General features: G+C 41.0%; 1 protein-coding gene and 1 long non-coding RNA gene across 2 annotated transcripts; both read left to right on the top strand.

The window, feature by feature from the left end:
• Positions 1-24425: 24425 nt before the first annotated feature.
• On the top strand, positions 24426-34128 carry LOC308658321 (NOP protein chaperone 1-like). The gene is made up of 4 exons (XM_081310878.1): positions 24426-24578; positions 26300-26386; positions 31252-31388; positions 32933-34128. Exons 1-4 carry the CDS (start codon positions 24458-24460, stop codon positions 33167-33169), a joined length of 582 nt encoding a protein of 193 aa, XP_081167004.1. The 5' UTR covers positions 24426-24457; the 3' UTR covers positions 33170-34128.
• A 3654-nt stretch (positions 34129-37782) lies between these two features.
• On the top strand, positions 37783-50406 carry LOC308658725. The gene is made up of 5 exons (XR_014024229.1): positions 37783-37908; positions 38008-38135; positions 39688-39848; positions 45530-45656; positions 50284-50406. It is a non-coding gene; the product is annotated as an uncharacterized lncRNA (long non-coding RNA).
• The last annotated feature ends 21683 nt before the right edge of the window (positions 50407-72089 follow it).

Below are 72089 nucleotides of genomic sequence, written 5' to 3'. Positions count from 1 at the left end.
TGGACCCTGTGACACTGGAGCTGCTGGCTAGGAAGTACCTGACTGGTCACCAAGCAGCCAGGCCCTTGAAGTACTCAGCGACTTCATTGAGTGCTGCCATCAACACAAAGAATAAACCAAATAAGTGGTCACCTTCCACCATAGACAGAGACAAACAAGGGTATCCACAGCAGGTGGAGAGTTTTAGTCTGGGAAAAGTCAGGGAAATGTAAGAAAAGGGTTAAAGATCAAGATTTAAAGAGAAAAGAATACATAATCCTGCCAGTTCTCAATGGCTCAACTTTAATGTCACCTCCTTCATTGAAGCCTTCCTCAATCAGCCCATCATTAGATGTGATGCTTGTTTTAAACCCCAATACCTTCATTTTGTTGCTCAGCATTTCTTTTTTACCACCTACCACATTCCATCTTCTACTGTTGCCATTCGTGTACTTGCATTACCTCCCCATATTCCTGCATTTCCAATAAACCATGTGCTTCTTCAGGACACACCTTCATCTGGCTTATCAACATATGTTTTAGGGTTCCTGAACCTAAAAATCATGTGAAAGAATATGATTGACATTTGGAAAATAAATTATTGATTTTAAACTCAGTGTGAGAGTGAATGAAGGACAGAAACCTATTATGAACTCTGAGAGAATCTGAAAAATCCTTAAAAAATAGGATTAAAGCTATCTGTAAAAAAAATTAAGAAAAGAATAAAAGGGAAAACAAATAAAAGTAAAAAAAGAATAATAAAATTGGGCTTGGGTTGTGGCTCAGTGGTACTGCACTTGCCTGGCACATGTGAGACACTGGGTTCAATCCTCAGCACCACATAAAAATAAATAAAGAAAATAAAGGTATTGTGTCTGTCTACAACTAAAAAATATTTTTTAAAAAAAGCATAAAAGGAAGATAGAACAACAAAACCAAACAGCCAGGCAAAACACTTACATTATCTCACCATATTCCCAATAGACCATGTACTTCCTAAGACAAGATGACATCTGACTCATCTTCATATTTTTTTTTCTTTTTCTGTAGTACTGGGGATTGAACCCCAGGGCACTTTACCACTGAGCTACATCCCCATCCCAGTTTATATTTTATTTTGAGACAGGATCTCTCTAATTTGCTGAGGCTGATCTTAAACTTGTGATCTTATTGTCTCAACCTCCTGAGATTCAGATGTGTGCCACAGTGCCTGACCATCTTCAATGTTTTAGGATTCCTGGACCCAAAAGATAAACACAAGGAAAAAACAAACCAGAAACTGAAGGGAATAAAAATGTTCATTTTCATGTCCAAATATTACAGTAAATCTATAGACACCAATATCAAAGATATCCTTTCCACTTTAGTTTCAGAGGCTAGATAAGATTCAGAATGACCTTTGACAACAGGAAGGAGAACAACTTTTGTTAATTCAGTAAAGTGGTGCTATTTTAATAGAACCATAGAAGGAACATGCATTCATGGATAGAGAAAAGACTTCTCTCTTAAAATTCCTTTTCAGTTGCTACTCAACTCTGTTCAAATATAACTTGTTTTTGGAATTCTACCAGGCAGCAAAAACATATTATACTTGGCTTAGAATTAAATGACAGATAAGCATTGGTGTGAATGCTAAATGGTCTTGTGACCACTTGTGCTTAATAATCTTTAATCTTTTTTGCTCTACAAAGAAGATTAAAGAGTGGGCCCTTGATGGGATATTCTCTTTCCTTAATACAAGACATTAGCTGCCATGTGATGCATGGACAATAGCAAGTCAATCCCCTGTTCACTGAGACTATGAAATGAAAATGTGCTCCCAAATAGAAATTCTGATTTCTAACTCAGATACAATTTTTGGAAGCCTGTCAGCAAGGGAGGCAGAAGATGTACCAATTTCCAGCAAGAAAAATGCACAGGGGCTAGGGATGTGACTCAATGGTTAAGTGCTTGCCTAGCATGCACATAGCCCTATGTTCAGTCCCCAGTGTGGAGGGGTAGGTTAGGAGACTACAAATCACTGTAAAGAGAAGAGTGTTCTGGGTGTAAGTACATCTAGGACACTCCCGTTCCAGACACTCATAAAAGAGAACAGAGGACTTAGGAATTGGAGACACTGAAGTGTGCACCAACTGGTATGAATCCAGGTATACCTGAGACTTGCAGCCAATGAAAAGTGAGTCTCAAAGAATCCTCCCTTTCATCAGGTTTCCACAAAATTACAAACTTAAATGTTAGGTTCCATCTATGTCCTTTCTTCCTATGAAACAGATTTTCCTGTCAACAAAATTTCAGTTTCTGATCCTTTTGAGAAGAAGACAATGTCATGGAAAGAGCCATGAACATAACAATGGGAGTCTACTTATGCAGAAATTTTAGAAAAATATACCTTCCAGAGATGACAAATATGTTATTATTACCTTGAGGTAGCCCCAGGCTCCAGCCTCAATCAGGAAATTCTGCAGTCAATTGGAACCTAAAAAGTTAAGGCTTCAGATCTTTCATCATCCTAAATAAGGAGCAAGGGAGGGCTGATCAAAGGGTTCTGCTCAGGGCCACATGCACATACACTTTTACATTAATGCTTCCTGATGATAAAAGATTATATGGACTTGGAGGGTCCTACATCTAGAATAGAAGGGAAACAGACTCTGTCTTCTAGCCCTTGTGCCCCATCTTTGCCTCCAATCCTCTTGTCCCTATTCCTTCATCTCGGCTTTAGGTCTGCTCTGGGCAGTTGCTTCCATGCCTGAACTCCACGAGGGCTCCTTGGAAGGTAAGAGTGTGCTGACCCTTCTTTTCAGGAAAAAGACAGAACAAACTATTCTAAAAGACAGAAAAAGCATAAGAAATGGAAGGGCCCCTGTCAGGGTTGGAGTATACAATGTTTCTTTTTCACTTATTTATTTTTATTTTGCTGGGGATGGAGCTCAGGGACTCTCTCCCATGCTAGGCAAGCACTCTAGGAGGACCAGATGTGGATGTTATAATTCAGATGTGAAATGTTTCCCAAAGGCCCATGTGTAAAAGATTGGTCACAGCCTGTGGCATTTTGGGGAGGTGGGGCCTAGTGGAAGTAAGTTGGGTCACTGGGGCATCCCTTGAAGAGTTATTGAGACTCCAGCCCTAGCCAAGCTCTGCTTTCCCAGTCAACGTGCAGTGAGCAGTTCCCTCTGCCACATGTTCCCACCATGGTACACTGTACTGCCACAGGCCCAAAGCAATAGAACCAAATGACAAAGACTAAAACTATGAGCCAAAATAAACCTTTCCTCCTTATAAGTTCCCTTGTCTCTGATGTTTGTTACAGTAATGCAAAGCTGTCTAACATTTATTCTTAGTGCTCAATCTAGAATATTTCATATGTGAATTATTATCATACAGGAAGTCCCAGTGTTCTTTCTATTCGTTCCTTCATCCTGGGCCTGACACAACTTCCACATTCTCATGAGAGCTCCTTACCATGTTCACACTAATTATTTTCCTGCCTCACAATTCCCTGTACCATGTGTGACAGTGATTATAGGAGAACACCCAGAATGAACCTAACACATCTCTGTGCAAAGATGTGAACTAATTGCTGACTTTCTGTAAGCAGCTTGCACACTGGCATGAACAATCTGGGGATTAACATTTTCCTAGGGAACTATATCCAAGTCCTAACTATGTGCAAGAATATCCAGTTGACATCAATTCCCAAGTGACCTTTGTCCTAAAGCTTTTGGCCACATGAACCTAAGTTCAAATGGCAGCACAGATCCTCCTCTGTTTCACCTACTGGAATACAAATGTGACCACAAAACCTTCAGAAAATGTTCAGATTCGTAGGAATAAAAGGGAAGAGATGTCCAGTCAGGAGGTATGGACACAGAGCTGGACTCCTGAGAAAGGTGGTCTCCTGAGGTACCTCCAGGGAGGAGACAGGAGGGAGCACATATCATACATGATATAAGAAGTCCACATCCTGATGTGGCATACAGCTGTAATCCCAGCTGCTCAGGAGGCTGAGGTAGAATGAACATGTAACTTTGTGGGCATCCAGGGAAACACAGAGAGACCCTTGGCCAATAAACAAAAATCCAATTCCTGATCCAACATGAAAGAGAGTCAAGAAAATCTTCAGAAGTAGAAAAATGCAGCTATAATGCAACCCACACACAACCACGGATATCTGCCCTGTGGTCTATTATAACAGCAGAAATCTGTTCCCTTTTAGGGCATTTGCACAGGTGAAATTCAAATATACACATCATGTAACACTATTGGATGATCATAAATGTTGAGTACAAACCTCTGGGAAAAGTCAAGGTAGGGGGAAATCAGGTTTTAAAGGTATTAAACATCTCTGAGTCATAAACCATCCCATGGCAATGAATTAACTACTATTCTGCCCAATTTCCATACAGACACACTAATTTGATTCTTTGTCACCTCAATCCATTTTCATTGACTGAGGATTGGGATATTCAGTAACTTTTTCCAAGTTCAAAAAAGTAGACCAGGATCTGGATTTAGATCTCCCTGACTTTAAAGCCTGTGTTCTTTCCACAAAACTTTATTAATCTGTGACTCTGGTGTAAATTAACTTTGCAACCATTTTCTTGGGACAAACTCAGTTAAGGCAAAGATGATGCACAAAGCAGGAGGGTTCTACATTGAGGACAGAGGGTTATGCTGCAAAGGACCAGAGATGTAAATTTGAACTTTCCCTAACAATAGCACTTCCGGGGTCTTTCTGGATGTTGGCAATAACAGCAAGTGGAAGAACTGGGGTGGGGATTGAGAGAGTTGTGATACAAAGGGCCAAGTCATTGAAAATGGGATAATTGAGTGCATATGGCTTGTCTAGAAATCCTAAATAAAGCTGCTCTGTAATTCTAATGCCCCAAGGCCAACATAACATAGACCAACAGGCCTCCCGCCTTTCAATATTCAAGCTGACTAGGGAAAGAGCATCACCCTTAACAAGGGCAACTTTAAAACTGCAACAGGAAATAAAAACCTTCTCCCTGAAAGATAGAGCCTCCTCAGATACAATCAAACTCCTATGGTGCAGAATCACTAGGGGTAAAAAATTATCCCTGTTTTTTTTTTTAAAAAACTCCTATAGAGGCAGGGCAAAATTAGAAATAGATCCCCTTACCCCCACAGGACATGAGAAAGGAGGCTTGTTTCCATTCTAGAACATGCTTAAATAGTACATAATGTCTTCTGGTAATGTTTAGCTTTGATTTCTTCAGGTTGTGAAACTAAGGAAGTGGAAAGCTGGGTTTATGTTAGAGCACAGCTCTAAGAACTAGAAATACAAGCCCTTTATTGTAGTTATCCACTGCCTCTACATGGTTATCTTAAAAGTTATAAAGGTTCAATTATCCAGGTGGTTAATAGCCTTTCTGAATTCAGAGGCCACAGAATAATCCATGGCAGGGCTGGAGGTTAAAAACAAATGGGAAGAATATGAAAATAGCAAGAATTCAGAACCCAGCAACAACTCCTCACAGACATTAAAAAGATTTCTGCAACCTAATATATGAGTCTTCAGGGGGCTGGGGTTGTGGCTCTGCCATAGAACACTCACCTAGCACATGTGATGCACTGGGTTCGATCCTCAGCACCACATAACAATAAATAAATAAAATAAATGTATTGTGTCCAACTACAACTAAAAATATATATTAAAAAATAATAATAAGTCTTCAGGCAGATAACTTTACTTGCTCTATTATTGCGATTGTTTTATATGGAGCTTAGGTCATCCACATGATGACTACTATGCTATTTCAAAGTGGAACCGACCTGACATATTAGTGTGTTTAACTTGTAATAGCTTAAAAGTCAGGAGGTGAGGCCATGGGGATTATGGAGACTATGCTTCACCCAAGCAGGTGATCCAGACCCACAAACCAGACTTCGGAATCAAATCTAAATCTCAGCTGTGTGACCTTGAACATGGCTGCTGTCCTCTTCAGCTGTCTAATGTGTAAAATGAAGATAACATTACCTCCTTCTCATGATTATTAAAGAGATGATATCAGCACATGGTGTGCATTAATAAACTTCAACAACAAAAACTCTAATACATTTATCAAGAATAGAATCACAGGTAGAAGGATGGCCTTTAGTCCATCTGGAAAATGTGCCCCACTACAGCCTCACCCATGTACCCATTGTTATACATATTCCTCTACATTATAATTTCAAAATATCTGGAAAATCCTACTATCCCTGAATCAGTCCTGCCTGCATCTGAAATTCAACAATTAGAGTCATTCCTTTGCATTAAAGTTTTGATCTCTATGAAAAGTCAAGTGTCCCTGGAAGAGAAAATAATAACAATTCCAACCTCTTTCACTCATTTACAGTAACTATTTTTTAATCCTTTTCTGAAAACCCAGACAAAAATATATGTCAAGGAAAACAGAGGCAAAAGGAAGAAAGTAGAGGTTTTCCTCGAAGGGGAATGAAATACAGAATTGGGAGGCTGGAGAAACTGATGAGTATGCATGACATTTCCAAATACAAGGATATTGACACATTCCCTTGGGATAGAGATTGTTTCGAATAACATCTGCTGTTTAACCCCTCCATTAACGATATTCCAAAATATTAAGGATTTCAGCCAAAATATTCCTTCCTCAAAGTCCCTAGAGTAGCAGAAGATTTAAATATTTTGTCTAGGAGGTTATCAAGGCTCTAGACAAAATCAACCAGACTCAAGAGACCAGAAGGGAAATAAAAAATGGTTCATGAAATCCCATTCCTCTTTGTATGCAATGTGCAGCTGCAATAGCTCCCTATCCTTCACTGAGCATCTGTGAAAATCAGATTTAGGAGAGAAATGAGATGTGGGAATATCACTGTCTCCATCTTGGAAATTAAAAATAAATAAGCCAGTAAAGAAACATCCTGAAGAATCAAAAGAACAAGCATTCCTTTTGGGTGTTAGATCCATCTTGCATATTTTTTGAACCCCTTAATATGGTGACAGCACATATCAAGTGCAGTCATGCTAATTTATCACTGATAGACCACAAACAGCATGAGGGCAGAAGTTGGGTTGGTTTGGTTGACCATCAAACAAATATACCTAGTGCAAATGCTTGATTCAATGATGCCTTTCAATAAATACTTGTGGATGGTATGAATAAGTGATGAACCAAGTGGGAAGGTGGGTAGATGGATTTACAAACAGATGGATGGATGGATGGATGGATGGATGGATGGATGGATGGATGGATGGAGGGATAGGTGGATGTATGGATGTATGTATATATGGATGATGGACAGAAGGCCAGGTGGACAGAGAGATGGATGGACAGACACATGAATGAAGAAGCACATTGGTCAGATTATTTAAATCTAGAAACAATAGCCTTAATTATTCCCTATTAAGCAATCTACTACCATCCAACATGCATCTCTAAGCTCTACTACTCCCAAAGAAGGAAAGAAGGAAGGGAGGACAGAGGGAAGTACACATGTGCAGGCATGTGTTGATGGGAAGTATATAATATATACACTCTGCCCTCTTTTGTGTGAGACTCTACCACCCTATTATCAGGCAGAGTCTAAGGACATGTACTGCATCTGATAGGAACTGAAAGTGATGATAGATTAAGGGTGAAGAACTTCTGAGCCAGGATAAAAGGTACAAAGGAACCTGTCTTGCCTCAGCTTTGCACCTGCCTGGTGACCTGGATAAAGCAAACTTTCTGGGCCTTAGTTTCCTCTGGTCTAAAATGAATGAAGTGGACGCAGATGCCCCCAGGCCCTGTTTAATGTGACCCCTCCTTGAGACTCCAGTTTCAGGTCAGCTCACATACTCTCTCTCCTCACCCCTCCCTGACACATGGGTACCCTTCCAGCTGCAAATCAGGATTCCTTGACCTCTCAGTCTAAATTAGAACCCCTAGTTACACTCTCATAGCATCCTTTCTTCTTTACAGATCTTATTTAATTTATAACTTTGTATGTATTTTTTATTATTTGTTTAGTGTCTGTTTCCTTGTTATAAATAATGACTAACATATATTGAACACTTACCAAACATCAGGCTCTGCTCTAATCGCTTTACATACATTATTTATTTTAATCCCTATAATATCCTTTGAGATAGGTACTTTCATCATTCCCATTTCACTAGAAAAACACAGGCCCAGAGACATAAGTAACTTCTCGGAGGTCACAGAGCTTAGTGAGTGCCTGATCTGGGATTTGAACTCAGGCAGACTGGTTTCAGAGATTGCAATGACTCTGGTGTACTGACTTGAACCTCCCAAAGGCAAGTATTAGGTCTCTTTTGCTCATCACTGTCTTCCTGCAGCAGTATCTGAGTGTGGTAGTATACAGTAAGCTACAGTGTATCTGATTAAGAAAGAGGGAGGAAACAGATCTCACTCCTTAACAATTTTTTTTGTGGCTGGGATTGGGGGAAGTGCTGTGATAAAATGCAGAGCATTGTGCAGGCTAAGTACACACTCTATTACCGACCTACACTCCTAGCCTCATCCCTCAGCTTTTACTCCCTTACAGTTTAATTGAAGTCATGACTTAAGAGAGGGCTGGCTTGGGCTTGGAAAATGCTCACACGTGAAACTGAAGCAGACTGGGGAAGTTCAGGTATATACAGGAGCGCTAAGAATTTTCAGGTCGCCATAAAAAGCATACATTCATTTTTCTGAGTAATAGCACTGTGGCTGATTGTTAGCTATATTGTAAATGCCATTTACTCTACTTTGGGGATATTCAAATGTCAAAACATGCCTACATATCACTAAATTATATAAATAAACTTCCTCAGGGGTACTTCAACTTTGACTCTATGCACTTCTGTACCGTTTTCATTATTTTCATTGAGCATGTGCTACTCTTAGAATTTTTTTGTTTTTTGTTTTTGTTTTGTTTTGTTTTTGCAGTGCTGGGGATTGAACCCCAAGTACCTCACATGCTGGCAAGCCCTCTACCACTAGTTGCACCCCCACGCCTTATACGTATTTTCAATCAAGTACAAAAATAAATCCTTGAAAAAAAGAGAACTTTTCTCCCTTGCTGGTCCCTGCTTCTGAGTCTTTCTGATGGGCAATTAATTACACAGCCACTATCACTGGCCCTAAGAGACTTCTGAAGAGTGTGTGTATGTGCACACGTGTGAACACACTTGTCTTAATTATACTGAGATAAAATAAAAGACGGCTTTCACTGTCGGCTTCAAAATGCTCATCTCTGGAAAAGCAATAACCTGGGGATGTGCCATGTCCAGCCCCTCCTCACATCTTGCTAGCTGATGGAGACTATTCAAGGCTAAGTGTTGAAGAATAATAAAGAGGTTTAAACTATGCCACACACAATTTCATTAAAAATAATTCATGTTCTTCTACAGGCCCACAGTTTATAAGAGAATTACAGCAATACAAGCAAGAAGGCTATATGGGGCTTTCTCTTTATATCTGAGGCCTGTAACATCTTGAGTATTTAAGCTTACTGTTCATTCAACAAATATTTATTATGGGCCTACTGTGGGCAAGGAATTACTCAGGTGCTGCCAAATATTCCAATATGAATAAGATATAATCCTTGCCCTCTGAGAATCTCAAACCACTTGCCAGAATGGTGAAATGCAGAACAGAATCAAATAGAAATAGAATTTCTATCACCAAGCACTGAAGGAGTTCTATATGCCTTTTTTCCTTGAAGAGAAGGGAGGAATAAGATGGAATATAAACAACTCCAGAACATGGAGGCTCTGATGAAATAACAGAACTCTGGCTGGTCAATGGGAAGTGTGTTGAGTCATTTGGTGGGACTGGCAATCATATGCTTAAAACAGTGTCAGTGGGAAATACTCTAATGGATGTGTGGGATTTTGATGGGTACAATGAATCAAGGAGATTACCCAAAATAAAGGAAGAAGCACTGGGCCAGGGGTGTGGTTCACTGCAGAGGGCTTGTCCTCTACACAAGGCCCCAGGATCAGTCCCCACCCAGGATCAGTCCCCAGCACACATGCAATCTCTCTCTCTCTCTCTCTCTCTCTCTCTCTCACACACACACACACACACACACACACACACACACACACACAGTAGCAGCAGCATTTAAAATATTCAAGGGAGATTTCTGAGGCCTCTTCAAGCACAAGTAACTCATCTGGCTACAGCAGTGTTTCTCCAGAATCCCTGGGAACCTGTTAGAAATGAAAGTTTCCAGGTCCATCCCAGACCTACTCTGAGCATAAGCCTGGCAATCTGTGTTTCAACAAGTCTTCCAAGAGAATCCAAAGTAAGCTTAAGATTGGTCTGGAGCATAGTATGTAGGTAGGCAGTAAGAACGTAGGAAGGTGGGTAGGAGGTAGAGGGGGCATCGATTTACACTGAGGTCACCATTTTCAGCTGAAAGTAGTGAAGGTTTTTAAGCAGATTAGTGAGACTAAATGAACTATGCTTGAAAAAAAGTATTAGAGGGCTGGGGATGTGGCTCAAGTGGTAGCACGCTCACCTGGCATGTGTGTGGTCCGGGTTTGATCCTCAGCACCACATACAAACAAAGATTGTGTCTGCCGAAAACTAGAAAATAAATATTAAAAATTCTTTCTCTAAAAAAAAAAAAAGAAAAAAAGTATTAGATTGTTTTCAGGACCATTAGAAATGGAAAGGAAATGGACATATGGAGACTAGGAAGAAGGCTAAAAAACACACTGGCATCCTGATCACTGCAAAGCGGGAATGTGTAAGATTTAGTCACAGAGTAGTTGCAGAGGAGGAGACAAAAGGATCATTATATTGTAAATATCAATGACCAAAAAGAGGCTCTTCCTACAGAGGCAATATCTAACCATTGTTTTGAATCTATGCACAAAGCCTTAAAAACCAGACAAAGGAACACTAGAAACAAATAGTTCTGTAATCCTCCTTCCACAAAAAGATATCCCGAGGGACCTCATAAATGCACTCAGGTCCCAGGAAAGGGCCATAAGTAATGGGACGTCCCCCCATTCCCACAAAGTAGCATGGTAAGACAATGAACATTCCCCAGGACACCACAGAGCCCTGCCTCCTCTCCCAGCTCAGAAGAGGACCTCGAAGAAGATCCAGACTGATGTGGAAGGTGTCCTATTCTGAGAAAACTAAAGGCAAAGATCTAAAAGGTGTGACTGCAGATGCCCCGCCCCCTAGTCCTGAAAAGCCATAAGCTCACTTTGATGGGACCTTGTGCCCCAAGGAACTCAAGCAATATGCAATCTGCAACCCCACAGCACATCTCGAAATGCCAGATGGGAGCAAAGTTGCTGGCACAACACACTCCCCACTTAAGTGATGGTGAGACTAAGGCACAGCAAAGAAATGTTATTCCCACCTTGGAGGTAGTGCCAAACATTACCTACAAGCATAATCTGAAGACACCACCAGCCCATGTTTATAACAGGCAACAATGCTCCTGAACACACGACCATTTTAATAGGTAACAGTGAATGAGATTGCAGGTGGAGAAAGGAAACCTATGGGGGCGGGAAATATCCCAAATGCCACTGTACAGGAAAACTAGTGGCTTTTTAAAGGAAGACTGTAAAAGAATCCTCCCAAGGTCCTGTTGGCTCCCATATTGAAATCCTAGCAGAGCCCATAAAAAGTAACAATTATTAAGGCCTCCCAAGTAGTTACCTTTGCAAACTAGTCCCTTTTAAATTTTTCTCCATATGCTAAATGCCTCAGAGCCTTATATATTATATTTGGACTATACAGTAACCTTGGTCAAACAATTGTTACAAACTACAATGCTCTTCCAACAAATGCACACACCATACAGAGAAAATTACTGATATTTCTATTATAGCAATTATAGGTTCTTCAAGAAAACACCAATGCTTAATTACAAGCATCTTTACTTTTCTGTTTATTCAGGAGCTAGGGCCAATGTTTTAATTGGAGTCAATTAAACTGTGTTAATACTATAAAGCTGAATGTCAGATTCAAAAATGAAAAGCAAAGCATTCTTATGTTTCCATGCACTAAGTTTGCAGGGTCACTATTTTATCAAAGTCCATGCAACTTTAAACCCATGCAACCTGCTCAAAGATGGCTGCTATCTATAACTGCCTTCTGCATCAAGCCATCTACATAAAATGAAATCAAGTTCATTCCAAACAAGGGATGGATTTTAAAAATGCATTTGCTATAACAAAGAGGAACTGGCCTTCTCCAACACTAAATTGGAGCAGCAATGAGGCAAGAAGGGAAGATTGAGACTTGATTTGGAATAAAATGCCTCATCATCTTCCTATAAATTAATTTTCATTTGAAATTCAAATGTCCAGCATCCTACATGGATGGCTTTAACAATTACCTTTGTATTATTTGAATGAACATTCTTCTTGAAAGTCCATGGAAAATTCATGAACACTATTTGGAAAGCAAAAAAGAAACTTTGGAACGCAGATATAACTATCTAGCTCCACTTAGTCCAGTTCCTCACAAGGTAAATGGGCACCCCTGTATCTCTACTCCAAGGTCTTTCTTTGCCATTGATTTGCCAGATGCTTCATCAGATGGCAACCTGGGCCCATCTGTGCCTGAGGTGATTCATTCATAAACCACAGATAAATGGTCAATGAACTTGTCCCAGTGGTGGATAAACTCTGCACTCAGATTACCTGGGTTCAAACATGTGCTTCTCCACTCACTTGACGTCTCCATACCTCAGTTTCCTCATTTAAAAATTAAGGATAGTAATATCACCTTCCTCAGTGGATTGATGTAAATAGTAAATGATATAATACACAGAGTGCTTAGGGCAGGACCTGGCTCTTCATAAGCTCTTAATATATGCTATTACTGCATCCATGAAATGAGAAAAGAAATATGGCATTTAGAAATAAAAGGATTTAAGAGCTAAAACATAAGCTCTCTTATTTACAAAAATAATTGACTGTGAGCTTAGTAAACATGGTGATATTCAGAAGTCAACTATACTAAAGGTGTGGTTCACATGCTCTACTCCTGCTGGCGACTTATCTTTTGTCCCTTCTCCCTAAGAAGGAAGGAGGTACTGTGAGTTCTGCAGGTACCTTGCTGTTGTTTGGATGGTGAATGTCCTTCAAAGGCCTCTGTGTTAAAGATTTGATCCTCTGGGTGGTACTATTGGGAGATAGTAGAACCTATAGGAGGTGAGGCCTGGTCAGAGACTGTCCTTGGGAGCATGCCATCAGAAGTGGTTGTAGGACCCCTGCCTCTTCTTTCCCTTTGCTCCCTGGCTTATGATGTGGATAGTTTTGTTCTGCCACAAGTTCCTATCCCAATTATACTATCTTGATACCTATGTTGAAAATCAATTAACTGTATATGCGTGGATCTATTTCTTAAATTTCTGTAATGTTCCACTGACCTAATTCTTTATCCTTACACGGATATCACATTGATTTGCTATTGTATCTTTATAGTATATTCTGAAATCAGATAGTGTAAGTCCTGAACTTTTGATCTTCTCTTTTTTTTTAATTTTTTTTTTTGTATTTGGACAGAATGCCTTTATTTTATTTGTTTATTTTTATGTGGTGCGGAGGATTGAACCCAGTGCCTCATGCATGCTAGGCAGGCACTCTACCACTGAGCTACAGCCCCAATCCTGATCTTCTCTTTTAAAAATGTTTTGGCTTGGTTGGGTGTGGTGGTGCATGACTGTAACCCCAGCAACTCAGGAGGTTGAGGCAGGAGGATGGCAAGTTCAAGGCTAGCCTTAGCAATTTAGCGAGGCCTTATACAATTTATCGAGAACCTGTCTCAAAATTTAAAAAAAATAATAAATTAAAAAAAATGTTTTGGCTTTTCTCAGTTCTTTTCCTTTGCATATGAAAAAAATGTTTGGCAGTGCTAAGGATCAAATCTAGGGCCATTCACATGCTAGGCAAGCATTCTCCCACTAAGCTATAATCCCAACTCCATTTTCCTGGAAGTTTTAAAATTATTTTGTCCTTTTTTTACAAAATAACCCCTTATGATTTTGACTAGATTGCATTGAATCTATGCATCCATTTGACATTTTAACAATAAGGAGTAGTCCAATCTATTAACATACTTTAACACATTTTTAGGTGTTCTTTAATTTCTCTCAGCATATTTTATAATTTTCAATGTAAACACTTTTTTTCAAATTTTGTAAATTTTATCCCTCAATATTTTGCATTTTATAATATTGTGAATAGCATTATGTTAACTTTAATTTCCAATTGATCATAGTTAATATGTAGAAAAATGATTAATTTTTGTTTATTGACTTCATATCAAGCCAACTTCCCATACTCATTTATTAATTCTAGAATCTTCTATAGCTGGTTCCTTGGAGAAAAAAATGATAAACCTTAGAAATTTCTATGTAGATGATCTTCTCATCTTTGAATGAAGACATTATAATCTCTCCTTTCCAATCTTTATGCCTTTTTCTTTCTTTTTTTTAATAAGAGCTATAGCACCAAGAGTTTTAAACCTGCTTTTGTAATTTTTTTTAGTTATTGATGGATCTTTATTTTATTTATATGTGGTGCTAAGATTCGAACCCAGTGCCTCACACATGCTAGGCAAGTGCTCTACCACTGAGCCACAACCCCTGCCGGCCTTTTTATTTCTCGTTCTCTTTTCTTTTTCCTTTACTGTACCAGGCAAGACCTCCAGTATAATGCAAAATAGAAGTGGTAAGAGTGAACTTATTTTTCTTATCTTCAGAATTAGAGGCAACATCTTCATGATGTTAGCTATTAGGTCATCATAGATGTCCTTTATCAGGTTATTGAAATTCCCATTTATTCCTTGTTGAGAGGGTTGAGTTGTTGTTTTTATTCTTTTCTTTTTCTGTTTCTTATTTTTTTTTTTTTGCACTGGGAATCAAACCCAAGGCCTTGTGCATGCTAGGCAAGTGTTCTACCACTAAGTCCTTCTTATTATTCTTAAAAATTTGAGCAGGGTCTCACTAAGTTTCCCAGGCTGGCCTTGAACGTATGATCTAGCTGCTTCCAAGTAGCTGGGATTACAAGTATGCACCACCATGTTCAGCAGCTGAGAGTTTTTTTTTTTTTATGATGAACAGGTGTTGACTTTTGTGTCTCCTCCTCCTTCTCCTCCTCCTCCTCCTCCTCCTTCTTCTTCTTCTTCTTTTGTAGCAGGGCATTTTACCACCAAGTCACATCACCAGCCTTTTTTTTTAATATTTGAGACAGGGTCTTGCTAAGTTACTTAGGGCCTCCTTAAATTGCTGAGGTTGGCCTTGAATTTGCAGTCCTGCCTCAGCCTCCCAAATCGCTGGGATTACAGGCATGTACCACCACACCCAGCTTGTCAAAGGATTCCTTTTTTTTATTGGTTGTTCAAAACATTACAAAGCTCTTGACATATCATAGGATTCCTTGCATGTATTAAGATGATGCCTGTTTTTCCCTTTCACCCTGTTATTAGGATAAATCACATCAATTGATTGTTTAAAGTCAAAAGGTTTCTGTCACTATAGCCAAATATACCTGAGGCAACTAACTTATAAAGAGCAAAAGTTGATTTTGGTTCATGGATTTGGAGGTTCCACTCTATGATCAAGCATCCATTGTCTGAGCCACTAATGAGGCAGAACATCATGGTAGGAACGTGTGGCATAGTAAAACTGCTCACCTAATGAGCCAAGAAGCAAGAAGAGGAAAAGCCAGTGTTGTAGTACATGCCTGTAATCCCAATTACTCTGGAGGCTGAAGCAGGAGGATTAAAGTTCAAGGCCAACCTGGGCAATTTAGTGAGACCCTGTCTTAATATTAAAAAATCCTTCCTCAGCATCCAGAATAGCTAGGATTATAGGCACCACCACGCCCAGCTCCTAAATGTATCCTGTAACACACCAGCGGAGCCACTTGGGCCTGGTATTTTCTTTGTGAGAAGATTTTCAACTATAAATTCAACTATAAATTTCCTTTTTTAGCTTATTTTTATTTTTGCAGCACTGGGGGTTGAACCAGGGTCTTGCACAGGCTAAGCAAAGCACTCTACCACTGAATCACGTCCCTATTCCTTTAACAAATTCTTTGAGACAGGGTCTTGCTAAGTCTCCCTTGCTGGCCTCAAACTTGAAAACCTCTTGCGTCAGCTTCCTGAGCAGCTGGGGTTCTAGGCTTGTGCCACTGCACCTGGCCATTTGCTCCTTTCTTCAGTTAATGCAAAAACTTAGATAAATTTTTGAAATTTTGTTTCCTCTTAAGCACAAGCTTTTACTGGTATAAAATTTCCTGTTTGCACTGTTTTCGTTTTTATCACATAATTTTTCATATTTTCTGTTTTCATTTAACTATATTTGAACTCTTCTTATTTTCCCTTGTATTTTTTTTATTTGACCTCATGAGCTATTTAGAACTTAGTTGTTCAATTTCCAAATACTGGAGATTTTAAAGGTATGTTTCTGTTATTGATTTCTAGTCTACTTTTATTGATGTCAGAGAACTAATTTTGTATCATTTCAATCCTTTTGATTTTTTTTGATTTATGGCCTTGTAAATGATCTACATTATTGACTGCAATGAACAGTTAAAACAATGTGTATTCTGCTGTTTTCGGGGTCTGTGTGCCTATGTCAATTGGGCTAAGTGGGTTTTATATTAAGTCTTCTTTATGCTTACTGGTTTTGTTTATTTGTTCTATAAATTACTCGTAGAGGAGACTGTTGATATCTCTAAAGATAATATTCTCCTCTTGATTCTATTAGTTTTTGCTTCTGATATTTTAAAATTCTGTCATTAGATGCATATACAATTATTATTTTTATATCATCATGATGAATTTATACTTTTGCCATTATGGAAAGACCCTCTTTATCCTTGGGTAATAGTCTTTGTTTTGAACCCTATTTTGCTTGATCATAATACGGGATCCTCGAGCTTTATTTATTTTAGTATTTGAATTGTTGAATCTTTGCTTTACTTTTAAGTTTTTAATAATTAAAGTGAATTTCCTGCAGACAACATGCAGTTGGGTGGGTTTTTTTGTTTTTTGTTTTTTGTTTTTTGTTTTTTTTTGCTACTGGGGATTGAACCCAGGGGTGCCTAACCATTGAGCCACATTCCCAGCCTGTTTTTATATTTTATTTAGAGACGGGGTTTTACTGAATTGCTTAGGGCCTCGATAAGTTGCTGAGGCTGACTTTGAACTTGTGATCCTCCTGCCTCAGCCACTGGGATTACAGGTGTGCACCACCTGGCCTGGCTTATTTTATCTAGTCTGACATTCTCTGCCTTTTAAGACTTTAGCCAATTACTGTGGTCTGAGTATTTGTGCCTAGGCTAGAGGCCAGATTCTGGAGGTTCCAACAAATCAGTTTTGGCCACTTCTCCCCCCAGAAAATGGAAAAAATAAGAGTGAAAAGCCTGTTAATCTACATAATACATGGATGCTATATATTATATAGAAGCATATGAATCAATATAATATATCAATATATTAATCAAATAGCTACACTGGGAAGGCAAGTGAAATCAAGCATCTCAGTCCTGTATTCAGTGTACTGAGCTTTGGGTTGAAAAGAGGAAAAATTGGGGTAGAAGGTAAGAAGTGTACATAATTAAGCAGTTCTGACCAAAGTGGTCTGGTTGATCATTATCTCAATTCTGGTTCTGCAAGACCACTCTGGAAGTCTTTGCCATTTGAGAGGGGCAATCTCCATTGGCTGCTCAGGATCTTTATCTTTCAGATCTGCAATCCCGGAAAAGGGCAATTCTGTTCCCATTAGAAGATTGCTCCTGCTCAAGGAGGGCAGTCTTACCTTGGTGTGATCTGCCTGCAAGATGTCACCATTCCTGGAAGGGGTGAGGCAACAACTGGAGACTTCCAGGTGTCATTTCAGGGGTCTTGAACAGGACAGTTGATTATCCCTGCAAATCTTGAAAATACCTTAGTTACTCTTATTTTGGTATCCTTAGTTGTGAAGGGGACAAGATAAGTTAGGTAAATTTAGGGCTAATAAACCTTGTAATATGCCCTTTATGTGATTAAGATGCCTACCCGCAGAGCCAAAGTTTAAGGTAATAAAGAAGACAGGTACAAAATGAAGGCAGAGATGCCAAGCTTCATCCTGCTTTGAGTTACACACTGGGCATCTGCAGGCCCAAGTGAAGAGTCAGGTGGTGCACACCTGTGATCCCAGTGACTCAGAGGCTGAGGCAGGAGGATTGCAAGTTCAAAAGCAACTTCTAATTCTCTCTGAAGCCCTCATCAGAAACTGAATCTCCCAGCAGCCTGATCTGGAACTTCTAGCCTCCAGAACTATGAGAAATAAATTTCTGTCATTTAAAAGCTACCCAGTCGGTAGCATGTTAGTGTAGCAGCCCAAAGGGAGGAAGACACCAATTTACATCTCCTTAAGGCAAGATTGTAATAAATCACTCAGTCAATCTTAAAGCAGGAGAAAGAACCTTTATTCACCAGCTGGTTGGGATCCACCAGCTGGTGGGCCAAGGGGCAGGCTGCAAGTCTACACTCTTTGACCTCCTCCCAGGGTTTGAGTACACCTTTTATGTTCCCAAACCATATTAATCATAAGTGGCTGTTGCTCTGATTCAAAACCATAAACAAACGTCATGAGATCTAAAATCATACACAGAGAGTGGGCCAAAACGTCCCTAGTTGAGTACAAGTTAAAGAATGGTTACTAACATCTACACAATCAATCTCTGACAGGGTACATTGTCCAAGAAAAATGGGAACTGAAAAGAGAACATTTTTATATTGTATAAGAATTGCCATTTTGTGTTGTCCAACATGCTAAGCTAAGCAACTGTTGATGGGCACAGAGGCGGGGTGTTCCCATGGGAGGAGAATTTCTTGCATGAGTCTGAGGGCAAATGGAGTCTGTCTGTTTGGTCCTTGTCCATATAGCCTGGCCCATAACAATCTAATGCAATTACTGATATGGGGATAGTTTACATCTCCTATGGTGATTATTTATTATCTGTTTGTCCCATCTGTTCCTCATTACTCTTTATCTTTTATACTGATTTCTTTTAGATTCATTCAATATATTTTATGGCTCCATTTCATCTTTGCCATTAGCCGAGTAGATATTTACTTTTAAATTTTCTTATATTTGCTCTAGTATTTATAAAGTTTTAACTTATCACTGCCTACTTTTAAACACTAATAAAACACTTCACATCAATAACAAGATCCTTAAAATAGTATATTTTCATGGACCACCTACATCTTCTGTGCTATATTTTCATAAAGTTTGCTTCTATATTTGTTTTAAATCTCACATATTTTGTGCTTTAAGCATCCATTTACCTCTTAAAGAGATTAAAAAGTAAGAAAACTATGCTTTATATTTATCTTCATATTTTATAAAATGGCTTTTCTGGCTAATAATATCATTTTTTAGGAGGGAGACTAAATCTATCACCTTGTCTTCTATTCTTGGCAAGATCTGAATCTCTTAATTCCTAAGTTATTCTTACAAACCAGCAATGTCTCATGAGTTTTTTTTTAAATAATTTTTTGTAGTTGTAGATGGATACAATACCTTTATTTTATTTATTTATCTTTATGTGGGGCTGAGGATCAAACCCAGGGACTCACATGTGCTAGGCGAGCGCTTTACCACTGAGCTACAACCCCAGCCTCATCTCATGAGGTTTATAGTGTTGTAACTCCAGAGGGTGCTTCAGAGTTTAGTCAATAATTCACATAAGAGATCTGAGGACATTTTCAAAGACCTGAATCCAGGTTTTGTTTTGTTTTGCTTTTTAAAAGCACAGAGAGAGTTCATATGTTCATCTTCTTTCTCATTGTTCATTCATTCATCAAACTTGGATCAATCATTAACTGTCTATTCCAAGCTACAGTGATGAGAATACAAAGATACTATACTTTCTCAGAAGGATCTCTAACTAGGAAGTAGGTTTAAAAAAGTAGATCAAATTCTGGTTTAGGGAGGTGATCAGTCAATCAATGAAACACTTTTTTTTAAGAGAGAGAGAGAGAGAGAGAGAGAGAGAATGAGAATTTTTTTAATATTTATTTTTTAGTTTTTGGTGAACACAACATCTTTATTTTATTTTTATGTGGTGCTGAGGATCGAACCCAGCGCCCCGCACATGCCAGGCCAGCGCGCTACCACGTGAGCCGCATCCCAGCCCAATGAAACACTTCTAATAAAAGTATTCATGTGTGGGCTGGGGTTGTGGCTCAGTGTTAGAATGGTTGCCTAGCACATGTGAGGCACTGTGTTTGATCCCCAGCACCACATAAAAATAAATAAAATAAAGGTATTGTGTCCACCTACAACTAAAAATATTTCTAAAAATTATTCATGTGTTCATCTTCTTTCTCATTGTTCATTCATTTATCAAACTTATTCCAAGCTACAGTGATGAGAATACAAAGAAAAAAAATACTATACTTTCTCAGAAGGATCTTTAACTAGGAAGTAGGAAGACAATAAAATAAAAATTTAAAATGCATTATTTAGTGTTTCCTCTTCAGTGCCTACTATCATTTCTCCCATAATTCTTTGTTCCCTGTGTTTTATAACTTGGTTACTATATGTGTGCTAAATTATAATTACCATAATAACAATAATGCAGATAGTAGTGTTGTTACATATGTTTTACACCTCTACTTTTTGAATCCTTAGGAAAATTATATGAAGTATTATTATCCTGCTTTTGCAGAGGAGGAAATGAAGTCTCAAAGAATGATGTGCCCAAAGTCACAGCTATTACATGAGTGATCTGAGACAGGATTTAACCCAGCTCTGACTTATTGAAGCGCTCATGTTCTGTCAGAAATATGCAGAAAGGTTGGTCCAAGATTTCTACTTCTGCTCTGAACCTCATAATAGAGGGGTTTGGGAATACTACAAGTGGCTAATTAAAAAAACCTCAAAAAGCAATCAACAGAGCAAGGCATGGTGGTGCACACCTGAAATACCAGATACTTGAGAGTCCAAGGCAAGAGGATCACAAATTCAAAGACAGCCTCAGCAACTTAGTGAGGTCCTGAGCTGAAAGGAAAGTGACCACAACACTCGGAGCGACCAAGAGATCTTTATTGCAGCGGTGAGAAAGAGGAGGAGGAGGAGGAGGAGGAGAGAGAGGGGGGGGAGAAGAAAGTGTGTGGGGGGAAGAGCGCAAGAGAGTGGAAGCAGAGAGAAGAGAGAGAGAGAGAGAGAGAGAGAGAGAGAGAGAGGGGGGGGGAGGGGAGAGTTTTTATAGCCCAAATCTAAAGGAGTCACTGGTCTGCAAGCTGTCTTGTTGGTGTATAGTGATTGGGTCACCCAGTAGTTGCTAAGGGTGTCATCTTCTGTCTTCAGGCAGACCAGGCAGGGGGTTGGATATGGGTTTCCGTTGCATCAGACAGGTGGGGGCTGAGTTTAGACTTGAGTGGGGTTGAGTGTTCAGACTTGAGGCAAACAAGCGATAAGGAACCAGACAGAGGGGGGTCGAGTGTCCAGGTTGAGTGTCCTGCAGCTAATATTGGTTCAGCCTGCTCCGCAGCTAACATGAGCAACTGAGGGAGACCCTGTCTCAAAATAAAAAATAAAAATGGCTAGGGATGTGGTTCAGTGATTAAGCTCCTTTGGGTTCAATTCCCAGTTCCAACCCCCACAAGCAACAGCAACAACAAAATAATAATCAGCAGAGAAAAAGAGCAACCTACAGAATGGTAGAAAATACTCGCAATGACTATATCTTATAAAGGGCTAATATTTAGAATATATAAAGAACTCCTATGCTGCAACATAAAAAGCTAAATAATCCTGACCTTCTGATTAATTCTATAAGTTCACAGGTGGCCATTTTTGTTAGCATGGTTTATTCATTCACCAGTTTGGGCCTTGGGTTATGCAAGGCAGATGGTGGTTGTTTACTGGTACAAACAAGGTGCAGAATCATTCCACCTCAGGACTTAAAATGGAGTAACTCCCAGCACACCACTGCTTTAAACAATAGAGTGGCCCAAGATTAGGCACAGTCTGAAAACGGCTGTTCTATACATCATGGAGTGACTCAGAACAGGGCACGGTCTTCTGTTCATACCTTGCACACCATTGGTGGGAATGTAGGATGGTGTCAAGAACACAGTGTGGAAGTTCCTCAGAAAGCTAACAGTAGAATTACCGTATTATCCACTAGTCTCACCTCTGGGTAGATATCCAGAAGAACTGAAAAGTAGGATCTTGAAGGGATATTTGCACACCCTTGTCCATTTCAGCATTGTTCATAATATCCAAGAGGCTGGAGGAACTCAAATGTTTATTGAGGGAGGAATGGGCAAAGAAATGGCATATAATTCAGCTTTCAAAAAGAGGGAATCCTGTCCTATTCTACAACATGGAAAAACCTTCAGGGCCATTATTTTAAGTGAAATAAACTAGTCACACACACACACACACACACACACACACACACACACACACCCCAAACCAAAACAGAACAAATACTATATGATTCTGTTTATATGAAGTAATCAAACTCATAAAAACAGCAGAATGTTGTTTCCCAGCCACTGGGAGAGGAGACAATGGAGTGACATTCTTCAATAGGTATAGAGATATTTTTTATGTACTTTTTGGTGCTGAGGATGGAATCCAGGGCCTCCTGGATACTAAGCTGCCATTCTACCACCCAGAGCTGTAGGGTGTTTTCTGCTACTTAGAGATGGAACTCAGGGGTATCTCTATCACTGAGCTACCCTCCGGCCCTAGATATTTTTACTTTTTATTTTGAGACAGGATCTTTCTAAGTTGCTAAGGCTGGCCTGGAACTTTGAGATCCTTTTGGCTAGCCTCCCGAGTAACTCTGATTATAGATGTGTGCCACCGAACCTGGCCACAGTTCCAATTTTGCAAATTGAAAATGTACTAGAAATCTCCATACTGCTTTCCATATTGGCTGTACCAATTTGCAGTCCCACCAGCAGTGTATGAGTGTACCTTTCCCCCCCACATCTTCGCCAACACTTATTGTTGTTTATCTTCATAATAGCTGCCATTCTGATTGGAGTGAGATGAAATCTTAGAGTAGTTTTGATTTGCATTTCTCTAATTGCCAGCAATGATGAAAATTTTTTCATATATTTGTTGATTGACTGTATATCATCTTCTGAGAAATGTCTGTTCAGGTCCTTGGCCCACTTATTGATTGGGTTATTATTTATTTATTTATTTTTTTGGTGTTCAGCTTTTGAGTTCTTTATAAACCTTACAGATTAGTGCTCTATCTAATGTGTGAGGAGTAAAGATTTTCTCCCAAAATGTAGGCTCTCTATTCACCTCACAGATTGTTTCTTTTGCTGAGAAGAAACTTTTTAGTTTGAGTCCATACCATTTATTGATTCCTGATGTTAATTCTTGTGCCAAAGGAAGTTGGGGCCTAATCCCACATGATGGAGATTAGGGCCTATTTTTTCTTCTATTATATGCAGGGTCTCTGGTCCATTTTGAATTGAGTTTTGTGCATGGTGAGAGATAGGGGTTTAATAAGCAGTATGGAAATTTCTTGGAAAATTGGGAATGGAACCACCATTTGACCCAGCTAATCCCCCTCCTTGGTCTATACCCAAAGGATTTAAAAACAGCATACTACAGGGACACAGCCACATCAATGTTTATAGCAACACAATTCACAATAGCTAAACTGTGGAATCAATCTAGATGCCCTTCAATAGATGAATGGATAAAAAATATGTGGCATATACACACTGGAATATTACTCAGCAATAAAAGAGAATAAAATCATGGCATTTGCAGGTAAATGGATGGAGTTAGAGAAGATAACGCTAAGTGAAGTTAGCCAATCCCAAAAAAACAAATGCTGACTGTTTGATATAAGGAGGCTGCTTCATAGTGGGGGAGGGAGAGGTGTATGGGAGGAATATATGAACTCTAGATAGGGCAGAGGGGTGTGAGGGAAAGGGAGGGGATATGGGGTTAGAAATGATGGTGGAATGTGATGGACATTATTATCCAAAGTACATGTATGAAGACACAAATTGATGTGAATATACTTTGTATACAACGTTAAAAAAAAAAGAAAATGTACTAGAGATCCCTTGTACAGCAACGTCAATAATGTGCACGCTGCTGAACAGTAGTGCACTGAACAATACACTTACAATGCTTAAAATGGTAAATTTTGCTACGTGTTTTCCACAATTTTAAAAACAAATTTAAGAAAAAAAGTGCAGAGGAGGGCAGCTTCATGCTATGCTCTTAATGTTCGAATCTGTTTAAATAAATAGAGCGTTGACAGCTCTAATGACGACGACAGTACCTCAATCAGCATCAACCTTGCTTTCCCCAAAGAGGGAACCTCCTCCTTGCGCTAGGTGTCACGCTCCCCTGGCCGCCCCTCGCCCCACCCTATCCCCGCCCACAACTTGGTTTAATCCAATCGCAGCCGTGGCTCCGCCCTCTCGGTTGTGTCTCTTTCCTGCATCCGGGCTCTTTCCTGCAGGCCGGCTGGGAAAGCATGGAGGTCCACGGTGAGCTTAGCGCCAGCCCCAGCTCAAGCTGTTCGTCGTCCACCCGGAACTGCTCGGGGGCCTCCGTGTCCAGCGAGCTGCTGACAGCGGGGAGCGATGGCCGAGGAGGTGAGGGGCCGGTGGCGGCGGCGTGGGGCGTGCACGTGCGGCGGAGGAGCCCCAGGGACCGTGCGAGGCCGCGGCGGGGCTGGGGCTGGCACGGGCGGTTCTGTTCCGCTAGACGGTGGGCGTCCACGTTGCGGAGCGCGGTAGCGGGGCTCCTCGGGTGCCGCCAAGCTGGGGCGCAAATCGGAGCGAGGGCGTCGGGTATGGCGGTCTGGGTCCATGAACTTGCTGGTCGGGAAGATGGTGATCATTCAGCTGAACACTGCGCTCCTCCTCCTGCGCGCACAGAGCTCCCCCAGCGCCGCGCTCTTGGAGGGAGACGTGCGCAGAATTTCAGACACTAACAGAATTAAAGGATGGCTTCGAATCCTGTTCCACAGTGGGACTTCTAGGAGACTTATTTACCCTCTCCAAACCTCGGCGTTCACGTTTCGAGAATAGAGGTGGTAGCACCAGTAGAATTTCTGTGAGCAGGAGGAGAATGCATAAAAGGGCCTGCGACTGTTCTTAGTAGGTAGAAGAAAAGATTTTCTTCTAGCTTGGAGAAAAGAACATCCAGAGCATGAGAAGGAGCTGTAATGACAGTGATAGCCAAAGCTCGTGTAGTGCTTGCTATGCCTCAGAGTTTAGTACTGAACAAATTTAATACTGCACGAAACTGAGCAGAAGGTTCTCTTGTTTTCTCCGTTTTATAGGTGAGCAAGTTGAGGCATGGTGGGCATACAGATAAAAAAACAGATCATTGAAGAGTACATCTGAAGGGATTGTGGCTGGAAAGTAGCAAACCTGTGATGTGATTTCAAGTAGTCTGGGTGCAGCTCTGCTTTTAACTCTAATCCAATGACTAGTCCTTAAGTAGTAAATATTCAGTGGGCATTTCTTTAACTCTGCTTTGAGGATTAACAGGATTTTTGTACCAGAGAGTTAATAGATTTTCCAGGTATTAGAAATGGTGGGTAAATCCAGTAGCTGGGGAGGCTGAGGCAGGAAGATTGCAAGTTCAGGGTCAGCCTGAGCAAATTAGCAAGATCCTGTCTCAAAATAAAAAGGATTGGGGATGTAGCTCAGTGGTAGAGCACCCCTGGGTTCAGTCCCCGGTATCACAAGAAAAAGAAAAGAACAAAAATAATAGAGAAAAAGAAATATTGTCAAAGTCTTGAGTTTTAAAAGTTCTGTTCTCAGAGCTCTCATGGGCTAGAAAGTTAGGTTGACTGGAGGAATAGTGGGTGAGAAAGCTCAAAAGGTGGAACGGGAAACAAAATTTCCCTGAAGAGCTGCTTTGCCTAGCTTGGTCATCTCTGAAGAAGTAACCAGATAAGCATATTTTACAAATGAAGAAACAAATGCTCCAAGTTGACTGATTTTACAGACTTAGAAACAATTTCTGGCTTTACTCAACTAATATTATACTGGTGCTGCTTCCTCTATCATTGCAGGCTCGCATTTGTGCACTGATGCATTTCTGACCTAGAAAAATGGAGTTCAATGTGCATTTATTACTCATAGGTGTAATAATAGTGATGAAGGAGACAGGCTTAAGAAAGGATATACACACACAGTCAAAATGTACTGAAACTCCAAGTGCCTCTTTTTTACAGTGCAAGAGATTGAACCCAGGGCCTTGAATATGCTAGGCAAGCACTCTTTCACTGAGCTATACCCCTAAACCTCAGTCCCTGTTATTTTTATTATACTATAGTTAATCAGTTTCTATGTGTTTTCAGGTATATGGGACAGGTTACTCATCAATTCCAAGCCTAACTCCAGAAAGGCCTCCACTCTTCAGACAGTTCGGATAGAGAGGAGCCCGTGTAAGTACCTCATTCCCTGTCTTGTGCTAAGAATGCCAAAGTTTGTCTAATGAAGATGTTATTTGATGGGGCTGTCTCTGTCTTCATAAGGCAGACATCAAGCCACAAAGTCCAGTAGAATAAGTCCTATTGTAAAATCAGTATACAAGGATAGAATTTCTTGTATCATTCCCCTGCCTTAAGCTGACTTTCCTGTAAAGCTACTTGAGGTATGAATTTTTGGAAGCCAAAAACAATTATTGTTGTTAGTGGGGTGTGCTGATCTGCTCCCACAATCCTGGCACTTGGAGGCTGAGGCCCAGGGATCACTTGAGTCCAGGAAACCAACCTGGGCAGCATAGGAAGACCTACACTCAAAAAAGAAACCAACAAAAACTAATTGTTACTGGTACCATGTCACATGCCTGATACCTGGGAGGCCAAGGCAGGAGGATTGCAAGTTAGAGCCCACCTTGGATATATTAGCAAAACCCTGTTTAAATTTTTTTAAAAAAACAACAGCAGTGGTTAGCTTAACGGTAGGATGCTTGTCTACCATGGGAGAAATTGCTGGTGCTGCAAAAAAAATTAAAAAAAAATTATGGTTAATCTCCATGTTATTTTTTTAAGAAAGCCCCATGACATCCCTCAATTGGACACAGGTACTTAAATGGTAAATGTTGCTTATAGTATGACATAACCAAGCCAGTTCTGTTTATTAATTATTCTATATTATTATACTGCACATTTATAAGTTTGTTCAGCACTCACTTTTCAAATGGCTCCTATATAATAGTAAATGTCTGTTAATTCGGATGTCAAATATTTAATTAAAACAATGTAAATGATGCAGGAGGTTATTGCATCTATAAATTAAGAAATCATGAATACTCCAAAAACTGAACCATTCCGTGCACTGAATCTATAGTAGCTAAAATGACTATATGGTAGCTTTTTGTTCAAATTTTGTGTAGACGTAGGTTTTCATTTTGGGAAGGTGCATACTTAGAAGTGAAATTGTCCAATTGTTTGCTTAAATTCATCTATCATTTTGCATTCCTGAAAGCAAGGTAAGAGGGTTTAGTTAGTTGCTGCATATCCTCACCAACATTGAGTGTAGTCTATTCTATTGTGTGTGTAATGGTATTGGTTTGTGGGTTTTTTTTTTTAATTTTGAGACAGGATCTTGCCAAGTTACTGAGACTGGCCTTGAATTGCAGTCCTCCTGACTCAGCCTTTTGAATATCTGGGATTACAGATGTGTACCACCACACTCAGCAAGCATCTTTTCATGTGTTACTGTTTAAATGTTTTTGGTGAACTATTGGTTAAAATCTTCAGTCCATTTAAAATATACTACCTTATTGATAAAACACCATTTTTTATAGTGGAGGTGTGCTAGTGATGACTTTGCTAGCCTTTGTTTTATTGTTTTTATGCTTTAAAAAAGAATTTAAAAATTTTTTTTTTGGCAATACTGGGGATTGAACCCAGGTGTACTCTACCACTGAGTCACATCCTAGCCCTTTTTATGTTTTATTTTGAGACAAGGTCTCCTTGAGTTGCTTAGGGTCTCCCTAAATTGCTGAGATTGACCTTGAACTTGAAATTGTCCTGCCTCAGCCTCCCAAGTTGCTGGGATTACCAGCATGTGTCACTGTGCCCGACTTCTCTGGCTGCTTTTAAGATTTTCCTTACCATTGGTTTTCATCCACTTGATGATGTGCGCTATGGTTTTTCTTGTGATTCTGGAGTGTGGAGATTCATTGGCCTTATTGGATCCGTGGGGTTATGGTTTTTATCATTTTTGGGGAAATTTTCACTTTTTCCTTCCAATGTTTTTCTCTGCCCCTCTTCCTCTCTTGCCTTTCCTCGAGAAATACACATTTTTGCCAATTGAAGTTGCCCCTTTGTTGTTTAATACCTTTTATTTTTTTTAGTCTTACTTTTTGTTTTATTTTGGATAATTTCTGTTGCTGTACATTCAAGTTCACTAATCTTCGTTATTGTCTAATCTGTTAATCCTGAATCAGATATTATAGTTTCCTTCTCCACACGTTCAATTTGAGTCCTTTTATCTTTTATTGCTTTCCTCACTGTGCTTTGTTTGCTTTGTTGAGTGTATGCAGTATATTTATGGTAACTGTTTTAACATTCTTATTGTCATTAGTGTCATTGCTGATTATTTATATGTTTGGAAATTGTGTGTGTGTGTGTAACTGATGATTGAACCCAGGGCCTTACACATGCTATGGGGGTGCTCTACCTATGAGCTATGTCCCTAGCCCATTTAAAATTTTTATGTATTTATTTGTTCATTTGTTTATTTTATTTTATTTTATTTTTTTAAGTCCTGGGTATTGAACCCTGAGTCTCCCATGTGGTGGGCAACCACTCTGCTACTGAATTATAACCTTGGCCCTTTTTTCTTTCTTTTCTTTTTTTTTTTTGGGGGGGGGGAGATGGGGCTCACTGAGTTGCCCTGTCTTGCCTAGAACTTGCATCCTCGTGCCTCCCCTTCTCCAGTAGGTGAGATTACAGGCATACATATGGCAGAAATATTTGGCTTCTGAGAATGATTCAGGCTGAATATGTTGGTATTTATTTTGCTCCACTTGATTCGTTAGTTAAAAACGAAAGCAGAGCTGGGTGTGAGAGCATACACAAGCAGTCCCAGCAACTCTAGAGGCTGAGGCAGGAGGATTGCAAGTTTGAGGCCAGCCTTAGCTACTTAGTGAGGTCCTAAGCAACTTAGACCCTGTCTCAGAAAATAAAAAGGGCTGGTGTTATCGCTCAGTGCTAAAGTGCCTCTGGGTTCAATCTCCAGTACCAAACAACCAAAAATAGAAGGAGATCTTGCCTGTGATAATATATTTGAATGTTTAGACACAGAAATACCTTGATTGTATCTGAAAGGGGAGGAAGACTAACAGTTATTCAGTATTCAGGATGTGCCAGGCTGTGTGTGTGTGTACATAGTCTCTTCTTCTGTCTGCTGGATATTTTAGTCATCTGTCATATAGCCCGAGTAGTGGCTTGATGAGTTTTGAGAGTCCGTTATGGGGATAGTTTTGCTAGGCCTCTTTTGAGATACAAAGACATTAAATACCCCTTGTTTGTTGACTCCTCTGTATTTAGCAGAGTGCCTGGCAGTTATCACACCTCTATCAGAGGAGCACGCTCAGGTGTTGAGTGGTAAAATCATATTTATTGGTTAGCACTCTTTTTTAAACAGATACAACATTTTTTATACCTTTATTTTATTTATTCATTTTTATGTGGTACCAAGGACTGAACCCAGTGCCACCTGCATGCCAGGCAAGCACTCTACCACTGAGCCACAACCACAGCCCAATAGCTTTATTTTATTTATCTAGGTTTTTTTTTTTAATGTGGTGCCGGGTATCTAATCCAGTGCCCCATGCATGTTGGGCAAGTGCTCTACCTCTCAGCCCCAGCCCCAGCCCCCAGTTAGCACTCTTGATTGCAGATGAGGGAAACACGGCTCACATTGTCTAAAGAAAAGAAAGAAATTATGTTGGCTTATATTATTGGGATAAAAGAACCCAGGGGCAGCAATTTCAAGCATATCTGGATCCTGGGACTCCGTGTCCTGAGGGGCCTGTGGCTCTGTATCTTTAAGCTCTGCTTTGGTAGGCGTTGGCCTGGATCTCGAGTAGGCTCAATCTTCTCTGTGGCAAGTTGCCTGCTCTGTTGGAAGGTTGAGCCTTTTGTTCAGCTGCTCCCTGAATCAGTCACTCAGAATGTTTCTTGACAGTTCAGACAACCACAGTCTGATGAGGTATTAGCCCGACTAGAGTGCTGCATCTCTGTGTGCCACCAAACAAACAGTGGCCCAGGTGTGGAATTGTAGGCATGTGTAGGAGGAGAGATGCGTGACTGACAGTAACACAGGCTTAAAGGGAAGACCAGAAAAAGGGGAGCGGATATTGGCAGGCATTGACAGTCATTGCTTACTTGCTTAAGGTAAGTTAGGAGGCGGAGCTGGAATAAGTCAGTTACCGCGACAGTCTCATCGTAAGCCTCAGAACCTGGCATACTTAACTGTTATGGCATTGTCTCCTTACTCAGGTACTTTAGAATGCCATCCTTTCAGGGGTTAGTAGTGCTGTGGTTGTGTGAGGAATAGAAATAAAACATTTGAGCCAAGCATAGTGGTGCACACCTGTAATCCCAGCTACTCAGGAGACTGAGGTAGGAGGGTTGCAAGTTTGAGACCAGCAAGTTAGCAAGACCCTGTCTCAAAATAATAATATAAGGGCTGGGGTTAGAGCTCAATGGTAGAGTGCTTACCTAGCATGTGGAATGCCCTGTTCAATCCCAGTAATGCAAAACAATTTTTCTTTTTAAAGAAATAATTAGTTGCTGAATTGTGTAGTTCTGTTGCTTTCAGTGGCTTGGTGTGAAGAGGATCATAAGATCATTGCTAGCTGGGGCAACTTAGACTTTGTCTCAAAATAAGATTTAGGGCTGGGGTTGTGGCTCAGTGGTAGAGTGCTTGCCTCCTTGTAAGCATGAGGCACTGGGTTTTATCCCCAGCACCACATAAAACAAACTAAATAAACAAAATAAAGATATTATATCCATCTACAATTTTAAAAATATTTAAAAAAATAAAATAAAATTGAAAAAACAGCTGGGGATGTAATACCTCAGTGGTAAAGTGCTTGCCTAGCATATGTGAGTCTCTGGGTTCAATTCCTAGTACTGGGGGAAAAATAATTCAGAAGTGAACAGAGATTTTTTAACATGGAAACATTGAATGATTTATTATTATTACTATTCAATGCAGATGAATTTACAGAGAATCCTGGATTTTGAATTTACTAACATGAATGTTGCTATGCCATTTTCTCTCTCTGTAGTGTTAGACCAAGTTCAGAACTTTCTCCCCCAGATGGCCCAGGCAAATGAGAAATTACGGAAAGAAATGGCTGCTGCTCCACCTGGTCGCTTCAATATCGAGAGTCTCGATGGGACTCTCGGGAAAGTGATACAGATGGTAAGTGTGCTTTGCCTTCATTTCATACAGTGAAATCAGCATGTGCCTTGTCACCTAAAAGTCAGAGTGAGAACTTGCCCACTGAATCTTTTTGGGGGGAGCAGGAACCAGGATTGAACTCAGGGGCACTTGGCCACTGAGCCACATTCCCAGCCCTGTTTTGTATTTTATTTAGAGACAGGCTGTCACTGAGTTGTTTAGCGTCTTGCTTTTGCTGAGGCTGGCTCTGAACTCACCATCCTCCTGTCTCTGCTTCTGTGGGTGGAGCTTAGGGATTTAGTCATGTGGAGTCACTGGTGGGCTTTTTCAGGCCAAATATTATATTTGTTAACTTGAAGCATTAATTTGTCCTAACTGATTTGATTTTTTCCCAAAAGAGGCAATTATAATCTGATTCATAGAGTGTGTGGAAATAAATGATGTGCTTGTAAGAAATGATCAATCCCATAAGCTTCCAGTGAAATTGCCCCATTTGTACTCATTCCGTGGCCACCTGGAATTCCCTTTGTAACACTAGTGTCTGAACAGAGCTGGCAGCACGGTTAATAGCATCCATTCATCAGCGAATCCCGTTCAGATTCAGGACTGCTTCAGAATAGATCCCCCTCCAAGCACTCTGGGTAGCCTCCACGGCTGCCTCTCTCCATCCAGGTAATTGTGGTTTCTCCTGAACCACTGCAGTAATTTCCTAACAGGGCTTCCTTCTTCTGCTCTGTTCTCCCTGGGGTCTGTTCTTCTCACAGTGTGTGGCACACAGTTTAGTCCCTGAGGCCTTCCCCGTAGTGTTCCTAATAATGGAAATCCTTCCCAGGGCTCCGTGATCCAGCCCTCCAGCTCACTCTCTCTGACCTTACCTTCTTCACAGCCCCTTGTCTGCTGTGCTCTGGCTCCAGTGTCATTGCTCCAGGGCTTCTCCTGCGTGACTTTCTCACCTACAATGTGTGTGTCTACATTTCTGCATCTTGACTCGTCTCTTCTCAGTTGTCACCTCATCAGGAGAACTTCCCTGGATCTTGTCCTATTTTATCTTTCTCTGTTTTCACTACCCTGCACTCTGCTTTATATGTATTTGTTTGTTTCCTTTCTTTCCCCTCTAGAACGGGGGTCAGTAAACATTTTCTGTAAGAGGTCAGATGGGTAAATACTTTGGGCTCTGTGGGCCATTCTTAGTTTATAAGCTGAGCAAAAATGGGTAGCAGGTAGGGTTTGGCCTTCAGGTTATAATTTGCTGGTCTCTACTGAAAAATGAAGGCATGGGTTTTGTTTTGATTTTGTGTTGTTGAATCTCTGGAATCTAGTGGGATACCTGGCTTATGTTAATATTTAAATGAAGGGATGTTGAATGTGTCCAGGATATGTAGAGTAAGGCTATAGGAGACCTTTTAGACCTTAATGTCAGTCATCATTCTGGTGGATCTTGGCAACTGAAAACATGATAATGCCATGTTCTATTAAAAAAACATTTCTTACCCTTTGTGCATATTTTTTAACAAGGTTTTATAGATTTTTTATGAAATAGATTTCTCACCTGATATGTTTTGCAGGATGTGGCCTTATTTGAGATGGATCACTCAGATTCAAAAGAAATGGACAGTTCAGAGGAGAGTTCACAAGAGAGTTCAGAGGACAGTTCAGAATCTGAGGATGAAGATGGCAGCATCTCGTCTGAAGTTACCATAGATAACATTAAGCTTCCTAATTCAGAAGGTGGAAAAGGCAAGATTGAGGTGTTGGACAGTCCAGCAAGTAAAAAAAAAGAAACAGTGAAGAAATTGATCTGAAAAGAAACAGGTGGTGTATATCTGCTAATTCTGTGAAAAAGAATGTGGTTCACTGGCTGTTTTACATTTCTGAAGCTGATAGTGTTCTTATGTGTTGAAAGAAAAACTTTAGACCAAGTTAATGGTTTATTTGTGCAAAGAACAGTTCATGAATGGGGTAGCTTTCAAAACGGAAAGGAAGAGGTTCAGAGAACTCCAGTCTAGTGATGGCTGACACGAAATAACAGAAATGACTTTATTTGTGACAGTGAGGCATTTTTCTCATTTGGACATGTTTAAAAGGAAAACTTTTGCTGGGCTTGATGGTACACACCAGTAATCCCACTGACGAGAGTCTGAGGCAGGAGGATCACAGGTTCAAAGCCAGCCTCAGCAACTGATCGAGGCCCTAAGAAATTTTGTGAGACCCTGTCTCAATAAATAAATAAATAAATAAATAAAAAGGGCTGAGGATGTAGTTCAGTGGTAAAGCCCCTGGGTTCAATCCCCAATACCCTCCCCAAATAAAATAAAAGTAAATTTTTTAGATAAATTTAATGGTTTATTTGAGCAAAGAACAATGCATGAGTTGAGAAGTACTGAAAATGGAAAGGGATTCAAAAAGCTCTGCTCTGTAGTGAGGGCAGACATGGAAATAGAGGGCAGACATGGAAATAGAGCGCAGAAATAACTTGATTTGCTACAGTGAGGCTTTTGCATTATTTGGACAAGTTCTAAAGCTCAGCTGTTTGTTTGGCTGAAACTGTTATTTGTTGAAAGCCCTCCTCCTAAATTAGATTTCAGTTTATTTCTGGGCTGAGGTAATGTACTCATTACATAAGATCTCAGAGTACTGGAGACAACCTCAGGATAGTGGCCTCTTGCTTATTTAATTTAGCATATGTGACATCTGGTGTGTTTTGTTTCTCAGAGAGACCAAAGCTGGCCCTTGAAGATTTGTGATATATAACATTTCTGCATTTTCCTTTGGTCATCAGTTGATTCATTGTTCTAAATGTGTTCTAAGTATACCTTAACTCTAATTCATTAATTCATTGTTCTAAATGTACCTTAACTCTTCATAAATGGGTAGAATGTTTTTACTTCATTCTCATGCATTTCTTATCAGGTACTTTTTTGTTCTGGCTTATCAGTGAAGTTATCCCTGTGTCAGGGGAGAGTGAGAGTATAGCTCCCTGTCTCTCCCAGCCCCACCTCGACCCTGAAGGATGAAATTGATTTGAATTTTCTCTTTATTTTAAAAAAAATGTGTTCTTTGAAATATCTATATGTATTTTAACATATAAATACTATCATAAATTATTTATTGTTGAGTAAATTGGATGTTTAGGAAGGAAGTGAAATGAATTTTCTGTGGCTTTTGACTTTAGTATAATCTTAGAAGTATGTTTTTCAGTAGGAATAAGAACAAGAAATCAATCTGACCAAAGAGAGGCCTAGTTCCAAAATACCACTTCGGTTAGGATACAAAGAGCCTAGCTGATAATTGAAGAATTCTAATAGTTTTAGTTTTGTTATTTCTGTCATTATCCAGGATATATCTTTTAGGTTTAAATCGCTAGGATTATTCATGGGCCACATGTTGTCATGTCCCTTCCTGTGAGTACACAGGGATAGCAGTCTGAATGCATACGTCAGTTCCCTTCTTAGGAGAGAGGAACATGGTAGTAATTTCTTAGATCTCTTAAATTTTAATGACTGAAGCCTTAAGATGAGTGCATATTAAAATTCTAAGAGCTTCTGCTAATGTGTATATTCTTTAAAATAAGAATGAACTGTTTCTTTAAAAAAAAGCAATTTTTTTTAACTTGGGTGTTATTTTATTATATGATTGCCCCCAAAATTATAGAGACAACTGGAGTTCATTTTCAGGTAATTTAACTTGACCAGTAAAGCTCATTTTTACTGTGTTTTACTTTGGAGTATGTGTGATTAGGAAGTGTAACAATCATACCAAGATTCTTATAGGATTTTTTTTTCATATTCTCTTTTCACTTGTGTAGTTGATGAGGCATTACTTACTATCACTGTTATTTTTAGTTTTCCTGGTTGTGGCCCAGTACACATTCTTCATAGTCTCTTTGATCAGTGAAATAAATCAATAAATCTGCAAAATGTCATAATTAAGGAAGAAATATTGGGCAAAGGGTTCTCTATTTAAGACTGATAGTCTCATATGAGGATCAAACCTGTAGTTTAATAAACTGATGTTACCCCCCCTGCTTAAACTAATTCAGTAATTAGCCCAAATATTTTACTTTAAAAATCTATATAAGGCTTAATTTCTAACTAGTGACTAAATGATAATCATTAAAGGTTTTTTGACAGACTATGTATGAGTACTTGGGAGAACTGCTGACAGTTTTGCTCACTCTGGATGAAATTATTGATAATCATATCACACTGAAAGACCACTGGACTATGTACAAAAGGTACATCAATTAAAATAACTTTATTCTCTTACATTTATGAAGATAGTACTTACTGTTGCTTAATTTCAGATGGATTTGTCTGAGGGCATGATAAACCTATATAAAGCATATTCATTCATTTTGTTTTTGTATCAGGGATTGAATCCAGGGGCACTTAGCACTGAGTCACATCCCCAGCCCTTTTTAAATTTTTTTTATTTTGAGGCAGGGTCTTCTCAGTTGCTCAAGTCCTCACTAAGTTGCTGAGGCTGGCTTCGAACTTGCAATTCTCCTGCTTTAGCCTCCTGAGCCAGTGGGATTTAAGGTGTACCTGGCAAGCATCCTCATTCTTATGAAGAGTCAAATGTTACTTTACCTGCCTTAGGACTCTGATTTATTTTTTTCTTTGGACTCTATTCAAGTGATGTTTTTTTTCTCTGAATTGGCTTCATTTTATTACATGCTCTAAAACTTTATTTTATGTTTTATTCAATGTATAAATATTCACTAAATATCTGGTATATACAGAGCTCCAGGCATCTGAATTTAAGATGATATAAAGAAGCAAAATAAAATTTCATGTATGAGGATTATTCTGCTCAAATTTTCAAATGTATAGCGCCAAATAAGAATGAGGAAAAAGTTTGAGTTTTTAATAATTCATTTAAGTAGATTTAAGATCTTTTTCCTGCTTTTCTACAAGGTTACTGAAGTCTGTACATCACAACCCTTCCAAATTTGGAATTCAGGAAGAAAAACTAAAGCCATTTGAAAAGTTCTTGTTAAAACTAGAAGGGCAGTTACTTGATGGCGTGATATTTCAGGTGAGTAGAGCTGTATCAGGCTATAACCAACGAGCTTGTATTAGTTAACTCAGCTAAGAATTTTTTGAATACTGTTGAGTTTGTTTTTCTTTAAAAAGTGCTTTGACTTAAAATCATTGTTATTGTATTAATTGATAACTATTTTGGTATCTAGTAGTAAACAAAAAAGTGTATTGATTGTACTAGGGGTGAGGGTTTTCTTTTAAATTATGTAAAAGGAGAAAATTAAGGACTAAGATTTAAGTGTTTGTGTTAAATATTTTTTATTGTTAAATACATATTGTTTGTTGTTAAATACCTCTAGATTTAGGTTTGTAAAACTACCTTAAAAAAGTCTGATGAGGGCTTGGGGTTGTGGCTTGTGGCTCAGTGGTAGAGTGTTCGCCTCACACATGAGAGACCCTGGGTTCGATCCTCAGCACCACATAAAAATAAATAAACAAAATAAAGATATTGTGTCCATGTATAACTAAAAAAACCATTAAAAAAAAAGTCTGATGAATTCATCCTAGGCTCAAGGAATATAATGTTGAGTCTGCACAGTTCATTTAGTACCTTCTACAGATGTTTAAATTCTGCATACATTAATTACTTCCTATTTTTTTTCTGGTGCTGGGGATCAAACCAAGGCCTACTATGAGCTATCTCATTAGCCCAAAAAATCACTTTCTTAGTCATAATAGCTACATTTAGGTATTACCATTACCTAATAGTCACATGTAATTCTTGGCAAACTGTTAATCAGATAGCACATAATCAGAATGTTTCCATCATCACAGGAAGTTCTATTGGAGAGGTCTGACTTAGGTAGTGTCCCCAAGAGATTGGATTATATTCTGTTTTACATGTGCTTCGGGGTAACTTTTAATTTATATTGCTCATGATCACAATTTAAATAGAGTAATCCCAGCTTTTGTTTTTATAATTTAACTGTTCATTAGATTCAGAAGGTAACTATTTTTGATATTTATTCTTTTGCCAGGGGATATTTCCACACATACTATAATAAAGTGCTAGGAAAGCAAATGTAAACAGAAAAAAATACAGGTTCTACCCTTGAGAGTGCAAAGTAAAATAAAAACATGCTTCCCAGTGTGTCATCAGAAATATCTTCTGTACACCTCTTAAGCATCATTTTGGATATCTGTTTATCCAGAATTAGATATTTGGGGTTTAGTTTTATTACTTTCACATAATTGTAGTCAGATGTATAAGTATATACACATTTTTCAGTCAAGAGGACTTAGGTACTAAAGTAAGAATCTGTGTTTCAGTTTTAATAATATTAAAATGATAACTATAGGTGTTTATCATATATTTTAAATGTTTGATTCTTTATGATTAAGAGCCTCAATTTCTCTTTAAATATCTCCTGTATAGGCCTGTATAGAACAACAGTTTGATTCTCTCAACGGTGGAGTATCTGTGTCAAAGAATAGCACTTTTGCTGAAGAATTTGCACATAGTATTCGCTCAATTTTTGCAAATGTAGAAGCCAAACTTGGTAATATAGATCACATTTTGGGGTTTTTGTTTGCAAAGTTTGCATTGCCTTATAAACATAATTTAAGTGTATTTTTCTCTTGTGTTATTATTTTATAAGGAGAACCTTCTGAAATTGACCAGAGAGACAAGTATGTTGGAATTTGTGGACTCTTTGTACTGCACTTTCAAATTTTTCGAACTGTTGATAAAAAGTTTTATAAGTCTTTGTTGGATATTTGTAAGAAGGTATGAATTTGGAACTTATTTTTTGAGTAGATTGAAAAGATTTTGGATATAACTAGATATTTAAAATACATTTTATTCTTATTTACAAAAATAATTCCATAGTATTCAGAGTTTTTTTTCTTCCACATTTTCTTATTGGTGCATTATAGATGTATGTAATTATGGGATATGTTGTTTCATATTTGTACATGCACAGAGTGTAACAAAATTTGGCCAGTATCTTGATAGTATTCAGTTTTAAAATCCAAGCATTCCAGAAATAAGTAACATAGTAAATGAAAATATTCTGTAATTCCACTTCATAAGACTATATATAGACAGGTGGATGTTTAGATTTTTTTCCTTATATATTTTACTGCTAATACTGCATTTTTCTTCTGTTTTTTCCTCTTCTTTTTGTCACTCAGTATTACTGTTAACGTAGAAAAAATTTAAAGTATTCTTTCTGCTAATGTATAAAAAAATTATTTTTTTTCTGCTTCTTTGATATTTCCCTGGGATTTCTGAATTGAAAATTTAGTTTGTAATGTCATCAAATTATACAGGACCACATGAGAACCAGACATCAGTTTTTTTTCCCCCCTCTCATTTGAAAAAAAAAATTTCTTTTCACTAATAATAGAGTGAAAGTAAGTACATGAGGATTCAAGTTTTTATTTGTACTTTCATTGTAAAATCTGTAAAAGAGCGGGGAATTGGGTGTGTGTATGTGCCTGTGTATGTGTTAATATTTAGGAAGAATAAAATTGACGTGTTCAGCACCAGAAATAGAAATGCTTTCACTTTATGCCATAGTAAAATATTTGTTTTATAATATATTAATGAGTTTTTTTGGTTCTGTTTTGATTTTTGGTACTGGGGATTGAACCCAGGAATGTTTACCACTGAGTTGTATCTCCATGCCTTTTTATTTTTAAATTTTATTTATTTATTTTTGTGTACTGGGGATTTATGTTTTTGTACCCATAAGCACTTAACCACTGAGCCACATCCCCAGCCTTTTTTTTAAAATACTTTTATGTATGTATGTATGTATTTATTTTTATGTGGTGCTGAGGATCAAACCCAGGGCCTCACACATGCAAGGGATGTGCTCTACTACCGAGCCACAACCCCAGCCCCAGCCCCAGCCTTTTTATTTTTTAAAAAATTTATTTAGAGATAGGGTCTTTCTGAGTTACTCAAAGCCTTGCTAATTGCTGAAGCTGGCTTTGAACTTGTGATCGTCCTGTCTCAGCCTCTTGAGCTGCTGGTATTACAGGCGTGCTCCACTATGCTCCTTTTTATTTTAATTTTTGAGACAGGGTCTCACTGAGTTGCAGGGGGCCTCTCTAAATTGTGAAAGCTGTTCTCAAACATGAGATCCTACTGCCTCATCTTCCCAAGTCACTGGGATTGCAGGCATGCGCTTTAGCACCTGGCTCTATTAATGAATTTTTTTGTGTGGTTACTTTTTCATGAATTGTTTTCCATGTACATTGTAGAACTACTAAACAGTGTGTTGTTAAGCTTGCATTTCATATTTTTTTCTCCCTTGTCTTCACTGTTTCAGGTACCAGCCATCACATTAACTGCTAATATTATTTGGTTTCCTGATAATTTTCTGATCCAGAAAATACCAGCAGCTGCCAAACTTCTAGACAGAAAAAGTCTTCAAGCCATTAAAATACACAGGGATACTTTCTTACAGCAGAAAGCTCAATCACTTACCAAGTAGGTTTCATAAGCAATCCTAGTGAAAATATATGTTTTATAATGTTTTATATTGAAAGCATTTGAATTATAAGATCAAGGGTACTTTTTCATTACCAGAGAAATTTGGGCAATTTCCAGATTTATTTTCTAGAAACTTTTTAAAAAAAATTGTGTAGGCTTAAAGTCAGTTTAAAGTGTAGGCTTATTGTTTATAGATACACTTTTTATTAGCCGTATTTTTTTTCCTAAAGTGAAGTCTGATTTATTTGCAGTATGTCTTTTTTTTTTTTTTTTGTACCGTGCATCAAACCCAGAGGTGCTTAACACTGAGCCACATCCACAGTCATTTTTATTTTTTATTTTGAAATGGGGTCTAAGTTGCTTAGGGTCTTGCTAAGTTGCTGAGGCCAGCCTCAAACTTGTAACCCTCCTGCCTCAGCCTCCTAAGTAACTGATTCTAAGCATGTGCTACCCCACCCAACAATGTATGTCTTTTGATGAAATCAGGAACCTTGGGTGTTCATGATATTTGGAGGAATTGACTTTAACTTGCTGCTCTTCTTTTTATTCCCCTTTTTACTTACTTATCTGAATTTCTGTTTCTTTATTTTGCAGTACTAGGGATTAAGCCCAGGGCTTTGCACAAGCTAGACAAGTGTTCTACCACTCAACTATATCCCCAACACGTTTTGTTTTGAGACTGGATCTCAGTAAATTGCTGAGGTTGGCTTTGAACTTTGGAACTTTGGATCCTTCTGCCTCAACTCTATTAGTTGTAAGGATTGTAGACATGCTCCACTATGCCCATCTTATTTTTATTTTTGTGAAAGTAATGTATGCATATATTTAAAAAGTCAAAAAGTGATAAAGCTTAAAGAGAAAAAGAATTGTCGTGAGCCCAATTGTCCTGTTCTTCCCTGTACCTCAGTCCTACTTCCTAAAAGAACACTTAACTCTTTGTTCCTTCAGACATTTATATCTTTATGTTTTGTTTATCTCTTATTGGGTTAATTTTCAAACATGCATATAATAAAAATAATGTAAAGAAACATGTTTTCATCACCCAGCTTCAGAAATCAATGTATAGCACATTGTTACACGAGTATACTGCTAACACTTGTTAAATTGGATGAAGATTTTAAGTGAAATGGCATGAGACTATACCATTGACTTCGTTCTGTATACATATATTGTCTGTGTTATGATGAAAAACATAACAGGAATTCTTAACTACTTTCTGTTGATCCTGATGATCAAGGTGAAATTGGGTCTCTGCTTTACAATGAGGGAAGAAGAAACATTACTGAAATACAGGAAATCCTTAAAGTATCTTTTAGGAGCCGCATATATTGTGATTAGTCAGTGGAAAATGATAACACTTCAGGTAGGTCTGCTCACAGCAGAGATACCAGAGCTCTATTGTACATCCTAAAACAGTGGAAGAGGGACAAAGGTTTGGGTATAAAGAGGTGAATTTAATATCAGATGGAGAGTTAGGTTAACAGGAATTAGGTTAAAAATAGTTGCGTTATCAGTAAGTTAAAAAAAAATGTGTGGGTAATTAAGTTCTTAGAAGCTCAGTATTCTTTTGTGGTGAGATGCAGTTGTTAAAAATGCCAGCGTATCCTCGGATTGCATGAATAAACGTAGTACCCAGGTCATGGACTTATCTGGGCCAAAGGAATTGTTAATTTCATTAAATTCTTATTGGTTAGATCATAGTTAGTGTTTGGAAGTACTGCTTTTTACAAGGGCCAGAACTCCAGCTAAGTAAAGCTGATCAGGATGGCAGAGGATCTGGGAACCATGCCTTCTCTTTTTAAAGGCCATGGAGAGTCTTTCTGTAGTTTGTCCTTTAAAAGAGAAATCTGAAGAATGATGTGGTGAGTTTCTTTCTGAGGGTCATTCAGAGTGAAGAGAGAGCAGATTTGATCTCTGTGGCTCCAGAAGGTTAAATTGAAAACGGAAGGTGGAGATAACAGATAGTAATGATAACATTTTAGAGCAATTCACTATGTAGCAGACATTGTGCTGAAGGGTTATGCACATTATCTCAGGTAAATTCTGTAATAATCTTAGGTGAGAAATAATAAAAGTAACAGCTGGAGACTACGGAGTGCTCACTGTATGGAGTGTGTATGTATGTATGTATATGTGTGTGTATATATATGTATAAAATTTCAGGAACTTCTCACGTATTATTTCCTCTATTTACCAGAAAAGCTCATGAAGTAAATAGATAACTTATGTTATTGCCATTATATAGATTAGAAAAGTTAAGTAGAGAGAGATTAAATTTTCCCAAGTTTAAATAACTATTAGGTGGCAGAACCAGGAAGTTCAGCTGTTGGAACCCAAACTATTAACTGCTACTCTAAACTTTTTAATCCTATTTTAATCCTATTTTTAGGAGGAAAATTCGGTTTAGAGAAATGAAGTTTGCCAGGCCACACACTTCAGTACACATTAGAAAAGGAATTCAAACTGGTATCAGTCCTGTTGTAGGGCATCTCCAGTGGGTAGAGTTGTGCAGGTTGCTCTGAGATAATATACTATGCTTCACTGGAGCTGTGTGCAGTATAGATGAACATCAGCCCACCAGACAGTAGGAAGTGAGTCTTAGTAGGTAGAGATAGAAGTTCACATACAAATTTTGTTTCTAAATTCATTTGAATCGATTATGGGAGAGAGAGAGAGAGAGAGAGAGAGAGAGAGAGAGAGAGAGATATCTTTATTATTTCTCACCTAAGATTATTAGAGTTTACATGAGACAGTGTACATGATATATATATATATGTGTGTGTGTGTGTGTGTGTGTGTGTGTATAAATAAAATTTTGGAGTTTCAGAGAGCTGAAGGTGGTGGTTATGTTTTTCATTCTTTTTGCAGTTATGCCAGAAACCTAAAATTCACCTCGCTAAAGTGAAACTCTGGAGAAGGGAAATGCAGTCAGTGTGAGCTTTGTCCTGACATTTTAAAGCAAGTTGGGGGGTGATAGAGCTGTCTGAGGGGTGGGCTGCAGTGTTTATGTAAGTGAAGAGGGAGGACTGCAGGAGTTTCCCTGCCCCTACACTAAATGTTAGATTTGAAGTCATCAGTGTCCCAGCCACTGCCTTCACTGGGATTCAAAGTCTGTGGTTGCTACATTTTGCTTTTCATTCACAACCATTTTGACCCTCAAAAATAACTGCCTTTAGGGGATAGAGGTCTAAACCCTTGTGTCACTCTCAGGTTGACGTACTGTTGTTGACATTGCTTAGTGCTTTTTATTGGGACAGGAAATTTGTTGTTGTTGTTGTTGTTAGTGTTTTTCCTGTTTGTACTTTGAAAGGAAGCTGATAATCTGATGAGACTCTGGGGCATTTTTATACTTTTTGTTAACTTGAAGCAGTTTCAAGATCTGGCTCTGAATGTGAGAGTGATGGGCAAAACTGATGTAAACCTCTACTTTGTTGACAGTCTGATCTGAGGCTGAGAATGTTTTTTGCTTTTGTAATGCCTTATGCATAATTGATCTACTTGCTATCAGGGAATGCTACATAGTCTAGTCTCTTTTTCTGATCCTTGCTTATGACTTTTTTTTCCATATGAAATTGCCAATATCCTGCCATTTTTGACCAGCAAAATTAGTAATTTTTCACATACTCAACATAATGTAATGAAACTCCTTATATTCCTCACTCACTTTCAACGCACAGCTCTTATGAATTTCACTGGAATTATCTTACACTTTATATTCACCCTAAACATTTGTCTTTTCTAAACATGACTCTTTTCTAGAACTCCTGTTCATAGTATTCCAATGCATCTCCTTCCGATCCTTGCACTACCAGACAAAGCATTTACCCAGCCTACAAGTCCACATTTATTCTCACCTGGGACACTTCATTTATCACACTCCCTGGACCATCAAATGCATCATCTCCATAGCTTTTCCCACTGGGAGTTCTTTCATCACTTCCTTCAAGATCCCCCTGAGTTGTTGCTCATGACCCATCTAGGTGCCTCCTGAAAACTGAAAGTGCTGCTCTAAGACCTTGTTTTTTCACTGTTCCATAATTTTAAATAGATGTTTAATAATATATTTCAGCACCTTTAGAAGCAAAGCCAAAACTGTAACTATTGATATCTTTTGTTTAATGGAATCATGGCTCCGCAGAAATTGTTTTTCTCAGAGTTTTATGCTAGGGGTTGTTTTATACCCCTAAACACATTACAGATTTTGATGTAATCCCTTTTCAGACTTAGTTTTTGAGATTGACAGTTTGCCTGGCAATGTGGCTACCCACCAACCTCACTGTGGGATTCTACCCTTAGTCAAGTGAGTATCTTTAGTCTCCTGCCCCAAAGAGCTCTCCGTTAGTGATTCTGACTGGCAATAGTCAGATATTTCTTTATGCTATCTGAAGAAGGGTTTAAAAAAAGAATTAGTATTGTTGGATCACATAAAAAGGAATTATTCATTTTTTGCACATATTTTTTTAGAGAGGAAAATTTAAATAACTTGTAGGAGTTAAAATTTCCCATCTGAATGAGATTGTCTTAGACATATTGGCAGAGTGATTTGTTTGTAATCATTCTGAATAGTAGAATTACCCTTATTGTTTGTTTTCAGGATGGGACAGCTTCCTGGATTTGGGCTTGAATATTAGTGTGGAAGCTTACTAGTTGTATGATATTGGCACATTACTTCTGTGTGATAGTTTCCTCTTCTGTAAGGTGGAAATCTAGCATCTACCTCATAAGGCCAATGTGAAGACTGAATGAGCAAATTTTTGTAAAGTGCTTAAAAAAGTGGCTGGCAGACAGCATTCAATAACTGTGATCTTTTCAATCGAGATTCTGGCAACTTCCATTGTTCTTTCTGGTTCAAGCTGTCATTCTCTTTATCTGGCATTAATACAGTAGCTTGCTTGGTGCTTTTCCTAAGAAAACCATTGTCCCCTCTATAGTTTGTCAGAAAAGTGATACTGATCATCATAAAGTTAGATCAAGTCACTCTGATCAGATCTTCTAATGGCTTCCCATGTCACTCAGTTGAAGTCCGTTCTTTCCATAAGGACTTCCAGTCTCTTCCCCACATCTTGAGCCCCACCCCTGTACTTCTCTGTTTTCCTTTTCTGCTCTCATTTCTGCTTAGTCTGCTCTAGTCATACTGACTAAATTTTTGTTATTAACTAAACATGCCAGACACATTTCCAAATATCTTAGGACATTTACGCTTATTACTTACTTTTCTTAAATTCTGTTCTTATATATTTTGCCTTGATTACTCATTCATTTTTTTCAATCTTGGCATGAAGTCACCTACTTAATTAGCCTACTTTGATCACTCTATTTAAAATTGTACCCCTGATCCAGGCCCTGCCCCTTTCTCTGCTTTATTTTTTTCTCACAGGATGTATTCTCTAACATCTTTGAGTTATTTTAAGATTTTAATAATTGATTTCTTGATTATGTAACTCGAGAATATAAGCTTCACAGAGGAAGGGATTTGCATCTGTTTTGTTCTCAGTACTAAATAGAATGCCTCACCTGTATAGGCACTCAGGAAATATTTGTTGAGTAAGTAAATTATATCTATGATATCTATCTTTTGAATGGCTGCTGTAAGGAAAAATTTTATTCTGACCAACATGATAAAAATCAAACTCAGTTTCTTTCCTGTGCTTAGTAACCCCAATATTTTCCTTTGTTAGAGATGTACAGTCTTACTACGTCTTTGTGAGCTCATGGATGATGAAAATGGAATCTATTTTATCTAAAGAGCAGAGAATGGATAAATTTGCCGAAGACCTCACCAATAGATGTAATATTTTTATACAGGTAGTTACGTCTTCTTTTTTGGAATATTTTTTGGGGTAATTTCTTTGTTAATTTAATTTATAGGAGTTACAATTAGAAAATACTGGGAAAGGATAAGGGTATGTTTTTGTGTTAAAAATTCTTTTGGTTATTTTTGGATAAATGTCCCTTATTAATTTGGATTTCCTAACCCAAAGCTCTGCATTCCCTTTAAAGCATGACTTTTTTTAACTGCATCTCATAAATTTTAATGTTGTATTTTCATTATCAGTTTAAAATATTTTAAAATTTTAATTGTGACTTAAATCTGTGGGTTTTTAAATGATGTTTCTTAATTTACAAGTTAATTTCTTAGTTATCTTTTTATTACTGATTTGAAGCAATATTCAAATTATTTGTTTTGAAATTTATAAAGTCCTAGCCTTGGCTCAGCATTCGTAAACATTTTATGTGTACTTGGAAAGAATGTAAAATTTACATTTGTCAGTTGCAGTGTTGTGTATATGACAAGAGGCTTACTTTTATAAATGATTTTTTCTGTGTATTCTATTTGTTATTGAGAGAGCTGGGTCAGAATCTCCTACTATTGTGCATTTGTCTATTTAGTTTTGTAGTTCTGTCAATTTTTGTTTCATATGATTTGAGATTATGTAGATTATGTATTAACTTTAGAATTGTTATATCTTGTAGAACTGGACTTTTATCATTACGAAATGTGTGTTTGTGGGCTGGGGATGTAGCTCAGTGGTAGGGCATGTGCTTAGCATGTGTGAGGCTCTGGGTTAGATCCCTATCACCCCTGCCCCTTGAAAAAAATACTTGTTTATCTTTAGTAATGCTTTTTGTCTTAGGTCTCTTTTGTGTGATATTAACATAGCTGTACCAGTTTTCTGTTAGTTAATATCTGCATGGTATATCTTTCTTGATATTTATTCTTAGAGCCTTTTGGCTCCCTGTGTGTGTCTCCTGTAAGTAACATTTTTTCCCCAATCTGATAATCTTTGTTTTTCATTGAACTTTTTTTTTAAATGTATGTAACTATTGATGTATATACATTTTTTAAAAATATTTTTTAGTTGTAGATGGAAGAGAATACCTTTATTTTTATTTATTTATTTTTATGTGGTGCTGAGGATTGAATCCAGTGCTTTACATGTGCCATGCAAGTGCTCTACCACTGAGCTACAGCCCCAGCCCTTGATGTATATTTTTTTAAAACTATCACTTAACTAGTTGCTTTCTATTTGTCTACTTTTGTTCTATATCCCTTTTCCTTCCTTGTGGATTATTTTTATCATTTTATTTCTCATTTCTCTAATAGCTTGTTATTCTGTATTTTACTGTTCTTTTTGAGATTACTTTGGAGATTTAAAGATGTATTGTTTTCTCACTGAGCTCTCATATAACTTAGTAGTTTTACCACTTTCCAGATAATGTAATGGTTTTAAACCACTTTAATTCTGTTTATTTCCCTCTCACCTTTTGTGTTGCTATTGGTAACTTTGATTCTTTGTATATTTTATTTTATTTATTTTTTTTTGGTTTTCATTCTTTTTCTTTTTTTCTTTGAATTTTATTGAATTTTTTTTATTGCTGGTTGTTCAAAACATTACATAGTTCTTGATATATCATATTTCACACTTTGATTCAAGTGGGTTATGAACTCCCCTTTTTATCCCGTATACAGATTGCAGAATCACATCAGTTACACTTCCATTGATTTACATATTACCATACTCGTGTCTGTTGTATTCTGTTGCCTTTCCTATCCTCTACTATCCCCCCTCCCCTCCCCTCCCCTCCCCTCTTCTCTCTCTACCCCCTCTACTGTAATTCATTTCTCCCTCTTGTATTATTTTTCCCTTTCCCCTCACTTCCTCTTGTATGTAATTTTGTATAACCCTGAGGGTCTCCTTCCATTTCCATGCAATTTCCCTTCTCTCTCCCTTTCCCTCCCATCTCTCATCCCTGTTTAATGTTAATCTTCTTCTCATGCTCTTCGTCCCTACTCTGTTCTTTGTATATTTTAAATATAAGCATTATTTTTGCTTATATTTTGTTATTTTATAGTCAGTGTTCATCTGGATTCACACTGCCCTATACTTTCTATTTCTTTTCATCCTTGTGTGGAATACCTGCTAGTAATTCATTTAATATGCATTTTTTTTTTGATGAATTGGCATAGTTTTGGGTCTGCGTATGTCTTCGTTTCAGTAGTTTTGCTGTGTTAGAATTCTGGGTTGGCTGGGTTTTTTTCATCTAGGTTTAAAGATGTCATTGTTTTCTGGCTTGCTTTGTTTTTGTTAAAGTTAGCTGCTGATTTTAAATCTTTTTTTTTAAGACATCTTTGTTTAATTACCTATAAGATTGGGTTTTGGATTTTGGCAGTATTACTTTGATGCTCATAAGTGTTTGTGTACGTGCTGTTTGGAATTTGTAGTTTCTTGAATTTGTGGGAAATTCTCAGTCATGCCTCAGTACTGTTTATGTTCTTTTCTTTTTCTATTCTTATTCTCTATATCTAATCTGCTGTTTAGGATAGATTGGGAACCCAGTCTACCACAATCAGTCCAGGACAGTTGGCAGCCTGGATTACATCAATCCAGTCATGGATTGAGATGATTTGAAGGACTTAAACTTCTGATGGCTAGTTTTGTTCCAGTTCACCCTTAATTGGGGGAGGGGGCAGGTAATCCATCTTTTCAGGGTCCCCAAACAGAGCCTGCATGGTTTCTCAGAACTTTCTCCCCTCCTTGATGGGCTGTGAACTCCTGTTTTTTATCCTCTTCCCTGGAGACATTGTTGAAAGATGTACTTGGCTTTTGTCTTTAACAGAATCCTCTAAGGTAGATATTCTAAGAGAAGGCAACCCCAAATACTGGCTCCCTTCTCTGGGTTTCTGTCTTCTCTTAGATCTTGGCCTCCTGTTTTCTTACTTTTTTTCTAGCTCTTTCATGCCTTCCGAGAGATTTCAGAACTGTTTTGCTCACCTTTTCTAGTTCTCAATGGGAAAGGTGGTTCATATTTTTCATTCTGTCATTAAAAGTGAGGTCCCAGACTCCCCTGACCCCATTTAGATTTTAAAGTACATCCTTCATGTGTAGCCAGTTCACAGATTAGTGATGAAGTGGGTGGAATGGGCCCAGGTGTTCTGTACTTCAAACCCCCAATTGGGGGGGGGGGAGGAATCCTTTTTTCTGCCTGCCATAGTGTGGCAGCAGAGTGGAGTCTGTCTCTTCTCTGGCAGGTAGGATAATGGTGAGTAGATACCTACTTCCCTGCTTCTGTTTCTGCTTTGTAACTTTTTCCGGCATGGCACTAGGGCAGGGTTGATGTGATGGTCTGTAGCTGACAAGGTAAGACTTGCAGCTCCTTCTTGAAGTATATCCCATGCTTTGGTCTTACTGCTTTCTTTCTTTCTCTTTCATTTCCTCATTCTCATACTTAAGCATGTTTCTTCACCACAGGTGAGTAGTGGTTCAGAGAAACTCCCACTTCTACTCTGTGTTGAGTATCATTCCTTTAGCAGAGCCATGGTTACTTCTGTGAGAGAACTTTCTCATGTGTGGTGGGGCAGGAGAAAAAGGTTGACAAACACTGGTGTAGATCTTGTCTCACCTTCTTGCCTGTATCCACAATTACATAGTTGGTTCATCTTTGAAATATAAATGTATATTTTGGGGACCTGTAGAAGCCCAGAGAATTGCTATCATTATCTTTGCATTTCTGTGTGTCTCTTTTGGGATTAAAGGAAAATATATTTGAGCTGGGTGTGGAAACGCATACTATAATCCCAGCTACTTGGGAGGCTGAGGCAGGAGGATTGCAAGTTCAAGGTCAGCCTCAGCAATTTAGTGAGACCCTGTCTCAAAGTAAAAAATAAAAAGGGATGGGGATGTGGCTTATAGACTAAGTGCTCTGGGCTCAATCTCTGGTACAAAGAAAAAAAAATTGAGAGTTAACGTCCCTTTTTCCTGTTTTTTTTTTTTTATTTATTCTTTCCCTGAATTTAATAGTGTCAAAAATGTTTTTAAACCTGTGCTTTCTTCATGGATTGAAGGGGAGGAGGCAATCTGTTCTCATTGAGCTAAAAGGAGAAAAGGCCTGATTAGCAGAGACAGGATAGCAGATGGACTGTGTGGACTGGTCTAGGAAAAGAGGAAAGGTGGAAGTGGCTTGGAACTCAGAGATTTCCTTGTGTGTCTGCTTTGGTCAGAAAGCAGCTCTCTTCTTTTTTAATTCCTAGCTCTTTAGAGTCCTCAGTTCTTGCCCTACGTGGCAACAGATAGGAGTCTGTTCTCTTCCCTGGCAGGTAAGATGTGGAAAAGTAGAAACCTCCCTGACATCCAAACCATTTCTCTGAAGTTTTTTTTTTAATGGAAATATTTAAAAACTGATTATATACTATAATTTCAATGGTACTAATCTTCTGGTTTTTGTGGTAGTCTAAACTTTAAGGGCTGCTTTAAGCTTAAATTGTCCCTGAAAGCAAGATTATTTCAAAATTTTAAGACTGGCTTTAAAAGGAACTTGAAAACACTAATTATTGGCAAGTTGGGGACTAACTACTATTAACATAGAGAATTAAGTCTTGAAGAAAGGAAATCTTTTCTTATGATTATACTCAGTGTTTTATTTTCTTTGACAGGGCTTCTTATATGCATATAGTATTAGTACTGTTATTAAAACCACGATGAATCTCTACATGTCCATGCAAAAGCCAATGACCAAAACCTCAGTTAAGGCATTATGCAGGCTTGTTGAACTTCTGAAGGTAGGTCTTGGGTTATGTTACCTTGCCATCATGTTTCTCAAATGATCCAGTCTTAAATTAGAATGATCTTGTTTGTAACATTTGACTTTTTGTTTTCATGAGAACAAAAACTTGTGAAAAAGTATACTTGCCTCTCAAACGAAATTTCTAAATATTTCGAATGTTCATTACAGATGCTTCTTGACTTATGATGGAGTTATGTACTGTTAACCTCATAACTTAGTGTAGTCCGCCTTAATATACCCAGGATGCTTACATTAGCCTGCAGATGGGCAAAATCACCTAATTCAAAGCCTATTTTATAATAAAGTGCTGAATTCATCTCATGTGATTTATTGAATAGTATACTGAAAGGGAAAAACAGAACATAGGCTTTTATACCATTATAAAGTAGAAAAATTGAAGGTTGAAGACTGCTTATATAGTTAAACTTTATTGAAGGTTAAGGTAGTGAGAAAGGAAATAGTAAGGTTTTAGTATTATTAGTTCAGTTTTATTTATGGAAATTTTAAAAGTGGTTCTTAAAAAATTAAAAGCATGTTAAATGAGGTTAAAAAAACACAACATCCATTATGTTATTTTTAAATTTTTATATCCATTATTTTATAATGCTCACATGCATATGAGATTAGTTAATAGGAAGATTTTTTGATATTTAGAAAAAGTGCTTATAATCTTGTGATTTGAACAGTAGGCTACTTACAGAGGTGGTCATATGAATTCAAAATTATAGTACTTATGGAAATATAAAATGTTTCTTAGCATATAGTGTAAATAAAAATAAAATTTTCAAGCAGGAGAGCCCAATTTATCTTATATAAAAATTTAAATTAAGATTTACTGGTAAATATCTGCTAACAATGGACATTAGATTTGTTTAGGAAATATTTTCTTTTTTTTTGATATTGTGCCTTTGGATTTTCAGGTTTTTTTAAAGAAATATTGTTTTTTTAAATGAAATATAAATATGGATGTGAGTATATATAATATTTCAGTATAATGGCATTATGTAAAAATGTGAATATGTAACAGATGTGATTCTGCAATCTATATTTGGGGTGAAAATGAGAGTTCAAAACACAATTTGAGTCTAATGTATGAAAGATGATATATCATGAGCTATGTAATGCTTTAAATAATCAATAAAAAAATTAAAAAAAAATATTTCAGTATAGTTTTAAAGAACAAATAGTATCCCACTGAAGAAATAGAGTGTTACTAGTGATTTCAAAGCCTCCTGTGTGTCCTTCTGGATTGGATCTCAACCAGGCCCCTCAGAGGAAATCAGTGTTCTGAAATTTTACGCTTATTTTCTTGTTTATCTTTTTAGCTGAATCCATGAACCACTCATAGTTACATTTGGCTGTAGAGTTTATGTTGATGGAGTAATACTTTATATATATTCCTTTTGTCTTTTTTACTCAATATTTTGTATTGGAATATGTTGGGATTAGTAGCTGTATTTTGTTGCTTTCCATTGCTGGTGGCTTGTTGAGGATGGAATTGAGAGTGGTTTCCAGTTATTGCTATTATAAACAGTGCTGCCATTCTTGTGTTTCTTGGTGTATCTGTGGAAGAGTTTTTCTAATGTAATATATACCTATGGGTGCGTTGCTGGGTTGTAAGCTATGTGTGTATTCAAGTTTTAGGATGAAGACAAATTGTTTTCCCAAATAATTATGTCATTTTATATACCTCCCATATATATTAGACTTCCTCTTATTCTCTAGCTGGCCAGCCCTTGTGTAGGTTGAATAGCATCTGAAATGTTTGGGATGAACATATCAAGTCCAGATTGATTAAAGATATTCGGTTTTTCAGGGAAATCAAGGACCAAAATGACCATAAGGTACGCTACATATTTGCTGTTAGGTACTTTGATTCAGCTGTGTGCCGTATATGGCTAATGTTTATGCTACAATACATTATTTAGATCTCTGTGGGTTTTTTTTTTCTTTATTAATTTTTCACATGTTATCTACATCTGACCTCCAAGTTCCTTTGTCTTTTCCCTTATAATTTCCTAATCTTTGCATTCTCTGTGTGCTTAAGCATAAGGAAAAATAAAATAATCAATGTAGCCAGGTTTACTTTTGTAAAATTTTAAAATAATATAAAAACATAATTTTGAAACATTTAAGCCATGTAAAGTATATATACTATCCTCCCTCATTTTCTTCCTCTCAATTCCATTTTCTGGAGACAGTGGCTGTTAGCAGTGCTGTGTTATACCCTTCACAATATCTTCACAGTAGACACATATAATTACACACATTTATACATCTTTCTTTTTTTTTTTTTTTAGAGAGAGAGAGAGAGAGAGAGAGAGAGAGAATTTTTTTAATATTTATTTTTTAGTTCTCGGCGGACACAACATCTTTGTTTGTATGTGGTGCTGAGGATCGAACCCGGGCCGCACGCATGCCAGGCGAGCAAGCTACCGCTTGAGCCACATCCCCAGCCCCACATCTTTCTTTTTTATAGCAAAAATGGAGTGATGTTATACACATTCTTCTGCAGTATACTCATAAAATATCAGTACCTATAGATCTAATTATTTTTAATAGTTGGTAGTATAGAGATAATAACTTACTTAATTTTATATTGATGAATCTTTTCCCCCTCATTTTTCATTTTTATAAATGGTGCTAAGGGTAGCATCCTAACACATATGTCTCTAACTTTAAAAAGTTGTTTTATTATTGATGGCACCTAGGAATTTTAAGCCACCTGATGTGTTTTCATTGGAAAAGAATGTTCATAAATATCAGATACGGACATTATGGTGACAGTCCTTGGTATGTCTCTGAACATTGTCTTCTGCACTGGGCACACAGTAGTCTCTTTTCTCTGATTAGGTCTCCTGTTTTCTGTAGCCCATATGGTCCTTTAGCTTAGGTGAGTGTATCATCTTGCTGGAGGATTCTGATTTACAGGAAGGCCAGTTGGTAGCAGGACTTCGTGCACATCACAGGAGTAAGTGGCAGAACTGTGAACTTGAAGCCAGATCTGAGCCAGAAGACCTGCTGTTCTTCCCTCTGGCTATGATCCTGACCCCTGCTCCTGCCAGGGCAGGGAGAGCTCCCACCCCCAGCCATCGCCACATCATCCACCTGGCTTTGCTCACCTGTCCTCATCTCACTTCTTCCTCTCCAGTCCCCTTTTGATGTCTGTCTCTGGCACCCGGCCTGCACCTTTCCCTTGGTCCTGTCTACGGCATGTTTTTCAGAAGGAAACGCCGGGGTCCATGAAGTGATTTGGACTTTTTATACTTTTCTGGGTGACTTACCCACTTGATGGTGGGGAATGATGTTAGGAGGACCAAGGCCATCTCTGTCTCCTCCCTTTGCCTGTTACATGGCCCTACCCTTTCCCCTCTGAATTGGCAGGAAGTTGCCGGAGGCATTCTGTCAGTCTGTGGGGGCTACTAGAACAAATTATCACATACCAAGTGGCTTAAATAACAAACATTTATTTCTTGCCATTCTGGAGGCTGGGAAGCCCAAGTTGCTGGCAGAGCTGGCGTGTAAGGCCAACATGCAGGTTTACAGATGGCAGTCCTCTCATCTTCTCACATGCAGAGCATAGAGCACAGAAAGCACATAAGGGCACTAATTCCATTTGTGAGGGCTCCACCCTCCTGACCTTCTGACCTCTGAAAGGCTCCACCTTCTAATATCATTCCTTGGGGGTTAGAATCTCAACATGTGAATTTTAGGGAGAAACAAAATTCTAGTTCCCTTACACATCTCTTCTACAACTTGCCAGAGGGCCCTTCCCTAGAAAAATATATAGGCTTGATTAAGTGGGTCAGAGAACAATGCCCTGGGGTGGGGTCAGGTGGGGACCCCTGCGTCCCCAGGTGCCTTGCAATTCCCTGAGCTTGTTGGGGTGAAAGCTGCCTCCCTTGCAGGCTGTGTGTAGAAGGACCTGCCTGGCTGCTGTGGGGAGGCTGCCCCCTCCTCCTCCTCCTGGTCTTCTCTCCTTCCCCTCCTTCAGTCACTTCCTGAAGCATTGTCTTCCTCAGGAAGTTTTCCAGGCAGAGTGGAGCAAGATGGCAGTGCGTGCCAAAAGTCATGCATAAATAAAAGCCACAGATAATTCTCAAGCCCTGCTTCAGCCATCAGTTTCCATCTTTCGGGTGACTAGCCCTCTCCCGGAGTTACTGAAGGGAACAGCAGTGACTGATCGGTGTCTTTCCCCTTTTCATTTCCTCTGCTTCCTCCCTCCTCTGATTGAGGTCCAAATTAGTAACAGAATGACCCCAGTAAGGCCATTAAATGTTCTGCAAGAAGATGGAAAAGCAAGGAGCCTCAGTAATCCATAAATTAGATCATCGGGCCTGAAGCCACGGAGAGGTGACTTGACTCCCTTCATTCATTCGTTCATTTGTTCAGGAAACTATGGATCGAATCAAGTTCTGGGTTCTGGTGTTAGGAAATCAGTGTCTTTCAGTTTGAGGAATCTGAAGTATATTTAAAGCAGTGACCTCTTGTGGCTTGTCAGCACCCCAGGGTCGTGATCCACATGGGTTTGGCAGTTCGATACAGTGTCCTGGGTGTTCTACTGCTTGGGTTGAAGGACAAGCGGGATTTGCAGAGGGAGAGCCCCGTAAATGTTTGTTGTTGATGATGGTAATGCTTGGTCAATAAAGCTAATCCTGCCATTGTCATCGGGATATAAATCTTTAGTCATTTGTGAGAGTTTCCCCTTGAATGTGAGGTGGAGGATGCTCAAACAGATTTTTTACAGTCTCTGGGAGCTGGGGCACCATGAGAAAACGCTGGGCATGGGCTGCTGAGAAGTTGAAAAGATAACAGGGAGGTGCCCCATTGGTCTAGCCTCCCTGTACCCCTATTCCTGCCCCCATGATGCTGAGGACCTTGAGCCTCAATTCTGCTGAATGGGGTGAGCCCAGGACTGGGAGTAGCAGGCTCTGGGCCTGGTGGCCATAGGCAGTGTATGTATGGGCCTGGATGAGGAGCCAGGAAGCCACAGAGGCCTAGCGCTTGGGGCTCAGGGGTACTCTCTAGCCCCTAGTGTTTGGAGGCGACCCGGCTTTGCAGCTATGACAGTGCTCTCCTGGGTCCTTGCCCACACTCGGGGCCTCAGTGGAGCCCAAGGAGCAAAGCCCCGGTCTCCTGCTAACTCATCTCACCCATTCCCAGGCTGGGCTACCCTGGAGGGCCTTAGAGCCCCAAGAGCTTCCTGGACAAATGCTGTGGCCCAGGGCCGACACCAGTGCCTGGGGGTAGACTGTGCAATGTGAAGTTAGTGCTTCGTCCTGTTGTTTCTCCATAAGCTCTGAAGAATGAGTCATGAGTGGTGTGCCTCTTCCCTGTTCCACGCACACCCTAGCCCCCATGGCAGGGACTCCGCAAATGCACAGTGAGCCACACAGTGGCCATGCTGGGGGATTAGGCCCAAGTGGGCTGGGAGCAGCCTCCAAGATCCAGTTGGCCCAGCTGGCGATGCCCTTGATCGTAGGTCTTCTCAGAGAGGCTATGCTGGAGGGTGATGACAGCAAACACATCACCAGCACTGGCCAGGGGCCGCTGCTCATGACCTCACTCGACCCTCAAAGCAGCCCCTGAGCCGGCACTCGTGACCCCTTTATACAGAAGAGGAAAGGGAGGCCCTGGCTCACTCCTGTTCCTTCTTTAGATTCCAGTTCCAAGCGTCACTCCTTCCACCTGTCGGTCACTGCATTTCTTGTTCCCCCGGCTATTGTTCACCTGTTGCTGTTCCCCAGGGCTGAAGGCTTTAGGGCCTGTGCCTGTCTTGTGCACTGTTTGGCTCTCAAGTTGTCTGGCTCATGGGTGGTATGGAATCGGTGCTCAATCCTGTGTTTGAATGAGTAGATGAGCACTCTTAGGGCATCACTTGGTCTCCATGGATGGACTTCATCCACCAGTCTAGGGAGGACATTTTACTGGGTCTCTCCCCAGGGCCTATTGACAGAAAGTGTCCCAGAACCAGGCATCTCTATTTCACAGGTGTTTATTGAGTAACTACTATGGGCCTAGGTCTACACCAAGTGATGGGGAAGGAGTCCCTGACCTTGGGAAACATCTAACATTGAGGGTGTGGGGGCTACAGACTACATCAGCAAAGAAATCCCTTCATTTGAATTTCTCCTAAAGCTCTTTCATATTTTTGATAAAATAATCTCTGCTTTGCCCCCTCAGACCCTGCCATGTCCACGAGCTCTCAGGGAGACCAGTAGAGATGAGTAAGTTCTGCATCTCAGTGTGGGTGCCCTCTTTCCCTCATTGGAGGACATGAGCATTTTGGCAAATTGTGAAGAATGCGTGTTTTTCCTGCTCAGCCTGTGGCCGGCTGACGGCGCCTCAGCGTGACTATCTTTCCTTTTATCACCCATGCTGCTCCTCCTCTCTCCCTGCCCAGTCGCTGCCATCTACCTGACTTAATTTTCACACGTATTCAGCAGCTCCTCAGGGACCTTGTTCTCCTTCTCTTCCCTCTGGCATGTGTTGGGTGCCCCCACCCTGTCTGGCCCTCTTCCCCAACTGGAAGGTGTTTTGCAGGAAATGCAAGGAGTTCTTTCCTCAGTGCATCTAGCCAGGTGTTGTTGCAGCTGAGGGGGTGTGCTGGTGAGATTGAGGGTGGACTTGCCGTGCAAGCCTCATGCACCTGCCCAGGTAAAACAGAGACAGGGCTTCTCATTTCCTCAACCTCTGCCATTCTCCCCCCAGAAACTACAGACCGCTGACATCCTGCTGGCTGTCCTGCAGAGTACAGAGTGTGCCACCAGCCACTCCTACCTTCACCTTGTGCTTAAGAACCCAGCCGCGGAAGCCCCTTGGCTTAAGGAGGGCCCTGAGAGGCAGCACCCAGGGATTCAGACAGCATCATTCTCCTGCAGCTGGGAGACGAGGCCCCTTTTATTTACTGGGAGGCGACTATAGGAAAACAAAGTATGAATGGCCATAATTTACTGGGCTCCTGGGTAAATTTGTATTTCATTCTGATTATTAAATGTGTCGCCTAATTGCAGCTCTAAAAAGGAATAGTCCATCTTCCCCGTGAAAGCCCAGAACTGGCTGATTGTTGTTTAATTAGTCGATTCCAGTGGTCGAGGGGTGAGTTTGGAATTACAATTACAGCTCCTATTATTTCAGGGAGATTGCTGAATTAATTAGTGGGACAATAGGATTCCTCATTGTTGACATCTTAAGAATCCCAAATAATAACTTTAAAATTGGTTGCAGTAATGGACGTTGGAAATAGATTTGTCTTTGCTGGTGAGACTGGACTTGAGGAAGACTGGGGCTTCCCCTGTCTGCTCCCTTCCCGGGGAGTGAAGACCTTAGACTGGCTTGGGTGGAAGAAGGAGGCGGGATGCACACACCTGCGCTTAGCTTTCTCATGACCTGGGCAGGTGGAGACCCCATTTCAGAGATGAGAAATAAAGAAGACAGGAAGGAAAGGGTTCAGCTGCAAATGTGCAAGGTTTAATTTAAATTCAATGAAGAGGTAGTCTGTTTATAGCTCTAATGGACAGCCACCCTGGCCAGGAGCAAATATAGTGCCTCTTGAGAGGGCCCAAGGCCATGCTGAATGAATTTTTTTGTGTGTGTGGTACTCAGAATTGAGCCCAGGGTGCTCTACCACTGAACTATATCCACAGCCTTTTTTTATTTTTTGTTTTGAAACTGGGTCTCGCTAAGTTGCCCAGGCTGGCCTTGAACTTGCAATCTTTCTTTCTTGGCCTTTTGGACTCGCTGGGATTACAGGTGTGTGCCACCAAACGTGGCTTAATGGGTTCCTATGAGCCTGTTTTCCCCAAACCTCTCTGGAAACACCTGGTGCTGGGCCACCATCAAGGTTGGCTATTATTTGGGTCCTGGTGACCTCCAGTCTTCCTTCTGGTCAAGGTCTTACTGTAGTCCTGCTGGAGGTGGGTGGGGAGCTGCCCTCAGTCCCTCTTCCCTTCCTTTCATCTTTCCCCTCTCCCCAGGAATCACGAGAATCATCTCTACTCTGGATATAAAAGAGAAATATTGCACTTTAGCTTCAGCTGGAGAGGTGATAATGAGGATACAAGAAAACTGTTTATCCAGGTGGTTAATATTTGAATAATCCTGAAGGTCATGTGACATCTTTCTTTCAAGGAAAGATTTCTCCCTAGCCTCAGGTTATGTGCATAGAGATGGGACAGATAAAGGACTGTCCCCAAGGACACCTTGTGGATTGGAGCCTGTGGCTGCTGTAGCCTAGAGATGCATGTTAATGCCTGGGGTGGGGAGGAGTGGGTGGCGTGCAGAGGACTGAGTAGTTGGCCAGCCATATGAGGGTGCCAGGGCAGGGGTCCTCTGGGAAGAGCAGAAAGGGATGATGGAGATCTTCTGGTTTAGGAGGGGCTTCTTACTTCTGGTTCTGAAGACATTTGCCCAGTGAAAGATGGATGGGGCATATGCCAGACGTGCTCTCCTGTGCGCTGGCCTTACCCTTAGCCTTTCTAGCATCTCTCCCTGATAGTCCAGGACTAGGTGTCCTCAGGAGGACAAAGGGCTGGGGAGCTTCTTGGAAGGCAGATCATTAAGATTTAATGGGACATTTCCTGCGAGACAGGGATTATAAAATATGGCTAATTTAGAGAGCAAGGGGATCACTGAGTCATATTGCCTGTTAGCTGGGAAAGGCCAGACATGAAGTTATGCCAGTCCTCAGCCTCCTGCCTGAGGCCCCCATCACACCACCAGGCTGCCACAGGCTGACCCAGAGCTACCTGGGCAGAGGCTGCCCTCCTCCCTCCCTTGAGGCTCCAGTGCAGGTGCAGGCACTGAGGGTTTAATGATGACTGGTGATGCTGAGAAGGGTCCAGGCAGCCACAGCCCCTGTGCCATGCACAGAGTGCCCAGCTCAGACCCGAGGGTCACAGCCACGACCTGGACTTCCTTTGCACACCCTTGATCCCCTGCTGTGGATTTTCCAGAGCCTCCATGTGGCAGAGTCCAGTCCATTCAGCAGAGTGAGTTGAAAGAAGTGAATTGGAAAAGGGGTGGTGGCCGTGTGTGTGTGCAGGCATGAGTGTCAGTGTGGGTGTGTGGAGGTGCGAGACAGAGAAATAAAGATGAATGCAGAGACAGCAAAGGCGGGAAACTAGGGGACGCAGGGGATGGGGACAGGGAGAGGAGAGAAGTGAGTGCAGAGAGCAGGGCAGAGAAGAGTCCCTGGCCTCCTTACCCCCAGGGCTGGCTGTTTTGAGTTGATCTCTGCCATGTCCACTAGTCACAGAAATGAGAAAATGGAAGAGCAGAATTGGGTACATTTCAAGGATAAGAAATGGGAGGCCAGAAGTTGCAATAGCAGCAGATCCGCCGGGGCTCTCTGGTCTGCCTTCCAGTGGGGCTGAGATGAAGAGAAGGTGGGCTTTAGTGCTGCCCCAAGGCATGCCATGGAACAGTCCCCAGATGTGGACCCCTAAAGGCTGTGCCCCTCCCCAGTGAGGATACGCTTGCTCACTTCACAAGGGTGAGACAGGTGTTAAATGACACAACACTGCCAGAGGGTCGAGAACAGACGGGGTCCAACAAGCCAATGTGCTGTCTCCCTCCTTCCTGTCAAAGGGGACACAGAGATGCTTAGTGCCATGACAGACACAGGATTGGCACTTAGTACCACTCCAGGAAATTGAATTCTGAGTCCCAACAAGCACTCAGGAGCAGCCCTGGGAGCTAGCTTGGGAGCTGGGAGTGCTGCAGGCCTGGGAGTCGGCTGAACTGGCCAGCAGTCCATGTTTCCCAGCACCCCTGCCATTTCTGCCTTTTTTCCCCACTTGGCCATCTGCATATATGCTCAGAGCCCTAGGAGGAAAGGCAGCCGCCAGGCTTGAGCTCCAGTCCTGCTGCTGACCTACTCAATGGAAGTTGGAAGTTCTAGGTTCAGTTCTCCACCCCACAGTGCAGCAGGGTGGGAGAGGCTGGTGGCAGTGTTGTGCTGCTTCCTGCATGTCTGTGACATCTTCCCTCAACGAGTGCCTAGGAAGCCCTGGAGGCAGACGCCTGCCTGAAGTTGCCTGTCTAGTTAAGCATTTACTGAGCACCTACTATATCCAGGTCCTGCCTAGTATGGGGACATAGCAGTAAATAAGGCTGCAGAGTAGTCTGTGGGGGAGGACAACCAGTGGTAAATAAGGGAGCAATTAGTGCCAGTACAGAATGAAAATCCTAGGATGGATGGGCAGGGGGTGTGGAGAGAAGGAGCTTTTTGGGAGACCACATTTATGTCAGATGGGGATAGGTAAGAAGGAGCCAGCCACACAGAGATCAGGGCAGGACCTCTCAGGCACAGGAAAGAGGTGGGAGCAAAATCCTCAAGGTGGGGCACCCTGGTGTGTTGGGGAGAACAGGCAGGTTCCAGGGTGGCCTGTTGTGGGGGATGAAGGGCAGTGGTGTGAGGCGAGGTCTGAGAGGCGGGCTTGGCTTTGTGTGCCAGGGAAAAATCAGTTTTTATTCTAAAATGAGATGAGACAACTTTGGAGGGGTCAGGCAGGGGAGTGACATGGTGTGATTTATGTCTGAAAAAAGTAATTTTGACAGCTTTTTATGAATAAACTGTAGGGGAGGCGATGTTAAGAAGTGCCGAGTCGCCGTAGGCTGGGTGAGAACTGGCAGCGGCTCAGGCAGAGCGTGGCACTGGAGGCAGCAGATCTGAGTGGGCAGCTCCAGGTCCGTGCGCCTGCCAGCTGTCACCAACGTGCACCTCACACACAGCGAAGCTCACTATCTAGCGTAAATTCCCTGACTTTTGGCCAACCAGTAAGCCACGAAGCCACCACTACAACCAAGATATGGAACATCTCACCACCCTGCCAATCCCCCCAGGTCCCCCGTCGTCAGCAGTCACCCGACTCCCGCCCTGGGCACCCATGGATCCTTTCCTGTCCCTGCAGGCGTGCCATATAACGGGACCACGCCGTAGGTCGATGTTTGGGTCTGAATTCAGGACTCAGCACGATGTAGCTGAGACTCCTCCAGTTGCTGCAGATCAGCTGATCACTCTTTTTACTGCTGGAGTGCGTGCTGTGTATGGAAACGCCAGGTCATTCACTGACCAGTTGAGGGACATGGGGTTATTTTCAATTTTTTGGCAATTTTAAATAAGGCTCCTGTCCACCTCCGAGTAGAGGGTATTGCACGAATGTAAGTTCTCGATTTTCTGGGATTGCCAGATTCCATGGTGTGCATGTGTTCACTTTATATGGGGCCACCACGCTGTGTTCCAGAGGGGACATGCCATTTTGCATTCCTACCAGCCATGCCCGGGAGTTCCTGTTGCTCTGCATCCTCACTAGCACGGAACTGTCACCTTTTTTTTTTAATATTTAGTTTTTAGTTGTAGTTGGACACAATATCTTTATTTTATTTATTTATTTTTATATGGTGCTGAGGATCAAATCCAGGGCTTCACGTGTGTTGGGCGAGCGCTCTACTGCTGAGCCACAACCCCAGCCCCCCTGTAACATTGACTTTTTAAAAAAAACCTGAAAAAAGTATCCTCTCTCTCTCTCTCTCTTTCTCTCTCTCTCTCTCTCTCTCTCTCTCTCTCTCTCTCTCTCTCTCTCTTTTGTTTGGTTGTGGGGATACAGAGACATCTTGTTGTGATTTTGATAGCATTTTCCTAATAGCCAAAGACAAATCTTTCCTCCTGTTTATTTGCAATCCCTATAATCATCTTTGATGTGTCTACTTAAGTCTTTTGAACATTTGAGAGTTCTTTATCTATTCCAAATACGACTCCTTTAACTGATGTGTGATTTGTAAATATTTTCCTCAGTCTATGGTTGTCTCTCTATGAGATGGAGCAAAGATTAAAACACACGATTCTTTGATCACAGGCTATCCTCAGAGAATGGTTCTAGAAGATAGGGTCTTTGAAAATCTTGTGTTGATGGGCCAGAGTTTGTAGTTTTTATTTTTTGTAATAAAATACACAAAACATAAAATTTACCATCATAACCATTTTTAAGTGTACAGTTCAATAGTGTTAACACATTCACATTTACAGTCACTCTCGAGAACTTTTTCATCTTTTAAAACTGAAACGTGAAATAATGAAATAATAGCTCTCCATTCCCTCTTCCCCTCAGTCCCTGAAAAACACTAGCGTTTTCTGTCTCGTGAGTTGGACTTCTTTGGGTACCTGGAAGTGGAATCATATGGTATTTGTTCTTTGTGATTTCACTTAGCATAATATCCTCAGGCTTCACCCACAGTATAGCACATGTCAGAATATTCTTCCTTTTTAGGACTGAATAATATTCCAATGTATGGATAGACCACATTGTATTTATTCTTCTATGGATGGACGTGGGCGGCTTCAAACTTTTGGTTACTGGGAATAATGCTGCTATGGACATTGTGCACAAATCCCTCTCTGAAACTTGTTTTCAATCCTTTTAGTCTCTTTTCAGTCTCTTAACAGTGCCTTTTGAAGAGCGGAGCTAATTTCAGTAAAATCTTAATTTGTCCAATTTTCTTTAATGGATTATGCTTTTGGTATTACATCTAAGTACTCATTGCCTAATCCAAAATCACAAATGTTTTCCGCAAAAATTTTTATAATTTTAGATTTTATGTTATGACCCATATTTAGTTATTTTTATTTATGGTGAGAGGCATGAACTAAGGTTCATTTTTTTATTTTTATTTTTTTACAAAAGTGTATACAGTTGTTTTGACACTATTTATCTGTTGAGTTGTTTTTGCATTGGATAGGTTTGGAGATGGAATTGACAGGACTTATTTTTGGATGTAGAACATGAAAGAAAATTAAGAGTGGCAGTAGGGGCTGGGGCTGTGGTTCAGTGGTAGAATACTTGCCTAGCATGTGCCAGGCCCTGAGTTTCATCCCAGCAACACACACACACACACACACACACACACACACACACACACACACACACAGGAGTGACCCTCAGTTTCAGATTGAGCAACTGCTTGGGCCAGGGTGCCAACATATCATGATATGGGGATACCTTAGGTGTGAGTTGGGGGTTCAGAGTTCAAAGTTACTTTTTGGAGATGTCCATGTGGCATAAAAGTACCTGTCAAGGACACCACTGGAGGTATGAGTCTGGAGGTCAGGAGGTATAGCCAGTCCTGGAACCTGGGTGTGTACACTGGCCGTAGGGCACCAGGAGTCTCCCACAGTGACGGAGAGTGAGACAGGAGTACCCGGGAGCAGAGAGGAGCCTTAGAGGAGGTCAGATGAGTGGGTCTGAGCGGATGAACAGCAAGAGAGAATCTGGGAAACGGCATTTCAAGGCAGCAGCCAGAGAGAAGGCATGTGGATAGGAAGAGAAGGTGTGTCCTCGACAGGTGCTTTTATGACATGTGAGCATCTCCACAATGCAACTTTTTAAAAAATATTGTTTTTTAGTTGTAGTTGGACACAATACCTTTATTTATTTATTTTTATGTGGCGCTGAGGATCAAACCCAGCGCCTCCCACGTGCTAGGCGAGCGCTCTACTGCTGAGCCCCAGGCCCAGCCCCCCCACAATGCAGCTTTGAACCCCCACCCCAAGCTTGCATTTCCCCAAAGTTACCCCATCTTACCACGGGGCACTGTTACCCAACCAGTTGCTCAAACCAAAACTGAAGAGATGGCAGGGCCGGTTCAGGAGGGGCTGTATTTCCAGAGAGGAGATGGGCCTTCTTACGTAGGCCTTGGGGGATCAGTGAGAAGCCTTCTGTGAGAGAGGAGGCCTTGCTTCCTTCTTCCCTCTGACGTGTGTTATGGGCAGCCCACAAGGCCTCAGTGTGAGTTAGGGGGCAGGGGGTGCAGGAGGGGCTCTGCTCAGTGTCAGCTCCTACAGTGAGCCCTGGATCTGAGGCTACGTTTGTAGGCCTGGGCAGAGGCGTCACGGTGACACTTCAGAATGAGTGCCTGTCTCTCCGGTCTTCCCTCCCTCTGGCCCCACAGACTGCCCTTCCTCTGACCTGAAGAGTGTGTCTGTCTATAGGAGTCCTCTGATGAGGTCAAGTCCTGCAGTTTAGAGGAATCTCTGCGTTGGCTTTCCCTGTCAGGTGTGTGCTGGGGGCTGAGGCTCCTGCTCCTCCATCCTCCACTACAGGAGCAGGGGTCCCTGGGCCTGGCAGCCCGGGGATTCAGACTCAAGCCTTCAGTGGACTGGTGTTCGTCCGATCCTTCATCCATCGGCCTAATCAGACCCTGTCCACCCTGACAGGAATACAGATGTGCTGCTTCTTTCTCACTCTGTCTGAAATTGCTTTGTAATAACAGTAGGAGTTAGAGAGGCATTTTTATTGATTAAACAATTGAGGTGATTTGTCTTTACAAAACTGAAAATATAGAGGTGTCTTCTTCTCTCTGTGTATGCATTACACATGCTTATTTATTAGAAGCAACAGTCTCTGCTTGTAATCAAGCTGATGTTTATGATGGGGCCGCTCTATAATGCCGGGCTGATGACATCACGGAATGGGAGTGAAAGGAAGCCCTAATGTAATGACACTGACAATCAGGGGTGAGAGGCCTGGGGAAGGCAGCCGGCAGGAGAGAGCTGTGGAGGGAACCTTTGAGCCCTGTTGATATGAAAAGAGGATTCTTACAGTGGGGAGAGGAACATGGGTTCGGGATCAGATGGCCCAGGGTTTGAATCCTAGCTCTGCTTCTCATTGCTTCTATCACCTGGGAGAAGTTACTTAAGACTCTGACATCCAAAATAGGGATAATGATACCTAATGAGACGGCATATGTGAAATGCCTGGCACAGTAGCAGATAAATGCAGTTATTATTATCGTGATCTTTCCAGAATGGGGTTTGAGGTAGGAATGGGTGTGCTGAGGTGCCTAGGCCAGTAACTTGTGTAGGAAGCAAGTTACTAGCTCTTGGGGGTGGATTTTCAGGCCCAGTCCATTCATCCTAGAATCTTTGTAAGGTCAACTGGACACAGTTGGGCAGGGTTGCTTGGTCTCGTGGCCTCAGGCCTGGTGGACCTCCTGATAGAGGCTGCCTGGCTCTCATGCTGTAAGTTGCAGGGTGACACAGTCACCAGGAGGCTGGCGAGCTGCCGTTCCGATTGGGTGGGAGGAGCAGGGCCTTGTCATACCAGGACGCCACTACTGGAGCCACCAGCTGCATTATTAAGAGGTCTTTCTAATATCATCCTGATAGGGCATAATTGCTCCAGCCCTGCAGGGCTCAGTATGAAAACCGCTGTCAGTCACTTGGCTGCCGGGATTCGTCAAACTGTATTCACAAATTTCATTTATCACCCAGGCTGTGTGTGAAGTGTGCAGACAGATGGCGGGCTGGGCAGCTGGCTGACTGGAGGTGAGCAAGACGGGGAGGAGAGTGCCTGTGTCTGGGGCTGTGTGGCTGGGCTTGGCCTGCACATGGTGACTGTGGGCATCCAGTCAGGGACTCGCTTCTGCCTTCAGGTTCCTCAGTCCTTGTGGCCAGGGTCTTCTAGAGGGGGCTTCCTGGACTGTGGTGTTCTTGGGGTTGAAGGGCAGCCAGTTCTGCACTAGCTGTCAGGGCACCGGCAGTGACTGCCACGTAGACTGCAAGGCTGGGAAGCCTTACAGCAGAAGCAGAGTTGGCAGGAGATCAGTCAGAATCAGTCCTTCCAGAGGTCAAGGGTGTGAGTCCAGGGTCCTGATGTTTGGTGTGGTGTTGGAGAGTTTGGCAGCCGGGGATGGTATAGGATGGGGCTCTGGACACCTGGGGCCAGGTGAGAGGTTGTCCTGTGCAGCATCTCTGGCCTTTACCCACTAGATGCCAACTCCCCTAGGTGTGACAACAAAACGGGTCTCTAGACTTGTCAGGCATCTCCTGGTGGCAGAGTCGTCCCCTGTTGGGAACTGAAAGTGTAGGGAGTACAGATAAGTGTGAAGATGTTGGTGGGGTCAAGTCTATAAGGGCCTTGGGCTTTGGCTTATGAGAGTTGGAACTTTATTTTGGGAACCTTGTATGAGCAGATGATGCAAAGACTGTGGCATCAAGAAACTCTCAAGGAGAAATTTGGTTCAAGATGGCATTCTCTTTTCTTTTTGCTTTCTGAAAAAAAATTTAATTTGTTCTTTTTAGATATACATGACAGCAGAGTATATTTTGGCATATTATACATTCACAGAGTACGACGTATTCTAATTAGGATCCCATTTTTGTGGTTGTCCATGAGGTGGAGTTACCCTGGTGGTGTATTCATACATGAACAGAGGAAAGTTGTGTCCAATTTATTCCACTGTCTTTCCAGTTCCTATCTTCCCTCCCTTGCTTTAATCCCTTTGTTTAATCCAATGAACTTCTGCCCCCCACTTATTGTGTGTTAGCATCCACATACCAGAGAAAACACTTAGCCTTTGGTTTTAGGGGATTGGCTTATTTCACTTAATATGCTATTCTCCAAATCCATCTATTTACCAGCAAATGCCATAATTTTATTTGTCTTTAAGGCTGAGTGATATTTCATTGGGTATATGTACCACATTTTCTTTATCCATTTATCTGCTGAAGGACACCTACGTTGGTTCCATAGCTTAGCTAATGTGAATTGGGCTGCTATAAACATTGATGTGGCTGTGTCACTGAAGTATGCTGATTTTACATTCTTTGGGTATATGCTGAGGAGTGGGATAGCTGGGTCAAAAGGTGGTTCCATCCAAGTTTACTGAAGAATCTCCACACTGGTTTCCAGAGTGGCTGCGCCAATTTGCAGTCCTACCAGCACTGTATGAGTGAACCTTTCCCCTGCATCCTCACCAACATTTATTGTTACTTGTATTCTTGATAATTGCCAGTCTGATTGGAGTGAGATGGAATAATCTCAGTGTAGTTTTAATTTACATTTCTCTAATTGTTAGAGATGTTGAGCAGTTTTTCATGTATTTGTTGACCATTCATATTTCTTCTTCTGTGAAGTGTCTGTTCAGTTTCTTTGCCCATTTTTTGATTGGATTATTTGTTTTATTGGTGTTAAGTTTTTTGAGTTCTTTATATATCCTGGAAATTAATGGCACTCTTTTTTCTACTGTGGATCACACCAGTGAGATTCTCTCTGAGGCCCAGCAGGAAACAGGAAGTTGCTAACCAATTTGTAACAGATCCCCCAAACAATCCCTACCTAGTTACACTACGTTAATAGTTCTCAGAGTACCAGGCATGGCAGAATCAACTGGAGGACTTGTTAAAACACAGATGCTGGCCCCCATCCCCAGTGTTTCTGCTTCAGTAGGGCCCAAGAGTTTGCACTTCTAAAACATTCCCTGCTGGTGCTGGTGCTGATACTGACATTTTTGGTCTGGGGACCACACTTTGAGAACCTAGTTTTGATTCCCTGCCTGGGCCAAACAAAACAACACAGCTAGCCATCTGTAGGTGGGCAGCTCTGACCTCTACCACGCACAAGTCAGAGTGCTACCTTGGCCACCATTTAAATGGTAAAGACCTTTTTAGGGAGGATGTGGCAGGTTGGAGACACCTGATTTGAGCCCAAGGTTCAGCTGAGGAATTCCTGCCAAGTGTACCCCGGGAACCTCTGGGGTGCTTCCACCCGTGTCTTGCTTTGGCAGTCAAGCCTCTTGAATTTGACACAACCCCTGCAGAAAGACAGGGCTCAGGTGGTTTGAAATAGGAACAAAGGCAATGAGCTGGCTGTGCGTGTTTGCACTCCTGGGCCCCAAGGGGGCACTTAGAAAGCAAAGTATAGCCCCCCTGGGGCCCCTCACCACCCGCTGCCTGCTCGGCTCCTCCAACCACAATGACTTCTATCCTAGGCAGGACACAGGCACATCTGTCTCTTTTAATATATATTTAAAAGGTATTGATAACCAAAAGGCCAGAGGGACACAGAGGTCAGCTTGGGCGGCTGGCATTTTCGTATGTGAAGCCTTCTTTCTAACTTTGCTCATAGAAGGCCAGGGCAGGAAGGGCCTCGAAGGTCACTGGAACCTAGGGTCTGAGAGGGAGGTAAGGACTTCATGGTGATGCACCCTAGGAGGGGCAGGAGCAGCCCTTGGGATAACACACCATGCTGGCTTGAGGACCTGCCTATGTCAAAGCTGCCTGGTGGGGAGGAGGGCGCAACCGTGCCCTTGCCATCCATGAAGCCTGTGTAGCAATCACAAACCATTTTTCCTCTGCTCTCTCCACCACCATCAATACGAAAGACTTCTGCGAGCCCCAAAGGTGTGAGGATTTCTTCCCACCCATAAGCAAGCAGTCATTTCTGTGGCGGACATCCCCTGTGCATCCTCTAATCCAGGACAGTTCTGACACAATCTCCCTGGAGGCAACTCACATCACACATGTTGGGCTCAGTCCCCAAGATGGCACCCCCGCTTCAGATGCCCATCACAAGCCCAGCTTGTTTTGTTTGTGCTTCTCTCTGACAGGCTGTAAACTGGGGTTCCCCCTCCTTGGGTTTGATGGATTTGCTGAAGCATCTGTCAGAGCTCAGGGAAGCACTGCCACTGCCTCCTTATGAAGGGTGTTTTAATGAACAGATGGATGAAGAGACACTGAGGGTGAGGTCTGGGAGGGTCTCAGTGCCGGAGCTTCTGTTCCTATGCAGTTGGATGCCCACCCTCCTGCATCAATGTGGTTTTGGTCACTTCCTGCAGGCCCCGACATGTTCAGCTAATTCCCTCTGAACCCTGTTCTTTTAGGGTTGTTTTTTTTTTTTTTTTTTTTTTTAATTCTGGAGATTGAACTCAGGGACACTCGACCACTGAGCCACATCCCCAGCCCTATTTTATATTTTATTTAGGGACAGGGTCTCACTGAGTTGCTTAGCACCTCACTGTTGCTGAGGCTGGCTTTGAACTCGCAATCCTCCTACCTCACTCTCCTGAGCCACTGGGATTACAGGCATATGCCACTGTGTCCAGCTCATTTTGGGTTTTTATGGCCACTTCTTTACATAGGCATGGTTGACTAAACCAGTGGACATTGGTGATCAACTTAACCTTCGGCCCTTCTCCCTGCCCTGAGGTTGGGAGTGGGGCTGGAAGTCCCAGTGCACTAATCCTGCCCCGGTCTTTCCCCACCAGCCTGATCTGGAAGGTACCTGGGGACTTCCAGCCTTGGGTCCACTCGTTATCATACAAAAGACACTTAATGCTTTGGAGATTCCAAGGATTTTAATTGTAAGCCAGAAAATGGGGATGAAGACCAAGTTTACATTTCACAATAGCACCAAGGATTAGTTTCCATTGACTTTTCTTTCCCTTTAGTTTCAACCCTACCCCAGAGCTGCAGCTTACCCCTACTTCTGCTTCCTCTCCACAAGCCCAGGAAGCCACATCTTCAGGCCTCAGCACCCGGACTCTGAGTCCATCGTGCCTGGTAGAGTGGGTCCTCACAGCTGCAGGCTGTGTCATTCCACGGGAATTAGGGTGGATCATGTCCCAGGCCTCTTACCCTGCCCAGAACTAGCGCCCTGCAACTTGGGTTTTGCCTTGCACATCATCTGGTAGCCAGGGACTGCAGCTTCAGATAGTCCTAGTGACGGTCACTGCACCCTGACATCCAGATGACACCTGCTGCTGGCGTGTCATCTCGATTATTGCTGCATTTCCAGGCTGAGCACAGTCCCTGGAATGTAATTGGCACTCAATTCAATTGTATAGTGAGTAAATGGATGAACACATCTGCTTTGCTCATTCTCTTGATTCAGACTCAGCCCTCTTCTTGGGAACTCCAAGACTCACCAGACCGTGACTCGTGCATGACCCAGCGGCCTGTGTTGATAGACTCTTTGGGCCCCTGGAGGCAGCCTCTGCCGAGGGGTCCCTCCCCCAAGCCCATCTAACCTTCCATTTGTGAAATTCTTAGTATATGGCAGGCACTTGCTAAGGAACTTACACACATTCTTGATTCTCTCTGCAGCTCCTGAGATGGGTATTGAGGTCTCTGTTTCACAGGTGGGTTAAATAGAGATGAGAATTCTAAGGACTTGGCTTAACCAATTCTAGCCACACTCCCTTACTCATGGTGATGGTTATTGCCAAGAGGTGGCATATTCAGTATTAAGTTACAGGAGATCTGGCTCCTTCACCTGCTTCCTTCTCAGCCTGTCCTGGAGGGGTAAACTGAGGCAAGTCACCATATTGGGCCATCTGGCCATATTTGAAACAAGACGACTCTGGTGACTACCATTTATATTCTGTGCTCTCCTGGCACACCTCCTCCCTTCTGTGGAAGATGTCACCTCTCATGGTGGTGCCCTCTCTTCCTGCCTTCCAGGCCTGAAGCTGGGCTTCGATGCCAACAGATGGGTCTGGGTATGAGTATGCCACTGGTTGACAGAGCAGCCGAGGTTCCAAAGAGCACCTGCATGAGGCTCTTCTCTATACTACTCACCTCGGGATCTCTCTTCCTCCTGATGTCTTCTCTATGTGGCATTAGCACTAATCATGTCAGAGCTTTATCTCGAAAGTGTGTTGGAGGGGCTCACCGGCGCATAAACTCATCGTTTGCCTCCGCTACCTCCTGCCTTCGCCTACCCACATCTTTTCTGGAAATTTCATACAGCTGCGCCCAGCTTTCTTCTCTCCCTGTCTTTGTGCCAGGCATCTCTGTTTGCATTGGCTCCTGGATCCATGCTTCTAGACAAACATTTTGGGTGTAGGGAAAGTGCTGAGGCTTCCGTTTTTTCCAGCTGCAGGATGCTGGAGCCACACGCCTCTTGCATGTTCCACTCTTCCGTGTTCGTGTTGGCCCAGGAGCTCTTGTTGTCTCTGAATGAGCCAGGGGAGAGATCTTGGAAGAGTAATTAATTTGAGCAGATGTATGTCAATGTCCTAGGAAATAAAAGATGCCAGTACAAACCACCTGTGCATGATCTGGCCACAAAGCACCAGGAACGCAGGTGGACCTCTCTGCAGGAAAACCCAGTGGATGAGGCTGTTTGTATTACAAAATGACTTTGCTTTACAGGAGGATTTGCTGCCTGCTTCCTTAAAATCAGAGCTCTTTTGGCTTATTTAAGTCTTTTATAGGTCATTAAGTACTTGACAGAGAGGCTTTAGGGACTGGAAAACTTTTATGTTCAAGCTTAAGAAACAGTGCCAATTACGGATCCTTCAGAAATGAAGATGTAGCATCCTGGAAATTGTACATAAGTCCCCGGGGAAATTGCAATCAGACTCGCCCAGAAAAGTGCACACACCTCTTTAGAGATGATCACCACCATTGAAGGCTGAGGACCCTGTGTGTTCAACTTTTCTGTGCCAGTTTGCTAATGGATCCTCTGCTCCTCTTAGCACCACACTCCCCTGGGCTGGGAGACTTCTTAAGTGAAAATCATAGCACAACTCAGTGGCCTTTTAAGATTTTTTTTTCTTGTATGATGTTTTCTATAGTAGGCTTCCTTTCACTCCCCAAGGCTCCTATGTCCTACCTTCTCTGACTTGAGATCTCCCATATCACCTCCCACATCCTCCCCCTGAGCTCAGCCTCACCTCAGCCTTCACAGGAGGCAGCGGGCAGCAGGTGTCTGGGAGCTGGCCTGCAGCAGCCCTCAGATGCACCCCTCCAGAAAACCTGGGGGCATGACCTTCTGCATGTGCTCTGAATCCCATTCCTCTCACCTTCTCTGGGTCTCACCCTGGGTTCATCTATCCAGGAAAGGGATGTACCGTGTTCTCTGTCGCCTTCAAAAAAGCTACCTGCTGAGGAACCTT

Source organism: Spermophilus citellus, assembly GCF_964194105.1.
Source record: "Spermophilus citellus genome assembly, chromosome: 10".
Classification (NCBI taxonomy): domain Eukaryota; kingdom Metazoa; phylum Chordata; class Mammalia; order Rodentia; family Sciuridae; genus Spermophilus; species Spermophilus citellus.
This window is presented reverse-complemented; position numbering and strand designations above follow the sequence as displayed.

Bases quoted from the DNA above. Each gene is read 5' to 3' on its own strand.
- LOC308658321 (XM_081310878.1), top strand. From the start codon at position 24,458: ATGGAGGTCCACGGTGAGCTTAGCGCCAGCCCCAGCTCAAGCTGTTCG. The intron at 26,387-31,251 runs GTAAGTACCTCA...CTCTCTCTGTAG, and splicing joins TCGGATAGAGAGGAGCCCGT to TGTTAGACCAAGTTCAGAAC. The intron at 31,389-32,932 runs GTAAGTGTGCTT...TATGTTTTGCAG, and splicing joins TCGGGAAAGTGATACAGATG to GATGTGGCCTTATTTGAGAT.